The sequence below is a fragment of the Myodes glareolus genome, chromosome 9, assembly GCF_982192425.1.
Source record: "Myodes glareolus chromosome 9, mMyoGla1.1, whole genome shotgun sequence".
Lineage (NCBI taxonomy): Eukaryota > Metazoa > Chordata > Mammalia > Rodentia > Cricetidae > Myodes > Myodes glareolus.
In genome coordinates, this window is record NC_142034.1 from 96,592,315 (window position 1) to 96,664,203 (window position 71,889).

General features: G+C 43.6%; 1 protein-coding gene across 4 annotated transcripts; it reads right to left on the minus strand.

The window, feature by feature from the left end:
• Positions 1-1,825: 1,825 nt before the first annotated feature.
• Positions 1,826-27,818, minus strand: Slx4 (SLX4 structure-specific endonuclease subunit). Of its 4 annotated transcripts, none has more exons than XM_048433055.3 (15): positions 27,487-27,818; positions 24,726-25,357; positions 22,720-22,947; positions 16,916-17,105; positions 15,961-16,173; positions 13,886-14,088; positions 13,440-13,756; positions 12,636-12,849; positions 12,198-12,283; positions 11,064-11,213; positions 10,288-10,454; positions 7,283-9,486; positions 4,244-4,346; positions 3,255-3,677; positions 1,826-2,880 (listed from the first exon to the last, which is right to left on the minus strand). In XM_048433055.3, the coding sequence occupies exons 2-15, from the start codon at positions 25,075-25,077 to the stop codon at positions 2,529-2,531; spliced, it is 5,202 nt and encodes a 1,733-aa protein (XP_048289012.3). In that variant the 5' UTR covers positions 25,078-25,357; positions 27,487-27,818; the 3' UTR covers positions 1,826-2,528. The 4 variants fall into 4 exon arrangements, with proteins under 4 accessions (XP_048289012.3, XP_048289013.3, XP_048289014.3 ...); XM_048433056.3 differs by lacking the exon at positions 27,487-27,818 and having other exon boundaries at positions 3,255-3,368; positions 3,498-3,677; positions 24,726-25,430; XM_048433057.3 differs by lacking the exon at positions 24,726-25,357 and having other exon boundaries at positions 27,487-27,816.
• Positions 27,819-71,889: the final 44,071 nt, after the last annotated feature.

Below are 71,889 nucleotides of genomic sequence, written 5' to 3' on the forward strand. Positions count from 1 at the left end.
CTTTCTTTTTCTTTCTTTCTTTCTTTCTTTCTTTCTCTTTCTTTCTTCCTTCCTTTCTTCCTTTCTCTCTCTCTCTCCTTCCTTCCTTTCTCTCTCTCTCTCTCTCTCTCTCTCTCTCTCTTTCTCTCTCTCTTTTTTCCAAGGCAGGGTTTCTCTCTGTAACTGTCCTGGAACTAGCTCTGTAGACCACGCTGACCTTGAACTCGGAGAGATCCATCTGCCTCTTCCCTGTGAGATTCCTTACCTGAGTCAGTGGTCATCAAAGCTGGACTGTGGCGCAACACAGGCTGCTTTTAAGTAGACCAGCCGAGGACACGGCAAGGGCTGGAGCACGGGGAGTGACCAGCCTGGAGGTCTGGTCACGCTGCCCTGACTGCAGGGTTCACTTGTGTTCAGCGAGCATTGTTGTGGGGTCAAGTGCTTTCTTTTTGTGCTAATCCTATGAAGGCAGATGGTCCCTGCGCCCATGTGGCTTCAGCTTCGCTGGAGGTGTGAGGCAGCCCTGTCTTTGAGTGGCTGACCCAGTGCTGTGATGCTGGAGCCAGCGTTTTTGTGGGAAGGTTGAGGGATTTTTCCCCAAGTCCCTGTTCACCTCTTCTAGTTCTGGATGGTGGCCACGCCTTCACGCAGTGGTTCATTTTAACCTCCCTCCAGAAGCAGCAACTGCTCACTGGTTGCTTTAGAACAAGTGAGTGATGCCAAACACACAGTTTTAGTGGTTCAAGACTGCTACCCACGGCACTGCATGTGCAGCCCGAGCCCGCCACTCAGCACTGTGGGCTGCCAGGAGCAAAGTGGTCCCAGCCTGACAACGGGGTGAGGCTGACGCAACCACTGGCTTGTCTCCTGCTTTAAGGAACCCAAAGGCTTTTAACTTGGCTTTTTTATTTTCCTAAACTCTTCCCTCAAGATGGACAACCTGACCTCTTCCCCCCCTCCCCCCCCCCTTTTTTTTTGGATTTTTCGAGACAGGGTTTCTCTGTAACTTTGGAGCCTGCCCTGGAACTCGCTCTGTAGCCCAGGCTGGCCTCAAACTCACTCAGATCCACCTGTCTCTGCCTCCTGAGTGCTGGGATTAAAGGTGTTCACTACCACTGCCAAGCAAATTGGTATAATTTAAGAAAAGCTGTCAAAAAACAAGTCAAGCTAAGGCCAGACATTTATAACCACGAATAAGCCTCTGTGTGTGATATATTTGGGAGCGGGGTGGTGGGCCCTTCAAAAAGCCAAGAGTAAAACATCTCACAACACAAAGCTTCATTTTCACCTCTCTAAACACTGCTGGCCTCTAAAGTCAGCTCACAGACCTTTTCCAGGATTCTGTCCTTGATGTCAGCCTAAGGGCCCAAGGGTACTTCACCTCCTTGTTGCAGTGCCTGAGGACTGAGCCCAGAGCCTTAGGCAAGCCAGGCAGGTGCTCCATCACCGAGCCTCATCCCAGCCCCTGAAAGAAGGCTGGCTGGTCTTCCCTGTGGTTCGGCACAGTCCTAGATCATACACCCATTGTGTTGACAAGGCAAAGCTGACCAGTAGGTCCGTCAGTACCAGCCTGCCACTTGTGACATTCCAGATGAGACTGTGTCCCTGGTCTGCCTCCCTGAGCAGCTGCAGTTTAGTGCCTGTGAGGGCAGCGCAGTGTGAACAGAGGGACAGTGAATGTACAAGCAAGAAGAACCGAGTCCTATGCCTGTTACCTAGGACCGGAGCTAAAGGGGCAATGAGCAGCCCTGGCACCCAGGGTAAGAATGTGTACAAAGGTGCTGGGACAGCAGGGCAGTTGGGCTTAAGTCACCGTGTTCTCAAAAATTCCGCAGAGAGGAACATCTAGGTTTATTTACTTAGTATTTATTTTAAATAAAGCCTTGCTTTTATTGCACTCATATAAAACAACTTCACGGTATTTAAAACAGACAAGGATAGTCACAGGCTACGGGAACCCAAACGTCCGGTTTTTTGGCCCTCCCCAGGGTCCACACTGCTTCTGGGTCAGAGGTTTAACATACATGGGAGGAACCCACAAACAACATGCTTACTTTGGGGGTCTTCACAGTTGTGCTGGGCCCTATTCGTAGTCCTGTTAGAGAATGCTGGTGACATTGACTAGTATCTGGGCAGGCATCAGGTCAGAAGAGCACCTGTGCTGTGGTGGTACAGGCCGCCCTGGGGTGCCTGAATTGGTTTGAATGCTGAGAAGGCAGGCTGGGCTTGATGCTCATCCCAGAATATGTTACCAGGACAGCTGTGCTGGGGTGTAGTAGACACAGAACAGCAAGAGAAGAAGGCGGGGTCTTGCCCTAGTCGGCTGGTATGGCCCACTGCTCTCAGGAACACATAAGATGGGGATCCTGCTTGAGTCAAAGGGGGAAAAACTGATACTGACTGATGGGGGGAGGGAGGACCTGGCTCTAAATCCAGGGGTGACACAGAGCAGAGAGTATGCTGGGGATGTCACTTTCAGAGACACAGACAGCTGTCCTGAGACATACCCGCGAGACCCTCTGGCAGGCGGCGACTGAGATGGAAGCCTGTCATTTCTGGTCCTTTTTCTTCCTGCCCAGGGGCTGCCGCCTCCTCTGTTTCAGCTTCTCCTTTCGGGCTGCAGCAGTTGTGAAGGTGATGCACTGGGCATCGAGGATGTCCAGCAGCTTGCCCATGGCCACAGGAATGCCCTCCTGCTTCAGCTCAGCCTGTAGTTCAGCCAGCTCGAGGGGCTGGTATGTCAGTACCTTCCTGTACAGGGCAGGCTTGGAGCAGATGTAGCGTCTCACTGCCTCCTCTGTGTCTGCGGCCCGGCGGGCAACCTGTGATGCACTGACCCCCTCCTCGTCGTCCTTGTCGTCACCTGCAGACTCCAAGGCAGCTGCAAACCCACAGGAGGAACTGGAAAGAAGAGATGATGATCTGGGCGCCCTCTCTCTACAGCCCTCATGACCCGGAGCCCCTCTGAGGGAACGAGTGCTTCAGGGCTCTGCTGAGCCTCGCATGTGACAGGACTCCTGACGGTGTCCCACAGGTCTGTGGTTTCAGGATTCCTGGCTGGCCCAGTCTAGGTGGGATCCCCTCTTAGCCAGGAAGCTCCAGCATGAAAGGAAGTTACAGAGTTCAAAGGCCTGTAGGGACTCAAGGAGTGAACCTTTAAACCATGTGGGTTTCTTGCAGAGGCCCAGAATTCAATGGGATTTTGGACACTGGCCATTAAGAGTCCCCAATGCCTCTCACACCACCATTCAGAGGACACATGATATGACCATTACCTGTGAGAGCTAAAGGAGTTGTCACTGCCATCCACAGAGGTGGCCACGGACTCCTGGGAGGCTGGAAGCAGGGCATCTCCAACAGGGCCTACAGGCGGTTCCCCGGCTGGCAACCTGCTCGGGTAGGAAACACTTTCACTGCGCTGTTTCTCTTGATGCTGAGGGTTCTTGGTTTTAGTGGGACCCTTGGCTCTTTGAGCCCCCAGACCTGCAGTGGCTTTGATCTGGGTGTAGCCTCCTGACCTTGAAGGTTTGTAGGTCTCAGCGGTAGACGCCTGGCTACCAGGTACCTCTGGGCTGCAAGGTAGCTGGGAGGACTGGATCTCGTGCTCCGAGTCCGACTCCAGCGTCTGGTGAGTGTACTGGAAAATCTCCTTCAGTTTCAGAACCATCTGGCGTTTGGGCAGAGCACGGACTCCAAACCTGCATGGAAACAGGTGAACTTCAGGGTCCAACGGTGCAGCTATTTCTGCAGAGCAAGGCGCGGCTCCATTGGACGGAAACCTTACAGCCTGTCTTTCAGGAGTGTTCATGCCAGCTAAGCTTGCTCTAAAGGACATCCATGCTGGAGAGGCCCAGAGTGTTCTGAGCAGTGGTGGAAGCAGCGACTTCCCCAGGCACCCAAGCCGAAGAGCAGTATTTGTCAGAATGTGACAGTTTTCACATCATTTTAGAAAATGAAGTCTTACTTGGGATGGCACAGCTAGGGCCCGTGTCTACCAGTGTGAACCATGGAGACCTATTTCCTAGGAGTAACCCTCAGGAGCTCCTGTGTTAGTTTCTTGAGCTCAGATCTGGTGGGAGTGAAGAAAGGCCCAGCATCCACCCCACTTACCATGCCCTCTGCAGAGCAGCCTGCAGGACCTCCCTCCCAGGCTCAGAGCCAGCTCACCTCCCAGACCTGAAGGGGGTGCCGGGTCATTCTACTTCCCGGGCCTGGTTACTCACAGGAGACCACGGAAGAGGAAGCCTGGAGAAACACTACCAACCTGTCCAGCTCTTTCTTCAGCACCGGGGTCTCCATGATTGAATACCTTGGCATTGGAGTTATAGGCACTTTGGGGGGCAAGTTCTTTTTCCGATTAGCACCTTCTGGATAAAACATGAGAAGCACAGGTATTAGGGTGAGAGGCATGGATTTGCTACCACTTCTTGCCCTGGAAGTATCATGGGAAATGACAGACCCCAATCGACACCGTGCCCCAGTACAGCATTAATGGCACCATCACCGTGTGGAGTTGTATCTTCCCATTGGGAGGGGTACACAGCAACTGTGAGGAACCATGCCATGTCCGCAGCACTAATGTGGGGGGAGCAGGCTCTGGGGGCCTCCTGGAACAACAGCCCAGCACACGATCTAACCTACTGGGAAAGAACGGCTGACGGGCAGTGACATGAGATGACTGGCGGCACTGACGGCTTCCACGCTTAGACATCAGAACCTCCTGGTTCAACAAGGAAAAGACCATGCAGGCTGCCTACCCCGAGCCTGATGACCTGAGTTCATCCCCGGACGCCACACTGAAAGGAGAAGACTAACACCAGGTCGTCTCCTGACCTCTGCATGCACATGCACACACACAATACATAAATAAACAAATGATTGGACTCTCCAAAAAAAAAAAATATACAAATAGCCACTAAATACATAAAAGATGCCCAGCATCACGAGCCATCAGACATCAAAATTACAGTACAATTGCACTTCGCAGCCCCTAGGACGGAAGCATGGACGGTGCTGGCGGGAACAGGGAGAACTGGGGCACCCACCTCACACATTTCTTGGTAGGGGAATACAATGAAGCATCTTGGGGAAAAATGTGTGGCAGTTCCTCAAAATGCTAACCACAGCTACCCTATGATCCAGTAGTCCTGGACCTAATTACCAGAAATGAAAATTATGTCTACACAAAGCAGGATTACTCCTAACAACTCAAATGTCCACTAATGGTGGATGGATATAGTATTCAGATGTAATAAATGAAGCACAACAGAATCTTGAAAAACCTGTGCTAAGAAGCCAGTTATGAAAGACCACACATTGTATGAATCCCCTTAAAAATGCCTTCGGGGATGGGGGCAGGTGAGAGATGGCTCAGCAGCTAAGAGCTCTGGCTGTTCCTCCAGCGGACACAGGTTCGAGTCCCAGCACCCACATGGCAGCTCACAACTGTCTGTAACTCCAGTTCTAGGGGATATGATACCTTCACACCAATGCACATAAAATAAAATTAAATAAATTATTTTTTTAAAAAAAAGATAAAAATGTTTTGGGGGAGCAGCACAGACACTGAGAGAAACAATTAATAAATGGGACCTCCTGTCAAAGGACACGGTCAACAAGACAAAACGACAGCCTACAGAATGGGAAAAGATCTTCACTAACCCCACATCAGACAGAGGTCTGATCTCCAAAATATACAAAGAACTCAAGAAACTGGACACCAAAAGATCACATAATCCAATAAAAAAAAAATGAGTACAGACCTAAACAAAGAACTCTCAACAGAGGAATCTAAATGGCTGAAAGACATTTACGGAAATGTTCAACATCCTTAGTCATCAGAGAAATACAAATCAAAACAACTCTGAGATTCCATCTTACACCTGTAAGAATGGCCAAGATCAAAAACACTGATGACAACTTATGCTGGAGAGGTTGTGGGAAAAGGGAACACTTCTGCATTGCTGGTGGGAATGCAAGCTGGTACAACCCTTTTGAATGTCAATGTGGTGATTTCTCAGAAAATTAGGAAACAACCTTCCTCAAGACCCAGTAACACCACTTTTGGGTATATATCCAAAGGACGCTCAATTGTGCCACAAGGACACATGCTCAACTATGTTCATAGCAGCTTTGTTTGTCATAGCCAGAACCTGGAAACAACCTAAATGCCCCTCTATCGAAGAATGGATAAGGAAAATGTGGTACATTTACACAATGGAGTACTACACAGCAGAAAAACAAAACACGATATCTTGAATTTTGCAGGAAAATGGATGGAGCTAGAAAGCATTGTTTTGAATGAGGTAACCCAGACACAGAAAGACAATTATCACATGTACTCACTCATAGGTAGTTTTTAAACATAAAGCAAAGAAAGCCAGCCTACAAACACAATCCCAGAGAACTTAGACAACAATGTGGACACTAAGAGACTTACATAGATCTAATTTACATGGGAAGTAGAAAGTAGAAAAAGACAAGATCTCCTGAGTAAATTGGGAGCATGGGGACCTTAGGGGAGGATTGAAGGGGGGAGGGGAGAGGCAGGGAGGGGAGCATAGAAAAATGTAGAGCTCAATAAATATCAATAAAAAATGTAAAACATTGAAAAAATGCTTTGGGGGACGAGGCAGTGGTATTGCATGTTTTTAATCCCAGCATTCAGAAGGCAGAGACAGGCAGATCTCTGTGAGTTTGAGATCAGTCTGGTCTACAGAACAAGTTCCAGGACAACTAAGGCTACAAGAGACCCTGTCTTGAAAGACCATAAAATAAAAAATTTTAAAAAATTAATGGAGATGCCAGGTGGTACAAAATAGAGAAGTTTAGGTATAAGTATTGTTTCAACTCCCAAGAGAGCCTGGGGCAAACAATAAACTCCACCTGCTCAAGAGTTGCAGTGGACATTCATACTTGCAATCCTTAGCTTGGAAGCCGAGACAGGATTGAATTTAAGCTGTAGCCTTAGCCCATTACCGAACTTTTGAGGGAACCACACCTTGCCCAATCTTAGGTACAGCTGTGATGTCTGTTGACAGCTGTCACCTCTGGCTGCTGGTCCTGGAAGTGAGCTCACAGAAAGGGATGTTAGTGTATTAGTTCAGATACGGGCAGACTTAGGGAATGCTGACTTGCTGACTGTGAAGTCTGTCCTAGGGAGCAATGAGAGCCTGGGGATCAAAGGAGAGGACTTGCCCAGATGAGCAAGTCCTTCAGCACCGCTAGCCCAGCTTTCCACCCCAGACTTCCACGCCTCCATTAGTGTAAAGGACAAGATCTCTCAGGCCTCACAGCCACTCACTTGGTGTCTCTGGACTGTCTGGCTCCAGAGCTCCGGCACTCAGCATCTGGGCCACTGGTGAGGCCTCTGGAGAGCGCTGCTCTTCCTCCTCCCAGTCGTCCCACAGAGCTGGGTTCATGAAGCTCAGTTTGCTGCTCCCTGGAGAGGCAACCTGTGAAGACTGCTCTTGAGACTGTCTCAGGGCACCAGAGCTTCCTCGAATGGGGGTGCTTCCCAGGAGTCCTGGGGAGTGGCAGTCATCACTCTGCAGCGCCTCCTGGGACTGATGGCTGGGACTGCTTGTGGTCAGGGGGCCAGTCCGCTCCAGATTCAAGTGGTCAATTGGAATTGGTGAGAGAGGCTCATCATGCCAGCAGTAGTCACCCATGGGAACTGGCGGGTCACCATCGAGCACAGGGCTGCTGTTTCCCTGATGGGAAGCCACCTCCTGCTCATCGTCACTGTCCCCAACTTCTACCACTTCATCAGCTGTGGTCTGGTTTGGCAGGCATGGCCTTGGTGATGAGTGTTCCTGGGGCCACTTGGTAAGATCAGGGGCAGGACATGGTGGCTGTAAAGAAGGCCTGTGGCTCCTGGAGTATGGATGGGAAGGGCTTCTGCAGCCCTGCCGCCCACTCTCAGGAGTTCCCTGAGTAACAGGCAGTTTATAGGGCACGATCACGGAGAACTTCTGGGCTGCTTCCTGCACAGTCCTGCGGTCTATGGAAGGCCTGGGTGTGTGCTGAGCAGTCTCATCTGGCAGGCTCCTGGTCTTAAGGCTTAAGATTTGGGTCTGTGATGAGCAATCACGACTCTTGCAGGCCCCCGGAGTGGCAGGCACCAGCCAGGAGGTGTCTGTAGAGCTGCCCTCGTCCAGACTGTTCTTCTGACTGCAGAACAGCCAGGGGATCTCTCTGCTTCCCAGAGCAGACTGATTCTCCCGCTGTCCCTCCTCTTCGCTGTGCAGCCCGGCTTCTCTCTTTGGTGGGCTTTGGGAATGCTCCTGATCTTCATCGACATCGATGACTGAAAACAGTTCAGAGGACTTGGGGCTAACGTCTAGAACTGTCCTTCCTCCTGGGGACTCCTTAGAAACTAACTCGGTCTTGGTGTGCTCTAGTTCCAGCTCCTCATCCGAATCCAGTAAAAGGATAACTTCATCCTCTTTCTTCCCATGACACGGAGGATCCTGGGTCCTGGGACTCAAGGGATCAGGGGCTGACTGGGTCAAGTCAATGGGAGGAGACTTTGCCGGGGAAATCAGGATGCCCCTATTTCTGTGTCCCAACATGGAGCTACCTCGTTTACCTTTCTGGTGGCCTGGTTCTCTCAGTAATGTGAGAATGGTACTGTCCCTTCTCTGCTTAGCCGGTGTGACTGGAGACAGTGGGCTTGGGGATGATGTCTTGGAAATGCTACTGTGTGGCCGGGGCACCGGCGGGGATAAATTGCTTGTGGGATATAAGTGAAGCCGTGACCGGCTGGGACTTCCACCTACAGGAGACTGTGACAGGAGGAAGCAGGGGGAATGGGCCCCCTCTGCCTGTCTCTCCCTAGCACTGTCACTCGGCTCTTCGTGACCAGCTGTCATTCTGGACAGCTCAGATGATTCTTTCTGAGTTGATGCGAAGAGCTGTTTGTCATCATGGGCCTTGGTGGGGAGCAAAGGGGAGCACTCTTTACTCCCCGCCTGGCGGCTCTCAGAAGGGCTAAAGGAGCGAGGCTGGCCAGCTGCCTCCTTTAGTGCCTCCTGGGTCCCTGCTCTCCCTGCCCAGTCCAAGCACTGGCCCTGGGGAAGAAGGGAATCTCTTTCCTTTCCCCAGCCGACTGGCACAGATGACTCCATCTGTCCTGTCTGCCTGCTACTCTGAGCACCTGCCAGGGAAGGCTCAGAACCTGGACTGTCCTCCCCGAGTCGGATCGTGTCCTCATCTGTGTCTGTCGCGCTTCCCGCCTGGAGCAGCTTTCTCTGAGTGGCTGCAAATTCATAAATTTCTTCCATTTCTGCCTCATTCACTTTTTCTCCATCTTCTTCACAGAGTTCAGGTTTCACCGAAGCCTCTGCTTCCTCCTCCTCATCTACCCACACTGACCTCAAGAGTTCTTGGAAATTCTCAGCTCTGCTTTTACAATTCTCGTTTTCCTTCTCCTCCTGTTGCTCTTCCTCCAAGTCTGTCGTGACAGGCACTTGTTCACACAGGTGAACAAGGTCACTCACACCAAACCTGCAAGAAGAGACACTGTATTATCACCGCTCTGTACAGAGGTGCTTTGCTGGCACCTGGACTGGTAGCCGGAGCAGCTCTCATGAGGAGGCACCAGGATGTTTCTCTCGTGGCCTTTCCCCTCGTGCAGGAACACACTTGGCTATAGCTCTAGATGGCACCTATGGTGCCTTAGCTCCACTGGTGACAAAGTGAAGGAGCGTCAGGCTAAGCCGGCAATCACAGGAGCTGCTATGGTCACAAAACCTGGCAGCACTGAAAGTCACTCAAGACCCAACCACAGCAGACAGAACTGTTGGCAGGCCAGCTGACCACCTATCAGAAGGCTCCGAAACCCAGTCAGCACGTCTCAAACCCCCATCACTGAGCTGTTGTTCCTTTTCCAAAAGGCACCCAAGGATTTACACAGCCTGGGAAGGGTGAGGCTTTACCCAGAGGTTTTCAAGCTCTGATAGAAGGAAGAACGCCTGCCTGATGCTGGGAAACTCTTATGGGGACAATCAAGGAGCTGCATGCTATGTGTGTGTCTAAGGGTGCTGAGGCCAGAGCCTACCATCTCACCATGCCAAGTATAATTTTCCCCATCCAGCTCTTCGTACCCCTGCAAGCGTCCACTCTAACCAACTATCATGTACTGCTCAGGATTGTGGCTGGTATAAACTTGAGATTAAAAGATATAATGAAATTTTTATAGGCTCAGCCCTGGCCTTTTGACAACCCTGCCATGCATGAGCTGTCAATCTCCCAATTCATGTCGCCAACTCTAAGGGCTGTGGAGTGTGTGCAAAGTACAATCCCAACCTGAGGGCCAGGGCACGCAGTTCATGAGCCAGGCTGGGAGGCATGTCAGTGTCTGCCATGTAGAGATAGTTCAGAAATGCCAGGGCAGCTTCAGAGCTCACATCATTCAGCAGGATGCGCTGGGTCAGATCCCCGTCCTCCACAGCAGAGAAGCCTTCAGCATTTACCTGAAGGCAGGGAAAACACAGAGGTTTATTATCACCTGGAGGGAACAATGGTCCGTCTTTAGCCTCTCAGATAATCTGAGATCCTGGGGGTGGGGGGTAGTCTTACGTATTTTCTTAACAGATTCTACAGTCTGGACCTTTGTTTCCAAAATCATATGGGGATGGATGTCTAAGGACACTTTAGTTTCCACTTGACAGATGTATCATGTACTCTAGGCATGTCTGACTTGGGCCTGTGGGTTACATGAGCCGCAGGATAAGGATGAATGTGGCCCAATACGTTTGCAGACGGTAATATCAGACTACAGCACTAAAGGTTGGACACTCCTGTGTCTAGAACTTTCTGACGAAGACTGAGTGGTCTGCTGGATTCCCATGTGGGGGCTCAAGCTCATAATCTCAGCATTTAGGAGACTGAGGCAAAGGGTCCCAAGTTCCAACAGAGAGAGAGAGAGAGAGAGAGAGAGAGAGAGAGAGAGAGAGAGAGAGAGAGAGATTGGGAGATTCCACAATGATGCAAATACTAATAAAAGAAGAAGGAAAACTTTCTGGAAAAAAAAAAAAAAGGAGGGAGAGGAGGAGGCAGGCTCCAGCACCCTGTGTACTTACATACTGAATAAGAAGTGGGCATCGGGCATAGAGAACAAACTTGTGGGCATAAAACACCTCTCCACTGTCAATCTGGAACTGGACATCACTCAGGTGTGGATTATTGACCATTGTCCCAAAGTCAGACACCAGCAACCCAAGGGAGCAGAGCTGGAACAGGAGGAGGAAGAGAGTTGTTAGCTCGCTCACTGCTCACTAAGTGAGCTCACACACTAAGAGGGTGTGTCAGGGAAGACCAAGAGCCAGGGCCATGCTTTCCTCCCCAAGATGTGCATATGAGCTATGAGGTTCTACCTCTAGGCTACATTAAGGACCTCATCAAACCAGAATGGCAGATGCTAGTTTCTTTCTCAGGTTCTCTATCACGGTGTGTTCCCTGACCTATGGTAGGAGGAACAGTGATAGGCAGACATCTTCACAGCTCATAAGCATGTACACACCAAGATACCTGGTTCTCAGAGTAGTCTGATATAAAGCACCAGGACCCTGAGCCCAATATGTTCTGGTACCCAATACTTCCTAGCTACATGCAGGGACATCACCGAGATGGTCCTCTGCATAAGAAGGTCCTTATGACCGGGCAGTGGTGACACACACCTTTAAGCACAGCACTCGGGAGGCAGAGGTAGGTGGGTCCCTATGAGTCTGAGGCCAGCCTGGTCTACAGAGTGAGTCCCAGGACAGGCTCCAAGGCTACAAGAAACCCTGTCTCAAAAAAAATGAGTAAAGTAAAAAAATTTAAAAAAGAAATAAAAAGAAAAAAGGTCCTTATGAAATACCAATCTTCCAATGCCATTCATTGCCTACAAAAATACACTGGGTTGTTAGTTGGAGTCCACCTCATAATCCATACAGAAGAGGCATAGGGAGTTCTTAATGAATGAAGGAAATCACTAAAAACCAAACATACAGAACAGATGCCTGAATGAGGCAGTCACTTAGGAAGCCAATGATCTCCGGACTCCTCAGCAAAGCTGGCTCTGAGAACTGGCTGCTGAGGACACCCACAGTGTCCAGGTAGAGGAGGCCTGGGACTCCACCAAGGGTTGTCAAGGTATGTTATTTGGGAACTAGACCACAGAGCCAGGGCTGAACTAACAGGTTAACTTGCAATATAGAAGTCTTCATACTTACGGAGGCGTGGTCACTCCTCTGAAGGGTCTTCTTAGATGGCAGGACAAACCCAGTCAGTGGAAGACTGTTGGGTTCCAAGTCCAACCCTGAGAGATAGATTTATAGATTAAAGGGATGTCACCTCCCAAGCAGGCAGTGTCAATCCTAGGCTTGGCTGGACGCATTATTTGAGGACGCATTATTTGAGGACATCTTCACTTAAAGTAACCCTCCCCCAACTATTTCTACCCATCTCCCTGACAGAGAAGTAGAAGGATTGTAAAACAGACAAGATTGGCCCAAGCAGCTCCATCTTTGGCTGAAGTTTAGGAAAGATGGTGAGACACACAATCGCTCTGCATCACACCCACGTCCAAGGACAGACACTGAGCTGAGACGAGCAGAGCCTTGCAGCAGCCCACATGCCAGTGCCGCTCAACACCCAACCCAGCGTCTCACCTGTGGGTGCTTCCAGACTGCTGGACCATGGGCTGGTGCTCATCCCCTCCTCTGCCAAGTCCACAAGATCCTGAAGAGCCTGGTGCTCCCTCTGGGTGGAGGACAGCAGCTGGCTCCTGGGGCTGTGGCTTATGGGAGGGCTGCTGTGGGAAGCAGGGGCCCTTTGGGTACTTGGCTCTCGCTGCTTAGGCAGCTCCAGTGACACCTCATGTTCCTGAAGGAAGTTGAAAGTGACTGGTTATTGTCACTGACCCGTTCTGCTGCAGCCACCCTACACAAGCACAGCTATATCTAAAGTTGCAGATAGGACAGGGCCCTCAAGGGAGGCCAGTCACAGCCAGGAACCTGCAGTGTTGGTAGCTTTTGTCATGGCTCAGGTCTACCTGATGCCTCCAAGTGTACAGAAGAAGGGTTGGCAGAAACTGGCCGCCCACTTCATGTCGTTTACACAACCAAGGCTGAATACCAATGCAGGACCACCTTTAGCAGAACTGTCTCAAGTGTGTGTTCAGGACCTAGGTTCCAAGGCTCTATCTCAGATTTAATAGCTGGGTGGACCTGGACTTCACATTTTAAACAAGCTTTCTAGCAATGTTCTAAATTTAGAGAACCAAAGTCTTTTTTCTCAGCAGAAGCGCTACCGAGTTGCTACTGAGAGACATGAGGCATAGCCAAAGCCCTGCTGCTTCCTCCCCATTCTATCTACAGTTCTTCTACTCATCCAGCCCCAGTATCCGGTTGCATTTCTAGACTATCTGCCTCTTTCCAAAGCCCACCCATGTGTGTTATGAGGAACAGGCTCACCTTGGGAGGCCGTGGGGACACCACTGGAGGGACCAGGCCCGCTGTATAGAAAGACTCCTCAGTCCAGGCTCCTGTGAGGGCACTGCACTCCCACAGAAAATTCCGCTTTCCTGCAGGCAGCTGCAGACGCCAGCCTGCATGCCCCAATTCTTCCTTTAAAATCTTGCTGGCAGGAAGTGGTGGGGTACAGGTTAGTTCCACTTCCTCTGAAAGGAGCTGGGCGAGGCGATCCTCAATCTGTCTACTTGTGGTCTCAAAGTCCTGAGTTAACAACTGTGGGGGACACACTGGGGGTTTCTTCCTGCGACTTTTCTTTTCTAGAGAGAAACAGAAGCAAGCGGCTCAGTCAGAAGTGGCTCTGACCGTTCATCCCAGCAGCTGCCAGAACTCTCACCCAGCAACTGGGCACCAAACTCTCCCCAGGCCTCTGCCCCAGCCACATGTACCTGCTCCTAGCCGTATCTTCTGAGAAAAAGCATTTTCCAGTCTGAGAGGGGGCACAACTGGACACTGCTCCATCTCAGAGCGAGACAGAGCCATGGCCACCAGCAGATCTTCAGATGGAGCCTCGGGTTTATTGGCCTTCCGCCTCTTCTGTGGCTCCTTCTTCATGGTGGCTCCTTTCCGTTTCAAACCTCCATCATGGTTGCTGAAGTTAAAAGATAACCACAGACTAAGGTCAGCGAGTGCCCCTGACTCTGGGCCTCTTCAATCTTACAGGAAACAAAAGAGATGGATGTGTCTGCCCCATTGCAATGAGCCAACAATTGCTTGGGTTTTCACTGTGCTGACTTTATTTGTCGTGAGCTCATTCTGCCCAAACCTAGAAATTTAGCACAGTCCATACACTGGAGGGCCCGGGCTCGTTCTTGGCCATCAGTGGTACCCGAACACCTAGATGTGGCTAAACCTTCATGGTCTATAGCTCCAAGTAGGCTCTCTGTAGTGAACAAGTTCTGCCACTGAAGCTTCAGATGCTCCCAGCGCAATCCTGGTTGCATGGATCCTGTCCCTCCTTCAGGAGAAGGACAGCAGCACCTCTATCCAAGGCCAAACGTCAAGGCCTCCAGACTCTGCTGCCACGAAGCAGCTGCCCTAAGAGCTGACCCCTCTCTGCCTTACAGAAGGCTTGTGTGAAGACTTTTTTGGCTGGAAAGAAAAATCTACTGTCTGAGTGAGCCCCAGCAACTGGGCAAGGAGGAGGTGTGTTAGGGAGCAGCTGTGGAGAGCCTGCCCTGCTGCTGGCGACATAACTCAGGCTTTTGCAAAAGCTCATCTGACAGGGCAAGTCAGAGATTCTTAGGTGTAGTCTTAGAAGATGTAAGCAATTCCTAACTCAGCTAACCACAGGCAAGACAGAGGGGCACCAGCCAGCTGCCAAGAAGTAGGCATGAAGAGCAGCCCTGATGCTGTCTGTACCTGTGCCACAGACAGGGCCCGGCTTGGGGAAATCAAGGAAGCAGTGAGGAAGGCAAGAAGATACTCAGACCAGCATGGTGCTCTAGCCATGAAATGCTGACTACTCCAAAGTGCAAATATCTCAGCACAGGAACATTCAAAGCCCCCTTAGGAAAGGTCCAAAGTCCCCTGAGGATGTTCAATTCCCATAACTTTCTACTCACCAGCCTTCTAGAAGGACCCATGTACATCTAGTTTCATTATTTGGAGATATTTTAAAAGCATGTATGTTTAATCTATGATACAAGCAATAGATTAGATTCTAAGGCCTCAAGTCTTTCTGCCCTACAGTGCTAGTATGGATGGACTAAATGTAGGTAGACTCCCTGGCTTGGAGAACCCCGTCCGCCCACTGGGATCTCAGCTGTGGCCCAGCCCAGCAGCTGACAACCCATGTGCATGGCAGTGACGGGGATAAACAGCTTCCCACAGAAGTCTGTAAAGTTGGGGTCAACTTAGATGTACTCAGCTCAGGAACAGGGAACAGAGCTGAGCCTCTGCTGCTTGCATCCCTGGCATCTGCATGTGAGGACTGCTTCCCAGCTGTAGCTGTCTCCTATTTTAAGACATAAGCATCAATTTGTGCGATTCAAAAAATACATTCCTAGGGGAAAGAGTGGGGTGAATATGAACAAAAACCATTCTATTGGATTCTCACAGAATAACAGAAAGTCTTGAGGTTCTGCCTAGTCAACTCTGGACGGAGCTGAACAATCTGATTAACAGTATGGAAATGCAGCTACACTAAGACAGAAACATGCTGCACAACTGAAACAGGGAAGTAAAGCAAATACCAAACTCTCAGAAGCTCTGTAGTGGTCACTGCAGGATTATGGGACTGGCAACACTGGAGAAAGGATCAAGAGAGTAGTAGCAATTCTTTGCATGGGTGATTCTACATACATGCAAAATCCTTGTGCTCCTTAATCCTTTCTTGACCATGCTCGATTTCCTGAATTGTTTCATTCCAGAATCCAAGAGAGAGCTTGTTCTCCCCAACACTGTAAGCAGCTTTTCTAACTGGAGTGAAAAGACCATTATTTGGCTCTTTCACCTATCTTACCTGGGTACTGGAGGGCTGCTGCCCTCCTCGGGCTGAGCGGTCTGTAGCCTCACTGCCTGGAGCAGGAGCTGGGGACCCACCTCCATCTTCACTGCACACTGCTTCAAGTGACTCACTCGGCTCTTGGAGGTGAGGAATGGTTTACCACATATTGGGCAATCAGGGATCTGAGGTGGAGCAGGTCTCAGTGCCTTTTCTGCCTCATCAAGGCATCTGCAGGAAGTCAGTAAATACAAAACAACCCTCTCAAGTGACATGGACTCCATCAAATGCTTCATCCACTTCAATGTTCCCCAGAGCTGATTCTGATGTCCCCTGGAAGTCAGCCTCAGACACGAACTTTAGATGTGTATGAGCAAAGGTGCCTGAAGAAACTGGTCTTACAATCCAACAATTTCACTCCCAAGTAAAAGTCCCAAGGAAACGAAAACAAGTGTTCAAACAAATCCATGAACCGTGTGTTCACAGCAGAGGGTCTGGCATGGATGAAGTAACTGTGTTCTGTCCACACCATGGCTCACTGTTCAGCCATAGACAGAGTGGGGCTGGAGGGCGACACTCTGACAGAGATGAGCTCTGCAAACATGGCTAAGTGCAGGATGGACACAGGACGACACTGTGGGTTCCACACACGTGAGTGCACAGGAAGCAGCTGTTAGAAGAATGAGGGGGGGGGCAGCACAGTGACTTCCAAGGGGGAGAACGCTCCCTTTGGAGGTGATGAAGTAACCCAAAACGGACAGAGGTGACAAGTGCACAAAAGCCAAGGACTTGTGCCCTTCAAGTGGATGAAAGACAGCATGGGGCTTGTATCTCAGTGGGTGCTTATGAAAAGGGGTACATTAACGAAACTGAGGTGATGTTCTCATGAAAGGTGTCAACACTCCCACGGATGCTGTCAGGTGTCCTGGAATTTGGTCACTGACATAGAAAAGGGGGCCCTTGCTGCTCCTACCTGTTCACATGCTGCTCCCTCCGGGTCACATTCATTGCAGAGAGGTTTTTCTGACACATCTGACAGAAGAACAACCCCTTCTCCTCCAAGCTGTCATGACGTGAAGATGCTTCCTCCTTTCTGAACTCCTGCTGTAAGGCCAGGGCCATAGCAGCATCACTGTCTGTGGCATGGAGCCTGGCCTTAGACTCTGTGGAGTGGATAAGCATCCAGATCCATGAGAACAGACAGGCACCGTGACCTTTACCCCTTTGTCTTATCTACAGCTCAAGTATCATGGGCACTAGGCAAAGAACAAGAAACTAAAACCTAGCACCACTCTGCACGCCTGTTTACAGAGGTGCAGCCTAAGGAGAGTGGGCGCTGGGTGGGGGACTCTTGAAATAGCTCTTTCCATACTTCAGCGTGCATGCAGATTACCTGAAACTTGTTAAAATGCATGCTTTGGCGTCACGTAGCTGCCGAAGGAGAAAGACACCAAGAACCTTTGCTGGTAAATCACAGCCTCACGGCGATACACAGATTAATAGAAATGGGTTAATTTAAGACATAAAAGCTAGCTAGAAAGATGCCTGAGCTGTGGGCCAAACAGTGTTGTAACTAACATAGTTTTTGTGTGATTATTCAGTCTGGGAGGCCCGGAACGAAACAGCAGTCTCTGCTTAACATGCAGTATCTAACAGAATATGCCCGGGGAACTTCATTACTTCAGTCTACCACTCCTGCCACAAGTTCAAAAACAGCACAGCTTATTTTGGTGCCTTATTTCTTTTGTGGTATTAGAGATCAAACCCAGGACTTCACATATGGTAAACTGTACCACTGAAGTACAGCCCCAACCCAGCTCCTCTTCCCTAAACAGAAGGATGGTGTGTATTACCTCCTGCCACCACATGCCATAAGGACTGAAGACTCAACAAGATGTCCAATCACTGCAGGCTGAGAATCCTTAGGGCTCTCAAAGTCAAGACAGCAATTACAGCACCCAGAGACCCCCATTGCTATTAGCTATGGATCCTCCAGTAGTGTTTCTGGCTACTCTTTTACTTTAGAGTGAGCACACAAGCATGTGCACATGTGTATATGTATATGTGCGTATGTGTACATGTGTGTGGGTCACAAGTTGATATTGGTCACTTGATCACTCTTAACTTACTGCAGCAGAGTTTTCCTATACCTGGGCTCATCAGTTCAGCTATTCTAACTGTCCAGTCGGCCTCAGGGACGTCCTGTATCAGTCTCCCAAGGCCTAGGATTTCAGGGGGCCCATATGTGCTCAGCTTTGATGTGGGTGCTGAGGATCCAACTCTGGTCCTCATGCTGATGTGGCAAGTACTCTATCCAGTGAGCCTTTTACCTAAACCTTCTGTACATACTCAGCAGAGATGAAGAGTCATGCTGCCTAGAGGATCACCTGACATTATGACCCTCTAGGAACACAGAGTTCACAGCCCCTTTGAAAAGCGGAGGCCAAGCCGTTTAGCCCAGAGCTGGGCAGACCTCTGACTCACTCACAGTATACCTAAAATACAAGGGACTGGGAAGAGATGAAATGACGGCATAAACAATAATTCAGCAAACCCAAATGTGGCAAACTATGAGCCAACTGATTAGTCTAGACTTTTCAAAAGTTAATGTAAAAAAAAATTGGGAACTATTCTACAATCTGAACTAAAAAGGTTTTATTCAGAGTTGGGTATGACACTTGAGCCTATAATACTAATACTGGAGATGGGGTTAGAGGTATAAGGATTAACCCTGAGTTCAAGGCCAGCTTGGTTTACATAGTGAATTCTAGAGCTACATAGCAAATTCTTGTCTGAATCCCACCCCAAAAAAGACTATTGGAGCTAAAGCAATTCACAGCGTGTGAACTTTGTTCAGAAAAAAAACAAGCTACAAAAGATAGCCTGGACAACTAGGGGACTGTTATGAACTTAGGTAAAATGATGGCATTGTGCTTATGCAAGAAAATTTAAGGGTGGCGTGTCAATGTGACACCATCACTGACATCACTGGTAAGCATAGAGACACAAAATACATAAGGCAGGAGCATCTGGAAACCATTCTGGGTCTAGTCTGCTGCCCAATTCCAGAATCATGAATGAAGCTAATTAAAATGAGAAAAATGACCTGGGCAGTGGTAGCACGTGCCTTTAATCCCAGCACTCAGGAGACAGAGGCAGGTGGATCTCTGTGAGTTCGAGGCCAGCCTCGTCTACAGAGTGAGTTCCAGGACAGCCAGGACTGTTACACAGAGAAATCATGTCTCAAGAGACCAAAAAATGATGTGAAAAACAAAAAAGTACGTGTGTGGCTAAATGTTACAACTGTTAAATCTAGGTAGAGTTCATAAAGCTACCTTTCTCAACCTGGGGGTCGTGACCCCTTGGGGGTTGCAGGTCATATATTTACATTAAAATTTATAACAGTAGTAAAATTAATTCTAAAATAAAATAAAATAATTTTATGGTTGAGGTCAACATGAGGAACTGTATTAAAGGGTCACAATGCTAGGAAGGTTGAGTATTAGCATAATGGAGATTTCTTTAGGTTTTTGTTATTTTGTTTTGATTTTTCTTTTTCTTGGTGTTTTTTTTTTTGGTTTGTTTGTTTGTTTGTTTTGTTTTGTTTTGTTTGAGATAGGGTTTCTCTGTGAAAGTACTGGCTGTCCTGGAACTTACTTTATAGAGCAGGTTGGCCTGGAATTCACAGAGATCTGCCCGCCTCTGTCTCCCGAATACCGGGATTAAAGGTGTGAATCCACCACCACCTGGCTTTGTTTTGATTGTGTGTGTGCACATGTGCGGTATGCGCACGTGTGGAGGCCAGAGCCAACATTAGGTGTCTTCTTCTATTGCTTTCTACCTTTCCAGGGGTCAGCCTGTCTGTCTCTCCAGTGTTAGGGAATAGTGTACACCACCACACCCAGCCATAGATGCTGGGGATTTGAATTCAAGTCCTTGTGTTTACATTTTACACACTGAGTCATTTCCTCAGCCCTTACTGTGGTTAAAAAAAAAAGAATTAAAAAAAAACCTTCCTGTAAAAGAATAATTTCATAATAAAAGAGGGGAATGGGAATGAGAAGGAAGGAAAAGAGGGAGTGAGACCATGAAAGAAACTAGGAGCTAAAGAGAGAGTTCAGCGGTGATGGGTGTGTAGTGCCCCTGCAGAGGACGAGAGTTTGCCCAACAGTACCCATGTCAGATAGCTCACAACTGCCTGCAACTCCAGCTCCAGGGGATTCAACATACTCTTCTTCTGTGCTGTAGAGTAATTCTTTTGTACACTGTGGAGATTTGTCACTCTGCTGAGGGAGTACCTTCCGCTCCTTCAGCCAATAGTCGCTGAAGTATGAGCCCACGGTGCTGCGGTGCTCCTTCAGCCAATAGCCGCTGAAATATCAGCCCACTGGGGCATGGTATATTTCTCTTTAAAAAGAGCGGCAAGTCTCGGCTAGGGCTCTTGGTTCCGACTCCCGCTCCAGCGACTAGACCCCTTTCCTGACAGTTTGTGTGTATGTAAGTTTTACCCCCCAAAAATAAATATCCCTTTAAAACCTAATTGGTGTGGGATTGATTTGCCAGTATCTGGCGCCCTAACATATGGCTTTTTCCCCCCTCGTGGCGAGGGCCTAGCAGTCTGAGTGTGCACCTGGAGTCTCTTTGCAGCCCCACGGCTTTTACCCTGACTACCCAGCTCCTAGCTTAAGTGCAAACCGCATTCGCGGGGCCGCGCAGCTAATCTGTAAATTTAACCTCTGGATTTGAGTGTATATATTTTAGAGTTTGCTTCCTGGTTTGACTCCATTGCCACATGGATTCAGGTGCGCCTCCGCCACCTACTGGCAGGCAACGGTCATTACAGGTTAAGATTTTTCTTTTCGGTTGAAAATAAATAAATAAATACATACATACATACAAGTACGATTTCTTTTGATTGAAAATGTCAGAAAATATTACTATCCAAAGTTCAATGGCTTTTTTAATTGTGCTATGGAGGATATTCTGAAGGATGTCTCTGATATTCCTCTTACTTGGTTATTTATGGGATCTGTTGCTTTTCTGATGTTTGGCTATTTTATAAGGATGATGCAGTCCTTACAGATTAAATCCACAATGCTGAGGGCAGAGATTAAAACCTTAAGGACAATTCAGACTGACACCAACCTCCTCAAAAAAGAGTTTGGAGTTTTCAAGGAGGAGACTAGATCAGAGTTTGGAGTTTTCAAGGAGGAGACTAGATCAGAGTTTGGAGTTTTCAAGAAGGAGACTAGATCAGAGTTTAGAGTTCTCAAGGAGGAGACTAGATCTTTGTCTGATATGACTCGGTCGACTGACCAAAATATCCAGAATGTACAGTCTGATATTGCTTCTTTAGAAGGGCGCTTCACTGCTCTAGAGGAGGGGACAACCAAAATGACTTGTAACCTCCAGTCCATGACTGTAAGTGCTGAAACATTAGCTGAGAGGGTTAAAACCATTGAATGTGAAAATCGGACTTTATCAAAAGGGTATGATAAATTAATTGACAGGATTTCCATACAAGAAGGCACAGTACATGCCATGAGGATTATGTCCAAGGAGGATATGGTATCTCTAACGGACAAGCTCCACACCTTAGAATTATCAATGAAGGCGATTGTGTCCAAGGAGGAAATGGTGTCTCTGACGGACAAGCTCCATGCCTTAGAATCGTTAATGAAGGCTTTGGAGCATAATACTGGACAGGAGATTCAGGACTTACAGAAGGCAATGATGAGCAGATTTAATAAGATTGAGGAAATCATAGACTCTGATAAACAGGAGCAAAAGGTAGAAAGGCAACATTTACCTCCGAAAACTCTCAGTCTACACAGAGTTATACCTGCCTTTCCAGTAATAACATCAGAAAAGATAACTGGCTCCAAAAACCCTAAGGTCATTAAAGAACATATATGGGAGCCTATACGTATGAGTGATCTGAAAGAATTACTCTCTTACTTAAACAAAAGGGGAAGGTACTGCGGGAGCGCCTTCTGCTCCTTCAGCCAATAGCCACTGAAATACCAGCCCACTGGGGCATGGTATATTTCTCTTTAAAAAGAGCGGCAAGTCTCGGCTCGGGCTCTTGGTTTCGGCGCTTGGCTCCGGCTCCTGCTCCAGCGACTGGGCCCCTTTCCTGACGGTTTGTGTGTATGTAAGTTTTAACCCCCAAAAATAAATACCCCTTTAAAACCTAATTGGTGTGGGATTGATTCGCCAGTATCACTCGGAGAGGTTTAATAAAGAAGCTGACTGGTCAATAGCTGAACAGGATAAGGTTAGGCAGGAGAGCCAAACTGAGGATGCTGGGAGGAAGAAGGGTGAAGCTGGAAGGAGGAAGAAGAGAAGCAAGATGGGCGTGCCATACTGAGAAATGGAACCAAGTCATGTGGCAAAGCACAGATAAGAAATATGGATTAATTTAAATGTAAGAGTTAACTAGTAACAAGTTTCAGCTATTGGCCAAGCATTTGCAATTAATATTAAGTTTCTGAGTGGTTACTGGGGAGCAGCTACCTGCACAGAAAAACTCCACTTATACTTCTGATCTCCACAGATACTTGCATTCCCGTGTACATACCCCCACACAGACACATACATACGCATAATTAAAAGTAATAAATAGTTTTTACAAGGACATTCGTTCTCTGGCTAGCTCCAATGAGGGGTGAGATAAACATGAGACAGGGAACCTGTATACAGAAAGGAAGCCAACAGGCTCCTTCTGTTTCCCTTTCTTACAGTCTGATCTTAGAAAGCAGAACATGCTCACCATACCGTTTTCTGCCACCACCTCCACTTGAGAGCTCCTTGGGACATTTTCTTCCAGTGTGGTCTTTAGGGAGGATTCTTCTGAAGCATGTCGCAAGCGTTCAGGGTCTGCTCTCTTGAACTGCTTCATCCGTTGGAGAACCAGCTCCGAGGCTCTGGGTTTGGAGGGACTTGGCACAGCAGTCGTAGTGAAGCAGGGCGGAAGGGGCTGGGAGCCGCCATGGGGAGCGCTCTCTGGCAGGAGGAAAATAGGCACAGCATTTGTCCTTCAGGTCAGACTCAACTCTAAAACGCCTTTACCAGCCAGTTCAGGCTTCACCTGACTCGCAGGAGTAGGAGCTGCTCACTCGTGCACTGTGGCAGGAGACTGGGCCCCGTGACTGCTGATGAGCTCGGGGTTCATTGGGGGTGATGCAAATACTCTCAAGTTAGGTGGTAGTAGTGGTGGTTGCACACTCTAAATGTACAGAAACACTAAACTGTACACTTTAAGAGTAGAATTATGAAATATGAGTAATACCTCAATAAAGCTCTTATTAAAGAAATACTAATGACAAGTGTTTGTCTCTTTCTAGACCAACTCTTTAACTTGAGATTCATCTATGGCCTTCCGTGGGGATTCAGGAACCCCCAAAGCTATGAGCCAATTTCGCACGTATGTAGGTGCAAATCACAAGGAGCTTTCACCAGCTGCACAAGGGAGTACGAGCGCCCAGGTACCTGGGCAGCTTCCAGCAGGCCTTCAGCGGTCTCTAGTGGCTCAGACTTTACCACCACTGCTGAAAGACTCTGCACCCATGCTAGAAAAAATGTTCTTCAGGATACAGAAGAGAAGGTGAGAAAATCAGAAGCCTGAAGAACACACCACACATGCGAGGCTGGTGGCAGTTCTGTGTGAGGAGGGCAGTTAGAACAAGCACATGGCTGAGGACGCCAAGGGTGACAGGGCAGGGAACCTGAACCTGTAGTGTACCCTCTGGAAGCCTCCTCAGCCTAACCAAATGGCTGACCCATCCCAACCCACCTACCTTAGAATTAACTCACAAAAATACAAAAAGCACCATTATTTTCATGCTGACATGACTACTGTCAACTTCATAAACATCTACGGCAAACGGAGCACAGAGCTCTTAAACATACTCACAGAAACTCACAAAGGGCCACACAAACTGTGGTCCCAGGGCTAGCCTTGTCTTACACTGTCACAAAGCCACACCCGTTCACATCCACATCATCAATAGCTGCTCTCACACTACAGCAGCCATTAAGAACAGTTGGCCTCTGTGCCTAGGGGAGATCAGTCTAGGAATCCCTACTGATTTCCAGACCTTTCTACAAAGTATGCACGCCTTTAATCCCAGCACTTAGGTCACAGAGACTGGCGGATCTCTGTGAGTTCAAGGCCAGCCTGGTCTACAGAGCTAGTTCTAGGGCAGGCCAGGGCTATTACACAAAGAAACCCTGTCTCAAAAAACCCCCCAAAACCCACAAAGACAAAAACAAAGTACACTATCTGCATTTAACCTGTGTACACCTAGTGTGCTTTAATTCAGCTACAGATTAATATAACACCCAACACACAGCAAATGCTGTGCAAACAGTCGCTACACTGCACTGCTAGGGAGTAAAGACAAAATAAAAGAGAGAGAGAGGGAAAAAAGACATATTAAGCACAGACTATTTATTTCCTCAAATGTTGACATGTGACAGAGAGTGAACCCACAATCAAGGAGGGCCAACTGCAGCTGCTGCACAAACTATATGATCTGTAAAACCAAAGGATTTATTCTCTGACTTTGTTTTGTTTGAGATAGGATCTCTCTACATAGCCATGGCTGTCCCAGAACTCAGTATGTAGACCAGGCTGGCCTCACACTCAGCCCCTGCCTCCTGAATGCTGGGATTAGAGGTATATGCCACCTGGCCTTTTACAGCAAGTTTTCTGAGCCTCAGTTTACAGGAGCACACATCACGTGGTTCGCTCTCCAGAATCAGAGGGTCCTGCTGGTTACCTGTCTGAATGCCCTGTGCTTTCTCACACAACACAGGCCGTGGGGTGGGAGCAAGGACACCACCCTTTCCATGCACGGGGAGAGCTGGGTCCCCTTCTTGGGATTTGGGTGTCCCTTGTTTTTTAGTCCTAGAGGCCTGGCTGCCTGATCGAGGTTTCTTCTCTGAAGGGCCTTGAAGGCTTTTGGTCCTGGTGGCAGCTTGACTGGCTTCTTTCACCTTGCCTCTCCTCTGAGAGCCACCAGTGATCTTCGGCTTCTTCCTTTCTCCTGACACTTCTTTGGTTGCATTTTTTCTCACCCTTTGGAAAAAGCTGGCACAGAGTTCTTTGAAATCATCATCTGACTCATCCATCGTTTGACCTGTTTTAAGGTTTTCAGGTTTGTCTTTAGGGGAATGAAGAGCGATCTGGAAACATGTCCACAGAGGAGACACTCACGAATCAGCCTGCTTCGGCCTTACCACACTAGGGCTCCTCTTCTCTCTGATTTACTTGGAGACTTTGTGAAACTGCTTTCCTCTCCATAATGACTTAAATATCGTTCTTCAATTTGAACCCATAGTTAAACATGTTTTTAAAATTCCCTGTTAATGTTCACAAGGGAGAGAGTATGTTGCTGTCCAACTGCTGCCTCTGAAACAGAACACATATGAACTGATTCTCCACGATCTCCATGGTGATAAAGGGTATGGGTTCATTTAATTTCGTATCTGTGGAAAACCAAAAGCATCTAAGTATAATTAGACAGCTATTGCTATTTTATGTCATTTCTTCCATGAAGGTATAAGAGCATGTAGGGTATGGGGGAAATCTCCAAGGCACAGCCTGGATAGAAGTCCCACAGTATGACCCAGCACAGAGCACATCACACACACACACACACACGAATGCACACCTAGAAGCCTGCCAATACAAAGTCTCTAGGCAGGAAAAAAAAAATGTGTATCTTGGGAGTGTGTTCTTTATTGAAATTTGGAGAAAAACATAAAGGCCAGCTGCCACTAAATAAATGCCCCCCAATTACAGGAGCACATCTTCCTATAGCGGCCTCAGACCCCCAGCTATTGTTTTCTCAGATGAGGCTGTCACCAAATATTGCAAAATGACCTCAATAAAGAGAAAAAGGGCGTGTCCTTGTACACCCAGGAGAGCAAAAAGGCCACTCTTTTCTGTCCTTAGTCCACAGGGGCTCGCTACACTGCCTGTATGCAAAGGTTGGACCAGTGGGCATAAGTGTTTCCTGGGGCACACAGTGCACTGGGGTTCAGAAATCAAGACTGAATAATCTGGATTTGAGGAGCTGGTTCAGTGTGTAAGTGTGTTTCCTGCACAGGCATGGGACCCAAGTTTAACTATCCAGGACCCATGTCAAAAAGCCAGTGCTGGGTAGAGGGTAGCGGAGATGGAGACAGGGATTGCCAAAACTTGATGGTTAGCCAGCCCACTGGAAAATTCCAAGCTCCAGGTTTCAGTGAGAGACTCTGTCTTGAGGCGATAAGGCCAACAGTGATAGAGTGGTACACCCAACATTCTCATCTGACCTTGGCTGCACACGCGACTGCGTACATGTGCGCATGAGTGTGCACACACATACATACATACACACACACCACTTGAAATAACCCAATGGCAGAAATCGATTCATTCCAAATCTAGTAATGCAATAATCTTAGGGGTTTCCCTTAGACCTTCAATGGGCCCTGTCCCCCTCCTCATTCTGCACTGTCACACATGGTTGTCACAGCGACATCTGTCAAGGCCTATAATCACTTGCAGTGCAGAACACTTATTGAATGCTTGTGTACCAGACACTACACCAAGTGCTGTTTAACTCTTTAACTCAACTAATCCTTACAGCAATCCTATGTAATACAATCTACCATCATCTTTTCTTTAGATCGAGGAATCAGGCACAAGCAGAGTGAGGAACAGTTTTGAAGCGGCAGGGCAGAGATTCTAGGCAGTGCGGTTCAGGTCCTAAATCCTACGTTTTTATTCACTGAATTACCTGCTAATGAAGTTCAACACCTCAGTTAGACACAGATTTTATTTACTTTATAATTTCTGTGGCTTGTCGGGTAACCAACTATCTATTGAATTCACAAACTACAAAGAGTTTGATACAGTGGGAAGAAGAGCAATGGTAGAGGGAAAGGTTTGCAGGGAGAGAGCTTAGGCACAAGGACCTGGGACATCAGGCAAAAGCAAAGTGAAGTTTATCATGCTAGGTATGTATAATTCACACTTCATCAGTGTTGAGGCCCCACATCTCCGCTGACAACCGAGTGATAAGACGTCCCTCTCCGGTACGTGCTCCACTGATATCTACTAAACGACATAACGGATCCCACCAGGCTGCCAGCTTCCAGAGGGCAGAGCACTCCGCCTCCTGGGCGCCCTACCTGACTGCCAGCTAGCTCCCTGCTGGCGACAAGGGAATGAATGGATGGGGGGCGGGGCGGACTCTCCCCGCGTACCTCTACTGGAGACCCAAGTGAGGGACTGTCTGGGAAAACGCCCTGGCGGTCCTAAAGCCAGACAGACCCTTCGGAGCGCTGGGCTGTCCGGTGGCCAGAGCACTGCTCCCACCTCCCTCCGGGGCGCTGCCCCTATCTACCGAGCACAGCTCCTGCCACTCAGTGGCCGGGGGCGCCGACGGACGAGACAGACGCCGACCGGCCTCACACGAGAAGGAAAATCGCGGGAACTGACAGGCCCCACACCCCCACCAGGTCACCAGCCCGATGCCCGGCTCCTCCTACCTCCCGCGCAGCGGCCGCACCTTCTCTACCGAGAGCCGTCGGACTGCGCCTGCGCGCTGAAGCTTGAGCGCGGAGAAGGACGAGTGCGCAGACGCAAAGCCTGCGCCTGCGTAAGACTATGTGTGTGGTGCGGGGTTTGAAGAGGGAACGAGGGTCCTTTTCCGGTGTTCCTGTGCCGCTGCGAGTGTTTCCGGATGGCGTGAGGCGGGGCCAGCCGGGGGTGGCGTCTTGCTGCCTGCACGATGACAGCGCGCGCTGCGTGAATTCTACTGAGTGCTGTGGAGCCTCGGGTTGAGGGTAGTGACTGTCGCGTTGAAAGAAGTGGCGGGGCTGGAGGGATGGCTCAACGGTTACGAGCTGCTCTACAGGAGGTCTTGAGTTCAAGTCCCAGCATCCGCTTGGTGGCTCGCAACCATCTATAACTGTAGTCCCATGGGATCCTATGCCTTCTTCTGGTATGCAAATGCACAGGCAGACAAAACACCCATGAACATAAAGTACGTAAATAGATAAATCTTAAAAAAGAAAAAGAAAAAACAAAATGCGGTGACATCCGCTCATGGGGCGCGCAGGTGGAAAAGCTCCAGGTGCAGGCAGGGTGCCTGCTAGAGCAGCGCAGTCTTGTGAAGGGTTTCAGCTTCACCCGGAGGTGGAGGTCCTCGCTAGTGGTTGAAGATTGTGAACGGGGTGAGAGGCAGCACCTTACGCCAGGAGTCAGAAAGGTGCAGAGTAAAGAGAATGGAGACAGATTACATGATAGACTTGTGACCGGATGGTTAGAATTCGTAGGTTTCTGAGCTGAGCATTTGATCAGATTGTGATCCAGGCACTGAAATCACACAGGAAACATTTGAAGGAGTAGAACTGGAGAGAAGTTATAAAATTTTCTTAGAGATATAATTGAAGAGGCGGGCGGTGGTGGCGCACGCCTTTAATCCCAGCATTTGGGAGGCAGAGGCAGGCCGATCTCTGTGAGTTCGAGATCTACAGAGCAAGTTCCAAGATAGGCTACAAAGCTACACAGAGAAACCCTACCTCGAAAAACGTATTGTAAAATCTTTTTTTTTCTTCGAAGTATGGGTTTCTCTGTGTGACTCTGGCTGTCCTTGAACTCACTCCGTAGACCAAGCTGGCCTCGATCTCAAGAGATCCGCCTGCCTCTGCCTCCCAAATTCTGGGATTAAAGGCGTGTGCCATCACCACCTGGTGTAAAACTCTTTTAAAATGTGTGCTTCGGTAGCTCTTTATCCACGAGACTGTACTGTCATCACTATTGAATTCTAAAGCATCTTATAGTCTCAAATAGCAGTCTGTTCTCATTAGCACCCAATTTCTAGACATCATTGTCCTCCATTTCCCGCCCCACCCCCTTTCTGTTCTAAGTTTGTATTCTTGTGTTATATAAATGGGATTATAAAATATGTGGCCTCTTCTGTATGGCTTGCATGAGTGGATGTTTCATTTATTTTCATGGTTGAGTAATCTGTTGGAGCCTGTGCTACATGTTGCTTATCTGTATGTGGGCCATACAGGGTTTTAAAATTTACTATTAGTTTTTTATGTTATGTGTATGGATGTTTTGCCTACATGTATGTCTTCATCGTGTGTATGCCTGGTGCTCAAGGAGGCCAGAAAGGGGGAGTTGGATCCTCTGAAACCAGTTAGGATGGTTGTGAGCTGCCATATAGATTCTGGGACTTGAACCCAGGTCCTCTTAACCACTGAGCCATTTCTCCAACCGCTGTTTTTGCTTTTTGCTACTATAAATAATGTTGTTTGTGAATATTCGTGTATGTTTTTGTACCTTAGGTTTTGAATTGCTGAGTAACACTGCATTTTATTCTGATATTTGTTTGGTGGAGTTCCAGGTGAAACCTGGGGCTTCAGACATTCCAAGCACACCCTCTACAGTGAACTACATCCTCGACCCTAGTTCTGACTGTTGGAATTTATAAAAATCCACCTGCCTCTGACTCCTGAGTGCTGGGATAAAGGTGTGCGCCATCACACCTATCTAAAACTATTAGGTTGGGATTGACCGAGGAGACAGAAATAATAGAAAAAAGGCAGGCCTCTCCAGAAGCAGAGCTGTTCTCTAATCAGCAGAACAAAAGGGCCACAGTCACTCTGAGGGAGTAGAGACTAAATGCAGGGGGCTTGGAAATTTATAGGACAGTAAAGGTCAGTTCCCCCCAGTCTGGAAGTGGTGGTTAGCAGGAGGTTTGGTATTTGGAGTCCCTTATCAGAAGCTTCCCCGGGTGTTGTCATCTTTTCTGCCTAAGTTTCTTAGTCCACCTGAGGCTTTTCTAGACCCCGAGAACACATGAAAAGAGGGATGCACCTGACTCTACTGTTGTTTCAGCTACTGACTGCACCTCCACCATCACTGCCCCCCAGCTCACCCACAGACAGAAGCCCTGCAGAAGATTTGGACCCAGCTAGAACCACCTCTTGCCACTGCAGCCAAATACAATTTGTAACTAAATCTCTATCACTTTATTTACCAATAAAGACTCTGGAGTCAGATGCTGGAGTGAAAACTTGCTAGCTCAGGGAGGCTGAGAAGCAACCAACTGACCTTCCTCTGTGGCTGGAGACCCAGCAAGAGTGGTCTTCCACTGCCCCAAAGCAGAAAAGACTGCCACACTCAGAGTCTCACCCTACTGCTTCTGCTCACCTCTCTCTCCATCCTCAGGACTCCCTCTAACTCTTTATTACTACTTTCTGTCAACTGGTTGTAGGTTTCACTTCCTGACCCAAGACTGATTATATTTAATTAACCGTAGTCTCGGAGTTCACAGTGTGATTGAATATCCTGCAACATTTTCCCATTTTTGTCTAAATAAAAAGGAAAGGTTTTTAACTCTAACACAATAAAACTATGTATGATAAAAAACAACTATCAGGTAAAATTACACTCATAGTGTCCAGTCCATTTGTATTTGGCAACTTTGGAGAAAATACTCTATTATCTATCCTATCTTGGTGAATCCAAAGTTTTGTACCTAAATCACTTTCTATCATAATTTGTATTACCAACCTAGAAATATCTTTTAAATCCTTAAAACATTTTCTTAGATAAACAACTTAAGCTTTTCTATTTCTCAACCTTTATCAACTTTACATCTCTTTTGTAAGTTTCCTTTTTGGGTTTGGTAGCAAAAAAACCTGTAAAACTATAGCTATCTAAGTCTTCACCCCCATCAGAGACCTGAGAATGATAAAATATTACTTGAGTAAACAGAAAGTACAGAGTAAGCAACTTCCAAAACTGTAGAAATGACAGAGACAGCTGACTGGCTGGACAGTAACTCAAGGTTCTACAGCATTGGAGCATCCATCTTTGGTGTGCAAGCCTGGAATATCTGACATACTTTTCAGTGAAGCGGAAATTTTGAAGGATTGGCCTACCTTGTCTTGGCAAAGTTTGGCAGTTGACTTTCTTTCTGTCCTGCTTGTCCAGTTTGGATAGCATACTGTCAGTAGTCAAGGCAAGGGTACTTTCTTGCTCAGTGGCTAATCTTTGCCACAAAGAAAGTAAACTCCATACAGAGTTTTTTCGATGCCCATCATCTCCTCTGAAGGAAATTGGTGCTGCCAGGAGCAGACAGTATCTCAATGTCATGAAAAGCCTTATGCTACTAAAACATCTTAAATGCCATTTTTTTTAGATCTCTGAAGTATGTATAGACCACCTCTCTATATAAAATAAATATATAGTCTCTATTTAGTCTCAAATAAAAGTCTCTATTTGACTTAGAAAACATAGCCTACCATGACTACAAGTTTGAGGGTTATAGGTTACTAACTACTAACCTGCATTTCCTTATTATCCTAAACAGTTTTTAATAGTAACTTTCAAGGACTAGAACATTACATTTTTAAATGAGCTGCTTAGGTGCAGTATCTTAAACAAAAGTAGAAGCCTATATATAGTATGGTATAATAAAAATGACCTTAGGTTTGTATCAGTATGCAAAAACCCATACCAATGTAAATATTTGCAGTTAGTAGTTGCTTTTTACTTTAAAAGTAGATTAAATATTCTACCCTTTTATCCTGTGATTCCTGTATCTCCTTTTAATTCTTTTCACCCCCCTTCCTCTCCCTTTTTTTCAACCCTAGATAGGAAAGAAAGGATAGAGAAAAGAAAAAGAAACAGATCCTCAAAACTTACCATCTTTGCTTAGTTTCCTCCCTGATCATGATCAATAACAAATTGCAACCCATCCTCCTAAACAATGACAAACATCCTGAATGACCAAAAAACACCACCCCACCTTTTGGGAATGTGGGTGTCATGTTCTTAAAATTATTCCCTATTGTCTGGAGTGATGTCATCTGGCATCTTTAGGGGACACTGAGGAATTGGGATAATGGTCAAGTCCTGGGAGAGCTAGTGTATCATTTGTTGTCCAGTCTCTGTGTGATGAGAAAGTGAAGAGCTTATCTGAAGTCCTGGCTGGAGTCATCTGTGAGACTGGACCATCTTAACTAGTCACTTTGAAGTTATCCTGAGCAGTTTGTAGTCCAAAGCAGATCTTTGGGTGGTGTTTTTCTGGTTAGTGGTGTGAATCCATCATTGTAGGGCCCCATCATCATCTTGGAGACCTCAAAGTTTACTGTTAAGAATGGTCATGGTTTATTGTAGAAACTTTAAACATTTTAAATGCCATATTTAGGAGATCTCTGAGAGGTTAGAGGATCAAAATCTATTAAATGCACCTGGGGTATACAAACTTAGTTTCTAGTTACCTGCTTCAGACTCAAACCTGAAAACGCACAGAAAGCTAGATGGGGCTTATTTCTAGAATTAGTACTTTATATATAACCATTAACATCTGTGGTGGTCGTTCCACGCCACGGGGTCTGCATCACCACCCACCAAGTATGGACCGCGACTCCATACTTTCCACGAGCTCTATAAGGTTCTAGGGGTTAAAACACAAGATGCACACACAGATACAGAGTTCGAGTCATTCTCAGAGGAGAATGCCCATTTATTTAAACTTAATCTGGGATTAAAATACCCTTTGGCCCCAGTAACGGAAACCTCTCCCAGCCAGAGAGGAATGGGGAAGCTGGCGCCTAGTGAGCCTCCCCGCAGGCAGGTGGTCGAGGGGTTTAAGGCAGGTGAGAAGTACCTTGGCACCTGGGCTCCTCCAGGCAGGTTGAGAAATTACCATTTTAAAGTGATATAGGCCCCTAGGCTATTATACCAGGCTACAGCAGAAGCAAGCATGGAACTTAGCAGGAAGCCTTAGCAGGTTGCCAAAACAGTCCTTCATTTGCACCTCAAGAGGCAGGGGAAGGCCAGGGCCTTATAAATATCATGGTGGAAAATTTATATATACATAATAATCTTACAGATTTTGAGAGAATATTTATACCTTAAGAAAAATTTTAAAGAGTCATTTATGAGATTATATACAATAGAATAGTCTCTTAATTTTGATTTTCTTCTGTCCCATACCAGGTGGATCTGGAACAGAGATTTTAGATTTTCCTTTAACAAGCATGCATGCGTTTAAAGAAAGAAAGGGCCATGCTCCAACTCCAAAGCCAGCTTTGATTACTAATTGAATTGGGAGCACAAAAAGACCATTTGCCTTTTATGTTTGTAGAAAACAATAAAAACAAGCATTTGGGAATATTTATGAAATTCTACCCTGTTGGATGTATGCTATACAATTAGACCAATTTACTTTTTTTCTTGGGACATTTTTCTCTGAATGATTTGTACTTCTTCAAGGGTCTTCATGTTCCTTACTTAGATGCTTTTATTCTCCTGGAAAGACAAAAAGCCCTGTCCCAACCCTAACTTTGGGGAGTTCCCTTTTTGGCAGGCTATCTTTTTTAAGGAAAAAAAAAATTGGGCAACAGAAAAAGTATTGTCTTTTAATGAAAAGTTTTTGTTTTATTTGCTTATTTTTTTTAATTTTGAAATTAAATGTACCTTGGTATGTGTGGATAGATAATACCCATAATTCCCCTTTCTATTCATATATAAAAGTTAAGGTTAAAGTGTATTTATTTTTAGATCACAAAGGACATTCATTCTGAATTATAGCCCATCTTTCTAGTAACCCTGTAGAGGGTTTTGTAACAGTCTGTAAATACTGTATGTGATTTCTCTAGTATGCAAACATACCAATTAGGAGCTGTATCTGAATTTTGTCTCTAGATGATGGGATTAAAGATGTGCACCACCACCACCTTTTTTTACTGTAATGCTAGAATTTAGAAAACAACCAACTTATTAGAGAGATTTGTCTATCTTTACTGTGATTCAAGGCATGGGCTTGAAAGACCCCCGATTAGGGGAGACTCTCACTCGAGCCTCGGGATGACGTGAACCCCCCCAGTAACTCACGAGAGACCGTCCTTGCTGCAATCACATGAGGTTTAATGACAAGACGACAAGACGGGGACCAGTGCACTGGGGCCGAGACTCATAACCCACGCAGGGGAAGAGTTCGACCTAGAGTGACCGGGAGAAGTAGTTTTTATAGGAAGAAACCACATAGCCCAGTAATCCGAAAGGGGGGCAGAGAGGGTGTCACAGAAAACTCTGAAAATTCCAGTGATGATTACAAGGGGGCAACTCCCTGTCTCTCGAGATCATTCTCAAGGTCGTAATCAGTTAGTTCCTATACCAATGATAATTACTAGGGGGTGATAATTACTAGGGGGAATCTCTCTGTTTCTCAAGATTACTCTCAAGATTACAATCTACCTTTTTCTTCAGCTAGTTCCTGAAACCCTGAAATTGGTTAATCCTAGATTTCTGATTCTTCTCTTCCTGCTAGATTTTTGGCTCTGTTTTCCTGCTAGGGGGATCTGGATTTATCCAGGTCTTTCAGGCTAACATTGCCTGCTCAAATATTTTTTCTCAGCTCCCAATCATTCTAACTCTTAGATGTTTAGAAAATCAGCTTGAAATGTAGTGACCCTTTGACATTACTTAAAACACTTTAAATCTTTTAACTATGCATTTAATGACAAGCAACAAAAATATCTTTTTTTATTTAAGATGAAAACTCAAAAGGTGTGGGCCATGTGACAATCTACAGTGTAACATTCTAATGTGGAATTAAGACGTGGTTTAAGAAAACCCATTTTTCCTTTCATGCCAGTAAGGCAATTGTGTCTTTGATAAATTATCATTTACACCTGATCAAATGAAAGATATTTGTTGGTCATTATAAGTTAGTTTGGACTGAATGATCAAGCTGTTTTATGAACCATCACCTCTCCTATTCAAGAAGTCTCTCCTGTTTAGATCTAATCTTGATCAATTTTGATGGTATCTATAGCTTTTCTTCTCCTCTTCCTCATATAACATATATCCTGGTTTACATTCTGAGATCAACACATTCTTAAAGTATACAGGCTGATTTAATTCAGCAGTTTTTTCTGCTGTCTAATGTCTCTCCATAGCTGTTGTTCCTTTTTCATTAACATTTTTAAAAATTAAAGTTAATAAACTACTGTATAATCTATTATTAGACCTTTCTATTTATTAAGCATTTCTTTTAAAGTATGATAACATTTCTCTATGACTACTTGACCTATAGAATTCAGTGGTATTCCTGAAATATGCTTTATGTTGTAATATGAAAAAAAACTGTTTCGTTTTACTAGAGACATATGCTAGAGCATTGCCAATCTTAATTTGTATAGGTATCCCTATAAATAAATGTGTAGTTACAAAATCTACCTTTCAGAATTTAAAGCAGTTGCCCATTGAATTCCTGAATATGTTTCTATGGCATGGTATGTATACTTTGCTTTTCCAAACTCTGCAGAATAAAATACATTGATTTGCCAAATTTTATTTCTTTGAGTACCATTTGGGCTACTTCCTGCAGGTAATAAAATCTGGTTATATAAAGAACAAATACGACATTTCCTTATCATTTTCTTGGCTTGTTGCCAAGTTATGGGAAACTCTTTCTTCAAACCTTTGTTATTAATATTGTATTTCTTATGAAATTCTGAGGATTCTAGCACATTTCCTATTAATAACTGATCAATTTCATCATTGCCTTGTGCTAGAGGGCCTGGCAGATCTATATGGGATATGTATGTTATATACAATGGATTATTTCTATTTCTTGAAGCAGAACGCATCAGATGGGGGAAATGTGAATCAAATAATCCCACACTAGCTCCGAAGAGGATATACCAAGGCTTTTCTTTATTAAAAGAGAAACTTCAGATCACAATGAGGAAATAGGAACGGGGTCTAACATCCAGGTGTGGTGTGCAGGAAGAAGAGGGGCAAGCAGGCAGGACAGCAGCTTGTTAGTACCCAAAGCCATGCTCTACCTGGTCCAGCCTCTCAAAGGCCATTGATTGAAGGATGTTCCCTATCACCTCCCCCATGTCTAAATAAGAGTTTTAAACCCAATTCAAAGTATATACAATAAGAACAGAAATCAAGTATAAAAATTAGAATTACAACAAGCATAAACAATATTAAGCAAGGAACATATGCTTTAATGTTTTAATAATTATTTAATTTTGAGGAGTTTAGGTCTTGTATTAGAAATGGCTTGGCTAAACCATAAAAGGAAAGTAACGACGACTATCTGATCTTCAGCCCTGTCAAAGGCCTGAGAAGGGAAATAATATTACTTGAGTAGACAGGAAGTACAATCAAGCAGCTTCCAAAATACATAGTAGATGACAAAGACAACTGGCTACCCAAGCAATCACCCTAAGTCTCATTTGCAGTGTTAAAGTAACCAATTTTAGCTAAGGCCTAGAGCAACCGACAGACCATTTTTAGAGGCAGGGAAAATTTTAAAAACCATCTTACCATGTCTTGGCAAGGTTTGGCAGTCTTTTTGTGTGTGTGTGTGTCCTACTTGTCCAGTCTAGACTCCGTGCATTTTGTCAATGGTCAAGGCATGGGCAGTTCCTTGCCCAAAGGCCAGATGTGCTAAGAAAAAGACAAATCCAAGTGTAGCGTCCTTGGTGCTCAACCGTCTCTCAGGAAGCTGCCAGGAACAATTGTGTCTCACTTCAAGAGAGTCAACAGAACCCTAAGTTATTTAAATTTCATATTCTACATATCTTTGAAGTGGTTGAAGATTGTCTATCTATGCAGAATACAATCTCTCTGTATCTAAAGAACCTGATTAGTCTGATTAAAAATTTAACAAACATGAATGACTGTTGACCAATACCTATATATTTAATACCTATATAATTTAAAGATTAAGACCTCATATCAGAATATTAAACAATCTTTAAACAATTGTGCAGTAAAGGAGGACAATGACCTTCAAATGTAAACAATGTATAAGTATCTTGATCAGAGGTAGAAATATATAATGCATTATGATAAATATATCCTAAAATAGCATCAATATACAAATGTCTTAAACAGAGGTAGAAACATGCATGCATACAATCTGACAAAATAACTTTGCATAGCTATATAAATTTGTAAACAGAAATAACATATTCAATATAACAAATAAATTTGAATTTGTATCAAAATACAAGAATCTATACCAATGTAAATTGTCTATAAATAATAGGTCACAAGTTTTCACTCTTTTGCACACTATTATCATTGTTAGTGTAAGTTAAACTCACTACCTATAATTATACTACCTATAATTCCATTCAATTTCCCCTTTTTTTCAGAAGAAGACAGGCAAGCAGATTGGACCAAGGCTTTTTGGTACCCAAAGCCACGCCCCACCTGATCCAGCCTCTTAAAGGCCATTGGATGAAGGAGGTTCCCCATCAATTTCTGAATACTTGTTGTAGATTAATAAATAATAAAGTTAATTATGATTCATAATTATGAATTAGGAATCCTCTGGGATAAGTTCAGTGGTTTCAATATGAAAAACAACTCCTTCTGCATATTGAGAGTCAGTAATTGTATTAAGAGGTTCTGGAAAAATCTAATAATACCATAAGAATAACATATAATTCTGATTTTTTTTAAATTGAATCATAGGGGCTTTGAGCCACTTTAGTTATTTTTCCTGACTTATAACTTGCCTTTCCTGATTTATTTACATCAGTATAGAATGTAGGGGATGCAGATATTGGTGTTCCTTTTATGATACCAGAAGTTACAAAATAATCCCACACTAGCTCAGAATTATGTATAATAAAGGGTTATTTATTTAGGGGAGACTCACAGATCACAGTCCTCTGCACAAATGGGGAACAGAAACTGAATCCAGCAGCCAGAAGCAAGAGGGCAAGTACATGCTTTACCTCAGCAATTATTGTATAAGAGCTCACACCCAAGTGGCCTGGTATCTTAAAGGTTATTGTCTGAAGAAGCTTCCACAGCACCTCTCCTTTTGTTTAAATAAGAGAATTCTAAACCCAATACATAATTATTTACACTATGCTAAATGTTTTAATAAACATTCTATCCTAAGGAGTCTAAGTTTTGTATTGGAAATGGTTAGCTAGATCATAAGAGGAAAGTAATTACAACTATCTAATCTCTAACCCCATTGAAGGCCTAAGAATGGAGATAATATTACTTGAGTAGGCAGGAAGTGCAATCAAGCAGCTTCTAAAATGTATAGTAAAAGACAAAGACAACTAGCTACTTGAGCAATCACCCAAAGTCTCATTTGCAATGTTGAAGCAGCCAACTTTGGCTAAGGCCTAGAGTAACTGACAGACCATTTTCAGAGGTAGAAAAATTTTCAGAACTGTTTTATTCTTTCCTGGCTAGGTTTAGCAGTCTTTTTCTTGTATCATGCCTGTCCAGTCTGGACACCATGCACTTTATAAGTGGTCAAAGCATGGCCCAAAGGCCAGTTGTGTCAAGAAGAAAACAAACTCCAAATGAAGTGTCTTCAGTGTTCAACACGCTTTCGGTAATAGATCAGTGCTGCCAGGAGCAATTGTGTTTCATTTCAACAGAATCCTAAGTTATTTAAATAACATGGTCTACAGATCTTTGAAGTGGTGAAGATTACCTATCTATTATGAAGAATACAATTTCTATGTATCTAAAGACCTAATTAGACTGACAAACATGAATGACTATTGACCTGTAATACTTAATACCTATATAACTTAAAGATTTAGACTTCATATCAGAATATTAAACAATCTTTAAACAACTGTGCAGTAAAGGAGGACAAAGACCTCAAAATATAAACAATGTGTAAATATATTCATCAGAGGTAGAAATATATAATGCGATATGATAAATAAATCCTAAAATTATATCAATATACAAAATGTCTTAAACAGAGGTAGAAACATGCATGCATACAATCTGACAAAATAACTTTGCATAGGTGTACGAATATTGTAAACAGAAATAGGAGCATATTCAAAGTAACAAATATAATTTGAACTTGTATCAATATACAAAAATACTAATGTAAATTGTCCATAAATAATAGCTCACAATTATTCACTCTATTATGCACGATTATTCACATTAAGCTTTCCCTCTTTTCTTTTTACGAGATCGCTGGGCCTACATAATTTCCAACCCAACCCCAGCCCTGTATGAGTAATAATTAAACCCTAAGCGGTGGACCTAACCCTGAGGACAAGCTTTTCCGGGAGAGGGGATATCGTCTTTGAGAACTGCTTCTAGCTGTCGTGGCGGCAATGTTCTTTTTATGGGATCCTGTAAAAGTAAAATGATGATTAAGTTTCAAGATTGCTGGTTTGTATGATTTCAAATGGTCTCTGAGTAGTTAATAGGTTTTTCTGAAGTTCTTATTTGGAGTCCTGACCAGAATGCTGTAGGAAGGTGCTCCATTTCCATAGCTGGTACCCCCAAACCAGTCTCATAGTAGTGTTATCAGCATCCTGACATCATATTGACCAGGTGGAGTCACTGTTGTGGGGCCCCATCTTCTTCCTGGAAACTTCAAAGATTACTGCAGGAAAATCTACTGTTTACTGTGAAAAACTTAAATATTATTCATATAGATGCATATTCAATGAAAGATATGATATAGACAAAATGGGTATGGAGAAAATAAAGTATTTCCTTAAAATCTACCTTCTTTCTGTCCCATACCAGATGACTCCTGACATGAGACAGAAATTCTAACTTTTCTTTTAACAACATACTTAGATTTAGAGAAAGAAAGCCATCATCCACCTCTAAAGCTAGCTCTGATTTTTAAGTAGAGATGTATATATGTCCAGATAATCAAATTTTACCATGCAGATGATACAGCATCAAAAGTCAGATTTTCCATTGCTTGTTGGTTCTTTCTGGATAGTTATCTTTTCATCTTTAGGTATCTGGATGTCCAAGGTCTCTTGACTCTTTGAAGACGAGTATTTTCCTGCAAAGACAAGAATAGAGCCCTGCCCCAACCATTATGAGGTTTTCTTACCACCTGTATGATTGCCACCTCTGTGGATGAGCTGTCATTTCTCTTTCTCAAGAGGTTTCTCTTTTTCAAACTGTATCTTTATTAATTTTATGGTATCCATAGCTTTTCTTCTCATATGGAAACAAGAGCAAAAACCCTTCCCCAACATAGCACATCTCCTGGTTTCCATTGTGAGTTTAACACATCCTTGAAATATACTGACTGATTTAATTCAGAAGTTTTTTTCTTTTATCCTGTCTCTCTGCTGCCATTGTTCCTTTCTCATTAGTGTTAAGAAAACTCAAGGTTAATAATGCATTTTGCAATCTATTTCTAGGGGTATTTTTCTACCCCTTTCTGTTTGTTTAGCATATCCTTTGTAATTCGATTTGATCTTTCTATAACTGCCTGCCCTCTAGGATTGTTTGGTATACTTGTAATATGCTTTATATTATAATATGTAAAAAACCGTTTCATTTTCTTAGGCACATATGCTGGACCATTGTCTGTATTTATTTGTGCAGGTATACCCATGATGGACATAACGTCTAATAAATGCATGATTACGGAATCAGCTTTTTCTGAGCTCAAGGTAGTTGCCTATTGAAAAATCTTAATAAGTGTGAATGATGTGATGTACATATTTTAATTTTCCAAATTCTGTAAATTGGAAAACATCCATCTGTCAGATTTCATTGCTTTGAGTACCCTTTGGGTTACTCCCTGCAGGTAGCGGTATTTGGTTATAGAAAATGAAAGTAGGACATCTCTTTATAATCTCCTTAGCTTGTTGCCATTTAATATAAAACTCTTTCTTTAAGCCTTTGCTGTAAATGATGTTTCTTATGAAATTCTGAGGCCTTCAGCACACTTCCGATCAATAATCAGTCAATATATGTATTACCTTGAGCTAGGGGACCTGACAGACCCATATGAAATCAGATGTGTGTTATGTATGTGGGACAAAGCCTATTCCTGATTATGTCTTGACCCTTAATGAATAATGAACACAATTCTGTATCATCTGTTATAAATTCATTGGTTTCAATATGCAAGACAACTCTTTCTGCATATTGCAAGTCAGTAACTATATTGAGAGGTTCTTTAAAATCCCTTAGTACCAGGAGAATAGCATGTAATTCTACCCATTGGACAGAATTACAAGGGCTTTGTTCCACCTTATTTAATTCTTCTGCTTTGTAACCTGCCTTCCCTGATTTGTTTGCATCAAATGTATAAAATGTATGGGTTCCAGTTACTGGTGTGTCATGTACAATTCAAGGAAGAATCAAAGTAGTTGTCTTTATAAGGTTAATACTATCAATTTTGGAATAATTGCTATTAATTTCTCCAAAAAAAATTAGCACAAGTTCTTTTGCCATGGTTCATTGTCTTCCCATAATCTTTTTATTTCATCAGTAGTGAAAGGCACTATAATCTCTGCTGGGTCTACACCAGCTAGTTGAGAAAGTATCAATGTTCCTTTTATAATTAGTTCAGAGACATTTTCCACATACGTTTTTAATTTTTCCTTGGTTTGTGTGGTTAAATGATCCATTCTAAGATAATATCTTCCCTGTGCATTTTCTTGTAGGGGAAATTCTAGACGGCAGTATGACTAGAATAGAATTAAGATTTGGATTCCCCCTATCCACATGTGCCTCCTGTAATTTCTCTTCACCAACCATCAATTCTTTTTCTGCTTCAGCTGTTAATTCCCTAGGACGATTTAAGTCTTTGTCACCATCTAAGGTCTTGTTTAAATGAATTATTGATCAGGTTTTATCACAACAGCTTGTCATAGACTGGAAATGTCTTTGAATGCCATTAAGAGGCCGCAATTTGTCTCTCCTAATTTGTGCCTTTTGTGTTCTAATTTTCTGTAAACTATTTTGTAACCTAGGTAATTGACAGAATCTTCACTTTGTGTTTTTTCAGGAGTGATTTGTAATCCCCATTTAGGCAAAACTTTTTTTACTTCTTCAAAGTATCTGCATTTGTGTCAGATAACAAAATGTCATCCATGAAATGGTAAATTATAGACTTAGGAAATTATTTACATATTATTTCCAATGACTGACTTACAAAGTATTGACACAGGGTGGGGCTATTGAGTTTTCTCTGTGGGAGGACAGTCCACTGGTATCTCCTAGTAGGCTGAGAATTATTATAAGTAGGCACTGTGGGCAAATTTTTTCTGTCCTTTTCTTGTAAAGTATAGTTAAGAAACAATCTTTTAAATAAATTACTATAACAGGCCATCCTTTTCATAACAGAGAAGGCAGAGGAATTCCAGTTTGTAGAGGACCTGTAGGTTAAATAACATTGTTGATAGCTCTTAGATATGTCACTATTCTCCATTTTCCAGATTTCTTTGTAACAACAAATGCAGGAGAATTACAAGGGCTGGTAGATTCTTCAATATGACAAGCATCTAAGTTGCTCCTGTACCAGCAGTTTTAAAGCCTGCAGGTTCTCTTCTGGTCATTGTTAAATTCCATTGTATAACCCATATTGGTTTCTCAGTTAGCCATTTTAAAGGCAGGGTCATTAGTACCTCTGAAGGTTTGCTAGTTGCTTTGTGTTCTTATACAGCCTGAATCCTGTAGGGCTGGATCGCCCTTACTCCCTGGGGTGCGTCTCGAGGACTGTTTGGTCTGCCAGCTAAAGCTTCCTGCTAGTCTCTGTGCTCACTCTGCCATAGCCTGGTGATTTAGCTGTAGGGCTTTGCTTCATCTTTGGTATGGTAATTTCCCACCTGTCAGGGAGGAGTTCCTACAAGCGCCAGTTTCCCCCAACCTGGGAAGGAGTTCCCACAGCACCAGTTTCCCCCCTGCCTGGAAAGGAATTCCTACTGCGCCAGGTTCCTCCCGCCTGGGAAGGAATTCCTTTACTGGGACCCTAGTATATTAGTTCTGCAAAAAGTTGAATAAAGTGGCATTCGGCTGTTCTCTTTCGAATGACCATGGTCTCTTGTGTCTTTATTTCAATCTCCAGGCCTTTGCCCAAACTCGCGTGAGGTACAGTTGTGCGCGAACCTTACCAAGAGGGTAACACAGAATTGGGTGTTACAATTGGAGGCCCCGCTGGGATATTCAGCAGCTACAGTCGGAGACTGGTCTGCGGAGACCCATCTGCGAGATTTGGGAAATAGGGATCCCTGAGAGATCGCCCTCGGGAAGCGATGAGGGTGTATTGGCTTATGGGTGCAAGGAATTCTGTTCCAGTATTAAGGGGCCAATTAAAGGGCCAATTGATAGTGCTTTTAGAGAAGCAAGAAGTAAGTAAGTAAGTAAGTAAGTAAGAAGTAAGGCACCGGTATTAAAATAAGACAGCACAAGAGTTCCTTAAGACAGTTTTTTTTCGTGTAAGGTAGTTAATTGCCTAATTTTTTTTGAGAGAGTTTAGTCCCTGGTTTCTACACACAGGGGGCTTTAATATTACTGATTGGGAACAGGTAAAGTTTAAAGCAAAGAAGAAGGGACCAGACGTGAGGAACCCGCAAGAAAAAATCGGTGGATGTGTGAGTATTGAGCGCTCAGAGATAGAGATCAGAATTTAAAGAAATGTAGAAAAGCAGGTTAAAATTCTTCTTTTCCATTTCACAATTTTGCTTCTTTGTCAAAAGTCTGCTGTTTGTAGGCAGGTGAATTCGTATCCAAGGTGGATTGATTTCAGTACTGTGACTCTGTAGTGAAGTTTAAAGTCAGAGATTGTAATGGATTCAAAAGTTCCTTGATTGTACAGGATTTTAAGATTGTTTAGGCTATCCTGAGTTTTGTCTTTTCTCATAAGGTTGAGGATTTTTTTTTTTTAGAAATCTAAAAATTTCATTATGAGTTTAATGGGCATTTGCATTAAATTTGTAGATTGCTTTCAGTAATATTGTCAATTTTGCTATATTGGCACTGTCTTTACAAGAGAATAGGAGATCTTTCTATTGTCTGATGGCTTAAATTTCTTAAAAGGTTTAAAGTTCTTGTTATACAGGTTTTTCAATTTGTGTAATTAGAGTTACTCAAAGATATTTTATGGTATTTGTGGTGAAAAGGAAAAATACCACCCTGGACAACCCCCTCCTTGGTATTCAGGTGGGTCTCCAGCTAGGAAGGCAGGAAGAGATAAGGAAAACAGGAAGCCCCAGACAACCCCCTCCTTGGCATTTAGGTGAAAGGTCAAGAATTTGCCACTCAGCGCGCTCTTAGCCTTATTTGAATTGACCAATGGAATGAATCCCCGTAACCACGCTTTTCGCTTCTGTACCCGCGCTTTTGCTCTCCTATAAGAACCCCTCACCCCAACCTGGAGGCGCGCAAGTCTTCCGAGAGACCTTGTCGCCCCAGGTACCTGTGTATTCGAATAAACCTCTTGCTGTTTGCATCCGTAAGTGTGGTTTCGTCTGATTCGTGGGTTCGGGGCCTCTCTCGAAAGGAAGACATCCCTCGGGGGTCTTTCATTGGCTATCTCATTTATCAGGTGTGTAGAAGAGATACATTTGGGTTGTTTTCAGATTCTGTGTGTGATAAAGTAATTCTGCTGTAAACATGGTTGAGCACATGTCCTTGTGGTATGGTTGAGCATCTTTTGTATATAGGCCCAAAAGAGGTATAGCTAAGTTTTGAGGTAGTTTGTCACCTAATTTTCTGAGAATTTGCCGTACTGTGATCCAAAGAGGCTGTGCCAGTCTGCACTTCCAGCAGTGGTGGAGGAGTTTCTCTTAAGTATAAGTTGTGAGCAGTGTTTTTGATCTTGGTCATATTGCAGGGATAAGATGGAGTCTCAGGAGTTATTTTGATTTACATTTTTCCATTCGTTAAGGATGTTATATTTGAGCATTTTTAAAATGTCTTTCAGTCATTTTAAGTTCATCTATTGAGAGTTTTCAGTTTAAGTCTGTTGCATATATTTTTATTGGATTAATTATTCTTTTGATGACTAATTTCTGGAGTCCTTATGTTTTTGAAGTGGATTAGTGACTAGTGAAGATTTTCCAATTCTATAGCCTGATATATCATGTTGACTGTGTCCTTTGCTATACAGAAGCTTCTCAGTTCAAGAGATCTTATTAATTATTTCTCTTAATGTGTATGGCACTGAGGCTGTGTTAAAGTTGTATCAGTGCATTCAAGTGTTAGTTCTAAAATTTTATTCTATGAGGTTAAATATTGTTGGTTTTATGTTGAGGTCTTAAAAAGAAAAGAGAACAGCTTTCTAAGACCCTTCGGGGATCTTCAGAACCTTGTTCTGAGTTTGTTGACCTTCTGCTGCAGGTGGGAGGTTGTGTTTTTGGGGATGTGAGCTCAGCTATGCCAGCCATAAAGCGATTGGCCTGTGAGGGCACTGGCAGATTTTGTCGGGAGGCTATATGCCCCCATAGAAATGGAGATTTAAATGACTTTATCCGGTTGTGCAGGAACATTGCTGGCACTCACGGGTCAGGTAATTGTTTCTGCCCTTAGGGAAGGTCAAGGCAGAGCTAGATCTAGGAATTGTTTTCATTGTGGAAGGTCAGGACACTTCTAAAGGAACTGCCCTGCCTGTCAAGGGGCAGTTAATCAGCCCAGGGAAAAAGTCAAGTGTAGTGGCATGCGCCTTTAATCCCAGCTCTTTGGAGGCAGAGACCTACAGATCTCTGTGAGTTCAAGGCCAGCCTGGTCTACAGATTAAGTTCCTGGAACAGCTAGAGGAAGGATGCACAGTGGTATCCACTTCTCCCTAAAATACTCCTATCTTTGTTATTAAGAAAAAAATCTGGTAAATGGAGGTTGCTGTGAGATCTTAAAACAGTAAATGGTTGTATGGACATTCTATAGGGGAGTCCAGATCCAGCTTCCTTTTGTGAGTTGATAATTTTTCCCTCTCAGCATAGTCCTACTGGAGATTTTTGGCAGAAAGGACCCATCCTATGGATACATGAACATGTGTCACCTGTAAAAATTGTCATTTCATATCCATCAGCTGTGCTACGTGTTATTCAGAAAGGGTATAAACTTGGTTTACAAACCTTTGGAATGTTACCTGATAAGGTCATTACACCTTATACCCAGGCAGAAATAACTTGGCTGCAGAATTTCGCTGAGGATTGGACCTTGTTTTATGCACTAATCCCTGCAAGTTTAATAATCATTATCCTTCTGATAAATTGGTCACCTTTTTCAAAAATCATCTGGTATGTTTCCATAAAGTTATTTCTTTGCAGCCTCTGGCAGGGGCAAGGAATGTATTTACTGACGATTCCTCCACCAGGAGAGCTGTGGTGGTCTCCCCTCCTGATTTTGACATTCAGCCCATTGATACTAAATCTGCTCAGGTGACTGAATTGATCGCTGTACAAATGAACTTAGAGAAATATGCTGACATTCCATTTAACCTTTTTACTGACAGTCAGTATATAAGCAAAATTCTTGCGCCTTTAAAAACTGCAGTTTATATTGCTTCTGTATCTCGAGTCCAGATGCAGTTATTGGCTATTCAAATTTTGCTTTGGGCACGATCTGTTCCCATTTACGTAGGGCATTTGCAGGCTCATAGCGATCTGCCTGGCCCCTTGAGTGAGGGGCATGCTTTGGCTGATAAGCTTACTCGCCAAATTTATGCAGTTAGTCAAGAATCTTATGGAGCTGCAAAAAAGGCTCATAATCGTTTTCATATCAATGCTGGGTCTTTAAGATTTCATTTTAAGATATCTCAAGAGCAAGCCACTGATATTGTTAAAAAATGTCCTTTATGTACAGAACTTTTAACTGTTCCCCATTTGGGAGTTAATCCTCGTGGGCTTGCTCCTAATCATTTGTGGCAAATGGATGTTACCCACGTTCCTTCTTTTGGGCACATGCAATATGTTCACATAACCGTGAATACATATTCTCATCTTATTTTTGCCTAAGCTCACACAGGAGAAAAATTACGGGATGTTAAAAGTCACTGTCTCCAGGCTTTTGCCTACATGGGAGTTCCTAAAGCTCTGAAAACTGACAATGGACCAGCCTACCTCAGCACTGGCTTTGCTAAATTTTGCTCTGAGTTTTCTATTTCTCATAAATCAGGTATACCCTATAATCCCCAAGGACAAGCTATAGTAGAACAAGTGCAACGTACACTCAAAGCTTATTTGCATAAAACAAAAAAGGGGGATTATAGTTCCACCCCAGGGACCATTTGTCTTTTATTTTATACATTTTAAATTTTTTGACTGTTGACACTCATTCCCAGACCACTGCTGAGCGACACTGGCGGCCAAATTCTTCTGGGATGCCTCATGTTAAATGGAAGAATCTAGAAGATGGCACCTGGTATGGTCCAGATCCTGTACTAATCTGGAGCAGGGGAGCTGTCTGTGTCTTCCTGCAGGATGTGTGGATTGATATCCGAGTCTTCTATTTGGTTCCATTGGTCCTCCTGTCCGTTCTTATGCCAATACCAGGCTGTTTTCAGTACTGTAGCTCTGTAATAGAATTTGAAGTCAGGGATGGGGATGCCTCCAGAAGTTCTTTTATTGCCCAGGATTGTTTTGGCTATCCTGGGTTTTTTGCTTTTCCAAATGAAGTTCAGTACTTTTTCGAGGTCTTTGAGAATTTTTGCTGGGATTTTCATGGGCATTGCGTTGAATCTGTAGATTGCTTTCGGTAAGATTGCCATTTTTACTATGTTAATTCTGCCTACCCAAGAGCATGGGAGGTCTTTCCACTTTCTGATGTCTTCTTCAATTTCTTTCTTCAAAGATTTAAAGTTCTTGTCATACAAGTCTTCCACTTGTTTGGTTAGAGTTACTCTGAGATATTTTATGCTATTTGTGGCTATTGTGAAGAGTGTTGATTCTCTGATTTCTTCCCCAGCCCTTTTATCATCTGTTCACAGAAGGGCTACTGATTTTTTTTTTGAGTTAATCTTGTATCCTGCTACATTGCTGAAAGTGTTTATGAGTTGTAGAAGTTCTTGGTAGAATTTTTGGGATCACTTATGTAAACTATCATATCATCAGCAAACAGTGAGAGTTTGACTTCTTTTCCAATTTGTGTCCCCTTTATCTCCCTTTGATGTCTTATTGCTCTAGCTAAGACCTCAAGAACTATATTGAATAGACATGGAGAGAGTGGACACCCTTGTCTTGTTCCTGATTTCAGTGGAATCACTGGGAGTTTCTCTCCATTTAGTTTGATGTTGGCTGTTGGCTTGCTGTATATTGCCTTAATTATGTTTAGGTATGTTCCTTGTATCCCTGCTCTGTCCAAGACCTTTATCATGAAGGAATGTTGAATTTTGTCAAAAGCTTTTTGGCATCTAATGATATGATCATGTGGTTTTTATTTTTCAGTTTGTTTGTATGGTGGATTATGTTGACAGATTTTTGTATGTTGAACCAGCCCTACATCTGTGGGATGAAGCTGACTTGGTCATGGATGATTGATGATTCTGATGTGTTCTTGGATTTGATTTGCTAGTATTTTATTTAGTATTTTTGTATCAATGTTCATGAGTGAGATTGGTCTTTAATTCTCTTTCTTTGTATTGTCTTTTTATGGTTTGGGCATCAGGGTAATTATAGCCTCATAAAAAGAGTTTGACAATGTTCCCTCTGTTTCTATTGTGTGGGATAACATGAGGAGTATTGCTATTAGTTCTTTTTTTTGAAAGCCTTGTAGAATTCTGAGCTGAAACCATCTGATCCTGGACTTTTTTTTGGTTGGGAGACTTTTAATGATCGTTTCTATTTCTTTGGCAGTTATAGGTCTGTGTAATTTGCTTATCTGGTCTTGATTTAATTTTGGTAAGTGATATTTATCTAGAAAGTTATCCATTTCCTTTAAGTTTTCCAATTTGGTGGAGTACAGGTTTTCAAAATATGACCTGATGATCCTCTGTATTTCCTCCATGTCTGCCGCTATGTCCCCCTTTTCATTTCTGATTTTGTTAATTTGGATATTCTCTCTCTGCTTTTTGGTTAGTTTGGATAAAGGTTTGTGTATTTCGTTGATTTTCTCGAAGAAATAACTCTTTGTCTCATTGATTCTTTGTATTGTTTTCTTTGTTTCTATTTTGTTGATTTCAGCTCTCAATTTGATTTTTTCCTGCCATCTAGTTCTCTTAGGTGAGTTTGCTTCTTTTTGTTCTAAGGTTTTCAAATGTTCTGTTAATTCACTAGTGTGGGATTTTTCTAGCTTCTTTATGTAGGCATTTAGTGCTATGAACTTGCCTCTTAACACTGCTTTCTTTCATTGTGTCCCATAAATTTCGGTATGTTGTGTGGTCATTTTCATTGAATTTTAGGAAGTCTTTAATTTCCCCCTTTATTTCTTCCTTGACTCATTGATGATTCAGGTGAGTATTGTTTAATTTCCATGTGTTTGTGGGCTTTCTGGAATTAGTGTTTCTGTTGACTTCTAGTTTTAAAGCATGGTGATCTAATACAGTTCATTGGGTTATTCCACTTTTTTTTGTATTTGTTGAGGTTTGTTTTGTTACTGAGTATGAGGTCAATTTTTGAGAAGGTTCTATGAGGTGCTGAGAAGAAGGTATAATCTTTTCTGTTTGGATGGAATATTCTACAGATGTCTGTTAAGTTCATTTGAGTCATAACATCTGTTAGTTCTCTTATTTCTCTGTTTACTTTTTTTGTCTGATTGACCTGTCCAGTGGTGAGAGGGGAGTATTAAAGTCTCCCTATATTAGTGTGTGTGGTTTAATATATGATTTAAGCTTTAGAAGTGTTTCTTTGACATATGAGGGTGCCCTTGTATTTGGGGGCATAGATGTTCAGTATTGAAATTTCCTCTTGATGCATTTTCCTGTGACTAATATGACATGTCCTTCTTTGTCTCTTTTGACTGATTTTAGCTTGAAGTCTATTTTGTTAGATATTAGGATAGCTACACCCACTTGTTTCTTAGGTCCATTTGATTGGTATATTTTTTCCCAACCTTTTAATCTGAGACGATGTCTGTCTTTGAGGTTGAGATGTGTTTCTTTTATGCAGAAGAGGGATGGATTCTGTTTTTGTATCCAATCTATTAGCCTGTGCCTTTTTATAGGTGAGTTGAGTCCATTTACATTAAGGGATATTAATGATCAGTGGTTGCTATCTCCTGTTAATTTAGTTTTTTTCGTTGGTGATGTTAATTTGTGCATTTTTTTTCTTCTTCGGGATTTGCTGTAATGAGATCACCAATTGTCTGTGCTTTTGCTAGTGTAGCCATCTTCTTTGGATTGGAGTTTTCCTTCTAGTATTTTGTGTAGGGTTGGGTTTGTAGCTAGGTATTGGTGAAATCTAGATTTGTCATGGAATATCTTGTTTTGTCCTTCTATAGTGATTAATAGTTTTGCTGGGTATAGTAGTCCAAGCTGGCATCCATGGTCTCTTAATGTCTGCATAATGCTTGACCATGACCTTCTGGCTTTCATTGTCTCCACTGAGAAGTCAAGTGTAATTCTGATAGGTCTACTTTTATATGCTCCTTGGCCTTTTTCCTTTGCAGCTCTTAATATTCTTACTTTACTCTGTATGTTTAATGTTTTGATTATTATGTGGCGAGAGGACTTTTTTTTTTTTTTGGGTCCAGTCTGTTTGGTGTTCTGCAAGCTTCTTGTATCTTCATAGGCATATCTTTCTTTAGGTAGGGAAATTTTTCTTCTATGATTTTGTTAAATATATTTTCTGTGCCTTTGAGTTAAACTTCTTCTCTTTCTTTTATACCTATTATTCTAAGATTTGGCCTTTTTATGGTGTCCCATATTTAATGAATATTTTAGGTTAAGCTTTTGTTAGTTTTAATGTTTTCTTTAACTGATAAGTCTATTTCCTCTATTGTATCTTCAGCATTTGAGATTCTCTCTTCCATTTCTTGTAATCTGTTGTTCATGATTGCATTTGTGGTTCCCAATCTTTTTCTCATGATTTCTGTTTCTATAATTCCTTCAGCTTGTGTTTTCTTTATTTTTTCTATGTCAGTTTTCAAGTCCTGAATAGTTTCTTTTATATGTTTGAGTTCTTTTTCTTGGTTTTCTTTAAGTGATTTGCTGATATCTTCCAAATTTTTGTTTGTTTTTTCCTTCATTTCTTTCAGGTAACTTCTCATTTCATCTTTAAGAATTTCAGACAGTCTCTTGAGGTTATTTTTTAGATCATTTTCTTCTGGTCCATCCATATTTGGTTGTTCAGGTCTTGCTTTTGTAGGGTCTTTAGGTTTTACTGGTATTGTGTTGTTCTTTGTGGTGTAGTGTGTGATCTTACCTTTTCTACTAATCTTTTCCTTTAATAGGTGTGGTTGGGGCTGTCTGGGATTCTGTTGAATAATCTACTGGGTGTCAGTGAATCCAAAGCTCAGATGGTTGTTCCTCATGGTACAGTCAGTGTCACAGTTCTAGTTACCCCGTTGGTTATTCCTGTTCCTGGAGGTAGCTCAGTGCTCCTGTGCTTTGGTCTGCTCCCTTGAAGTTTGTTGTCTCAGGTCTTCTTTGGCCTAGGCTGTTGGCTTTGATCTGTTTCTGTAAATCTTGGTCTGGATCTCCTCCTGCAGAAGTCCCTGGCTTGGAGTTGGACCTGTTGTGGTGGAGATCTCTGTCTCTGATCTGGTCGCTGGCTCAATCCTGATCCGCCCATGTCCCAGGACTGGGTTTGCTCCTGGCTTCTGCTCCTGGTGGAGCTTGTTCTCTCTGTGTCTTAGATAACTGGTTCAGATCCACTCTGGTTCTGGTAGAGATCTCAGACTCTGAGTCAGGTTGTTGGCTCAATCCTGGTCTGCCAGTGTCCCAAGATTGAGTTGACTCCCAGGGCTGGATTTGCTCCTGGCTTCTGCTCCCAGTAGAGCTTATTTCCTCTGGCCTACTGGAGTTTTTGATTCATCCTTCATATTTATTCTATTATCCAGAACAGTATGGTTTTTTACAAAAGGCACTAGATTGTTTAATTTTCCTGGTGAGACATGTTTTCCACAGTGACTGTGAATGACTGGACTTTATTTGACATGGGGGCCTGCGAGAGGCCCCCTAAGGAGTTTCCTGGTGGTATCAGGTTGCTTTGTTTGTCTTTTGTCGACCTACATTCATTAGTCCAATGTCAGCCTTTGCCATAGCCCCTACATATACCAAAAGGCTGAGTCCTCCTATTCTTGCCATTCCTAGAAGAGACATTATTCCTAGGAATTCCTTGTCTACAGTCCCTTTTCAGATTTTCTATTCTAACACAATTAAAACATTTGGCATTTTGGTGTCTCCTCATAACATTGAAAATCGCTTCTCCTACCCAGTCCCCAGTATTATAGTCAAATGTCACAACATTCATTGTATGCAAGATCAAGTCACCTTTTGATGCTGATCTGACCTTTAAAGGTGCAAGGATCTCCTTGCATTCTAAATTGGCATTTTCAAAAGCCAAAGATTCAATAAGACACATCTAGCTTCTGAGTCTGTTACTCCTACTTGTACAGCCTTAGTTAATCTTTGTAAAAAGTCACTAAAAGGTTTTCTCTGGCCCTGTTTAACCCTAATATATGATTCATTTCCCTTTCCTGCTTTCTGAATCCTGTTTTAAGCATTTAAAACTGCTGTGTTATAGGAATAAGGTGCATTCACCATAGAGAGCCTGGTCCTGAGAATCAGAGTAATGACCCTCACCAAGAATTTGATCTTAGAAAGCCTCAAATCTTTTTGCTTTCCCCTGTTCTAAACCTTTTGCCTCTTCTCTCCAATAATGCTTCCAAAGCAACTGAGGTCTGTATTCTAGGACCACTGAGATTAATTGAAACCAATCGTGTGGGGTAGCCTTATTGCTTGAAGCACACATTTTCACCATTGACCTAACAAAACGTGAATGTAGTCAATAATGTAACATGAAGGGCCAGCTTGTTGGGGTATCTGTCCTGCCCAGTACTCCACAGCCAGCAAGCCCCAAAGAAAGTCACACAAATATCTCTTTTAGTTTTAAAGCTGATTGGTCCATTAGGTCAGGCTACTTATTAGCGAATTCTTACATCTTACGGTAACCCATAATTCTTGTCTGTGTTAGCCATGTGGCTCAGTACCTTTTCCAGTGGGGCAGATTACATCTTGCTTCTTTGCGGCCTGGGCAGAAGTGGAGGAGGGAACTTCCTACTTCCCAGAATTCTCTTGTTCTCATTGCATCACCTCTACTTCCTGTCTGGTTTTCCTGCCTATACTTCCTGCCTGGCCAATCAGCATTTATTTAAAATAGGATTGGCAGATTACAGACAATTCTCCCGCACCACCATAAGATACTATTGCTTGTTTAATTTCTTTTAGATCACTTATACATATTGGTTCCTATGTATATTTTTTGACTACCTTAGGGGTACTTTGTGCCAGATGGTCTTTCCGAGGAAATTACCAGATACGCAGTTAAAACTCTGGATAAGTCAATCTGGGGTCTAGCACATACTGATGAGGCTAAATCCTGTCCTTGTACCTTCTGTCCTTGCTCATCAATTTCAACAAATTCCTCAATCTTTTCAAATCTTTTTACTACTGTCTTTTGTAAAGTCTGAATCCACTGTTCAATGTTCTGTTCTAATGCCCTCATTGAGGATTCCAAGGTAGGAAATTTGTCCAGTAAAGATAACATTTCATTCTTGAACATAATTTTGATGGCATACATATTACCTTCCTGGAGAGATACATTATCTGTTAATCTATCTTAACTTTTCAACAGATTCCAATTGTTAAATTCAATAGCACAAATTCTTTCAGATAATTCTCTCAAACTTATGCTATCTCTTTCCATAGTATTGATCCAACTAGCTGTTCATTATTAGTCTGTAAAGACTGTATCATTTCTAAAAGTGCCTCATTCTTGGCCCTGTTATCAAACCATTTTCTTAATGAGATAATATGAAAAACAAAACCAATCCCTAGAATCAAATAAAGGAATGTAGAAGGAAACTCACATAAGCCTTACAGAATACCATGCATAGCATAAGCAAAATAATTATTGTACTCCTTGATAGTTATATTTTGGGTAATTTTTGTAGTTTTCCAGATCTTACCTGTTGTAAGACAATTACAGTGAATTGGAGTCATGTGATAATCATTATTGGCCAGCCGGTGTCTTAGTTGCAGTCACGTGGCAGAGAGACTCTAGCAGAGGCAAACAGCATGTATTGCTTTCTTAGGTACTGGAAATTATGCTTTGTTTAACAAATTAAGATCAGTTATTAAGGCAATCAAAGTGATTCCAAGAGTTGGTGACCAGGATAAAGAGTAAACCCAAAGCTTTCCGTCAGTGCGAGTCATGGACTGTGCTCCAGTGTGGGCCAGTGTGTAACATGCCAAGCAGCAGCATATGGGTCTCGAGTGAGTGGGGAGCACTGAGCAGCAGTGTGCTGCATCTGAGTGCCAGCTGGAGCTGCGGGCAGGAGAGTCAGTGCCCAAGGCACCACAAGGCTGCTGAACCTATCCCCTAAAGGGTGGACTGGTCTCCATATTTGGGCGCCAGATGATGACAGAAGTTAGAAAATAATCTCACACTAGCTCAGAATTACATATAATAAAGAGTTATTTATTTAGGGGTAGACTCAGAGATCGCAGTCCTAGGTCACAGTCCTCTGCACAAACGGGGAACAGAAACTGAATCCTGCAGCCAGAAGTGGAACACAAGCTCATGCTTTACCTCGGCAATTATAGTTTAAGAGACCATGTCCAAGTGCCCCGGTATCTTAAAGGCTATTGGCTGAAGGAGCTCCCAGAGTACTTTTATTATATGAGGGAGAATCTAATTGGTTCTTTTGATAAACTGAAGTTTCTTGCTTTTGGAACACTTGTTGTTAATCTCTCCTAAAAATTATTGCAATCTCTTGGCCAGTGTTCACTTTCTGCCCATAATGAGGCAATTTCAGAATTAGTGAAAGGTTCCACAGTTTCTCCTGTGTCTATTTCTGCCTCGGGGGTCTGTTGTGGGTATTGGCAAGGGGTCGGTTGGTCGGTCATTATGTAAAGATGTTGTGTGAGAGGGGTGTGGACCCATGGTGAAGAGGGGGCAGGGGCAGCCCAGGCTCACTGGACATTGGTGGGCAGACAGATTCAACAGTTAGATAAGTGAATGGAACTGGATGTCTTTGAGAGCTGACGAGTTCTGTTTAAGAGGGGCTCCCAGCTCTCTTATGCAGCGATTAAGGGGAGAGGTAGAGTCTGTGGAAGGATCGAACATACAATGTGGGGGAAGGTGGGAGAGGGTTGTGGCTAATGAAAGGATATTTCACTTTGAAAAGCTGGAAATAGAGGGGCACTGTAGCAGGTTACAGTACAACCCAGGTGAAAGAATGCTGGGAGGAATTCTTCCTTCCAGGTGCAGTCACTCGGGGTGACAGTGACTGGTTCCACTGCCAGGAGTGCAACATCAGAGTAAGCTGGCAGAAATAACGGGGCTGGAGGGCAGTGAAGGGAGGGAGCAGGATAAAATGGAGGACTCCCATAAAGAATGTATCTGCTCTGGGGTGAAAGGGATGAAGGTTTCTTGCAGCCAGAGCTCCACTGTCCCAAAGGTCTCCTGCAGATGTGTCAGGAAGGAGTGAGCCGTTGTAGGTGAAAGTTTATGTTGGAATGTTCTGTTCAGATGTAAGGAAAGATCCTTCAGGAAGTAGAGCATTTAAAAGCAGGTATAAACGTAGGTATGAGGATAAAAAGGAAGAAAGGCGTGATCAAGAAGAGGGGCCAGAGTGGGAAGGAACCAAAACGCCATCCACGGGAGGCTTGTTGAATTTTTTGTCTGATTACTATGCCTTTGGGCATCCTCAGGACCAGTCAGGATTTGTTAGTGTGGAAGCAGCAGAGAGGAGGGCACAAATCCCATCCTTAGCAGTGGTCAGATGTAGGTCTCTTTAGTTTTGGAATACTGCAGCAGCCGAAGAATTGAGTTGATCCTGAAGGAAGTTATGCTGATCTGAAATGTCTTTGAGGTTTTCTGAGAGCTGATGGGACAGAGAGGTTAATTAATGCAGAAACAAGCAAAGTCTTCAGTTAGTAGTTTTAGCTGAGTCCTGAGGGACTGCCCATAGTGTCAAGAAGACAATAGGTAGGTGGCCCGTTCGTCCCCTTCTCAGAGGTCACCCAAACTGCTCTTAGAGGTGTTGGGGCTCAGATCTCTCTCAACTGCTTAGAGCTGATTAAAGGGGGCAGTGTAGAAAGGGCCACAGTTAGTGGAGGGTCCATCTAAGAGGCCACAAGAAGACTTGACAGATGACAAAGACTCAGAACATTTAGCTGCCATTTGTGATACTGTATGGAGTGTGTTATTTGAGGGAGATAGTATTTGTGACATAAAAATGAGACTATTAGTGCTCCTTTTCCTCCTGAGAGTGTGCTTAGAAAATAGGGTAGTTTGTCTCTTACTGGAGGAAGAGAACAGGCAAGAAAACCATCTAAAGAACTCTTGGCGGGCTTTGTCATGGGTGTTAGCCAGACTGGTGATTTCTGTCACTATTGTCTATTACAAGATGTAAGTTCAGAATTATATATTTGGTCTCCTCTATTACAGCCTTGTGGGGAAACATTAAAGATGGGGTTAATAAGGAAAAAAATTAACATCATGATTAATGTAAGTTGTTTTTTTTTTTTTAGTAAACTTAAATATCACTGTATGTTGTTGGAAGCAAAATTGTTCTGGGAGGCTGCTCATTTGTTTCCCGGCCGCCCAGACTCCCGAAATAATCACACAGAGATCTGTATAAATTGCAATATTGTTTGTGCAATAACTTAAGTGTCTTTCTAGCTGGCTCTTATATTTTGAATTAATCCACTTTAATTAATCTGTGTATTGCCAGGTGGCTGTGGCTTACTGGCAGTGTTCCAGTGCATCTGTCTCCTGCAGGCACCTACATGGCTCCTCTCTGACTCTGCCTACTCTCTCTATCCTCTCTCTGCTTGGAACTCCCACCTTGCCCTATTCTGCTAAGCCACTGGCTGAAACAGATTTATTCATTAACCAATAAAAGCAGCACATAGACAGAAGGACTTCCCACACCAACTGTACAGCTGGATGGACCATATAGCAGAGTCCTGCAGAAGGGAAAATGTCATACCAGCCTCCTGCATGAGGGACAGGCTTCTGGAAATCATGTAATAGAAATTAGTTAAAGTTACCGTCTAATTGACAATTTAAAGAATATTAATAGAGGGGGCTGGAGAGATGGCTCAGTGGTTAAGAGCATTGCCTGCTCTTCCAAAGGTCCTGAGTTCAATTCCCGGCAACCACATGGTGGCTCACAACCATCTGTAATGGGGTCTGGGGCCCTCTTCTGGCCTGCACACATACAGACAGAATATTGTATGCATAATAAATAAATAAATAAATAAATAAATATTTTTTTTAAAAAAGAATATTAATAGAGACAATTTAATAGAATCCTATTGGGTCATTTTTATAGGATTGCCTAGCAAAGTTCCAGAGACAACCTCTGGATATCCTGATATAGCTGGGAAGACCTGTGAGTTTGATGGCACAGTGTCTGGCAGCCTCCTTTAGTCAGGGAACAGGGATGGTTAGGGTACAGAAGGGCACATTACAGCTGTGGGAGGCGCTCGTCCAGAAGCAGACCGTGTCCCACAGTCAGTAAGTCCAGCTTTGAGGTTTGGCCTTCGTATTCCTCAGATGAATAACAGACACTGCAGTGCTGAAGGAAGCCAAGGTCTTGTCCTCTATCTGGGAAATACATACACCAGGAAGATCATTAGCGGGAGCTCATTGTCCATTAACACTTCCTGTGGGTTAAGTATAATGTCTGAGAACTGCAGCTCCCTGAGCTGTTATAGAAACACATTGATCATTTACATCTTGGTCCTATTTTCCTGCTGCGTATTTAAGACCATGTAGGTGGCCAAAATTCATTTTTTTTCTTTTGTTAGGCCAAGTGAGGATCTGGTTCTCACGAGTCACGAGGGCCAGTGAGGCATCTCTGACTCCTCAAGCCTTTCTTTACCCGAGTCAATCACTGTGAGGGTACAGCAGAGTCTTGCTTGGCCTGGCCATGGTTTCCCACTGAGGAAACCATTCCTGTGTGTCGACTCTCTTGTAGACTGAATGCTGGTTAGAGTTCACTGGTGGAGTCCCCATGACCCGCCCAGCAAGAGAAGAGCTGGCTCTCCACAGTTACAGAGCATTTCTATAAATGACCCACAGTCCCCTGAGACTTCATTGACCTTGGAGGGCAAGGGGAAAGATAGTCTCCTTTTATTCCCTCTGACCATAGTAGAATAGCCTCCAAGTATGATTATTAAACACCCAGATATCAATTATACTAGTCTGGTACTTTAAATTATTGTATAATATTTTAATAACAAGATATTTCTAAATAAACTTTGATTTGACATACATTTTAGCCCAGTTTTTGTCATTGTTGGCCTTACGCCATATATATTGTTTCATCCTCTGTATATCCTAAATAACTTACTCAGACCTTCGTAACTTCCAAAGGCTTTCTAGGTTTTTTTTTTTCCTCCACTCTGGAAACATCCATCCATCTTACTCTTCAGACGTAAGTCCTTCTTTACTAAAACAGTTTCCACCTGCCCTCCTTAAGCACAGTCTCACAGGAACATGTATACCCTACTACCCCACCCCCAACCCGCAAAGAATCTGTGTAACTCAACAAGGCAACCCAATTAGAAAGTAGACCCAAGACTTGAATGAGTATGTCAAAGAAATACAAAACACAGATGGCTAAAATGTACATATTCAACTTCATTGATCATTTGGAAAACTTAGATCAAACCCACAGATAACACTTCATATCCAGTAGGAGAACCAGTAAAGGAAGGAACTAAATCTGAAAATACTCTTAACCTTTAGGCTGGGGAGATGGCTCAGTGGGTAAGAGTGCTTGTTGCATGAGCAGGCTTGTAAGAAGCCAGGCGTAGCCAGGTGGTGGTGGAGCACACCTTTAAGCCCAGCACTCCGGAGGCAGAGGCAGGTGGGTCTCTGTAAATTTCAGGCCAGTCTGGTCTACAGAGCGAGTGAGTTCTAGGACAAGCTACACAGAGAAACCCTGTCACAAAAAAGCAAAACAAAACAAAACAAACAAACAAACAAAAAAAAACCAAACCAAAAAAAAAAAAAAGGAGAAGGAGGAGAAGCCAGGTATAACTGTGCATACTTTTAACCACAGCACTGTGGGGCAGAGGCAAGAGGATTACAGGGGCCTGTGGCTTTCAGCTTAGCTCCAGATTCAGTGAGAGACTCTATCTCAAAGGAATAAGGCTGAACAAGACATCTGCTGTCCTCTGGCCCCCACACACATAGCTATAGACATGCACATCCTGTCCTCCATTTGCGCATATGCCACACATATCAAAAAAGACGAAAAGTGAAAAGATAAACTTGATTTAGTAACAGGGAAAATGTCCTTTGACCCAGAAAGTTAGCTTTCTGAAATATCCTATAGGCTTATGTGCATTAAAGTGTGTGTGTGTGTGTGTGTGTGTGTGTGTGTGTGTATGCTGATGATATGACCTGACCACTCCAGGCAAAGTTTTTGTTATAGCTATGAGGGGGAGAAGAGCCAGAGGCATCTGGAAGAGTCCAGAGCAGAGAGAGAAAGTAGTAAACAACATGGCCGGCAGACTCGATCTGGCCAAAAGAGAAACAGGAGCAGAATAGAGAAAGGGCCAAGAAGTGAGGACAAAGGGAGGGCCAAAGAGAGGGCACAGTCAAAACAGCAGGGTTAAAAGGAGAAACAAGTAGCTGGGGAAGGAAGCCTGTGACTAGGAAAGGGGAGTGGGAGGGTGGGTACGGGACGAGGAGAGGAGAGCTTGGACGCCAGCCTGGATTCTGAAATGTGTCAGAGGCGCTTGTGATACTGAGGGAGCCTGGAGGCCAGCGTGTGCCTTAGTAGGCTGGTAGGTACTGCAGAGAGCCATTTGTCCCTTCTGCCTGTGATAAGGGAAATGACTCCTTTTGGTAGAGGAGAATTGGTGTTGCAAATTCCTGAAGGATGCTAGCTTTTGCCCAACCACCAGAATTTGGAGAATTGGTGTTTTCTTTGGACCTGACAGTATATACCAAGTGCTAAAACTTATGTTTTCACAAACCCAAAAAATTCTTGTCAATTCCAGGGAGCCAAATTGAAGGATCCACCTTAAACAGGTCAGATACACACCTCTCAATTCTCTGGTCCTAAAACAGTGGACAGAATCACTGGAATTGACAGCCTAGCTGCTTAGGTCAAAGTAGGCTTGTCTTCCTACAGATTTTTAACCCACAAGATCTTCTAAAATCTGGCAGCCCCTGCGCTAAACAGCAAAAGGCAAATATGACCCTCCGCAACCATGGAGGACCCTGAGGAGTAGGGTCCTGAGGAGGTGCCAACCAAGGAAGTTCTCTGTCATTTTTTAATCGATAACTCAAGTAAAATTTCATCCTTCTCAAAAATCTCTGATGCAGTTTGATAGCTGAGAGATTCTGTCAGTTTAAAAGGACGACCTCACCAAACAAATTTCAGCAAATACAAATACAAGTATTAAGGCGTGTACCTGTGAGTTATAAAGGTGTGAGGACAAATACAAGTTATCAAATTTCTCTCTCATGTTGCCTTCCATAGTCGTAACGATACTTTTCATTGTACAAAAACATCTGTGGCAGTCATTCTGACATAAATATGTTAAAACTTATGTTTTCGAAAACCAAAAAAATTCTTGTGAGTTCCAAGGAGCTGAATTGAAGGATCCACCTTAAACAGGTCAAATACACCCCTCTCAATTCCCTGGTCCTAAAATTTTTTCCCTAAACTTAACTTTGTCCTCTGTTCTGCCAATACCTTAAACAGGTGTAAGAGACACCAGACATTTCCATACCACAAAACACCAGACAGGAGCAAAGCGATCAGCTACCCCAGAATGTGGCACCCAACTTTCTCAGGTTCTCCCACACCAAGATGATGTCCACAAATAAGCAGGAAGCAGTCTCAAGAATCTGCCATCCCAATTCCTTTAACCTGTTGTGCCTAACCTCCTGCCTTTTTATTATAAAAAAGAGATGGGAATGTAATAACCTGTCCTGTCCCTTTAAGAGACAAGCCCCGCCCACTCCCTCCCCATCCACTGAGGCAAGCAGCTCTTCTTTCTACTTCCAGCCTAAGCTCCTTCCTTTCCATCTCTCTCCCAAAGAGGTAGCTTCTCTTCTCCTCTCCTCCCTCCCTTCTCTGTTTCTCTCTCTCTCTCTCTCTCTCTCTCTCTCTCTCTCTCTCTCTGCCTCTCTTTGCTCTTCCTCCTTCTCCCCTTCCCCACTTCCCTTTCCCCTCCATAGCCTATTAAATAAATACCCACTTTCTCCACATGACATACCTATCCATCTCTGTCTCTCACTCACTGTGTCTCCTCATGGAACTAGTCTCTCACCTGCCATGAGGGGGCCCACTGCCCCTCGTGGTCCATGCCTGTTGTGCCACTTGGGAACAGCAGCATTTTATCTAAACTATTACACCAAGGATATTTATTGTGACTTTATTTACCTCAAAACTGAAAGCAGTCTTAATACTGCGAGCAAGGGTTCAATAGAGCAATAATAGATTTTATTATATTAAGTAATGAGGGGTTTTAGACTTGTTATTTGAAAGAGAAAATGCACATTGTGTATTTGGTACATGTGGCAGTAGAAGAGGTCTTAGCTTTCTGTTGCAGTGATAAACACCATTACTAAAAAACAACCTGGGACAAAAGGGTTTATTTCACCTCACAGCATAGTCAGAGGAGTCAGGGCAGGAACTGATCAGAGACTGTGAGGACTGCTGCCTATTGGTTTGCTCCCCTTGGCTCACTCAGTTTACTTTCTTATACAATCCAGGACCACTTACATAGGCACGGTGCTGCCCACACTGAAGTTTCATTAATCAAGACAGTGACCCACAGACCTGCCTACAGGGCAACCTCATAACAGCATTTTCTCTTTGAGGTTCCCTCTTTCCAGATGACTCTAACTTGTGTCAAGCTGACAGAAACCTAACCTGCAGAGCATCAATCACATCCTTTGAGGCCAAGGTCACAGGCCTTTGTGAGCTGCTCAGCATGGGTGCTGGGATCTGAATACTGATCCTCGAGATACAGACACCTAGGGGCATTTTCAATGTTGAAGGAACTCTGGCCACCTTCATGGTGTCTAGTATGACTCTGGCAGGCCATGTCCTTTTTCCGTTCCCTCTGCCTTGCTGAAAACCAGTAGACTACATTCCTAAAGCTAGCCCCAAGGTCTGTTCCCTTACTCCACTTCCTCCTCCTGAGCCGACTACCAAGGTCCAGCTATTGAAGTATTGATGTCCAGCAACCAGAAGCCCCCTTTGGCTCATCTAATTAACAGGCCCAATTAAAATTAAACACCTCATTCTAACATGGGGCTTCCCACATTACCTTTATAAACCGCCATTTGCCCATGAGCCATATCCGTCTGTCTCCTCTATGCAGAGCAGCCGTTTGTCCCTCTAGGACAAACACCTCTGCCCCTCTCCCTTGTTCCCTTCTCGTTTCCCCTTGTCCTCTGTCTCCTCCACCAGGGCATCCTATGTAGCCTCTTCTAACACAGACCCCCCCTCTTTCTCTTCTGAAATGACGCCTGCAATGTCATTTGCTGTGATTTTTCTGCCAGAGTCAGAAAGCAGCCACTTTAACTTTTTTATCCTGGCTTAATAAAGGATCTGGCTGTGAAAGCAGGTGGTTGGGGTGCTTTGTGCTGGGAATCCCCACTGTGCAAGAGCCCCCTTTAATTGTTACTAGATTTTACCCTCTCAAGAGGTTGAATCATTTCTATTCTGTTGACAATGATTGATATGCTGTTTTACTCCTATTTTGCTTTGACACAGAATGGATTGTGAAACCTTTCACTTTTTGACTATTTGAATAGTAAAAATTGATCTTTCAGTTTGGTTTTACATTTCTTTCATTGAGAAAATGTCCCATCTATCTTGTAATATCCTTCTATTACTGGTAATTTTCTTTGTTAATATAGTCTGCTTTACTTGTTTGCTGTTAATAATGCTACCTCAGACACACACACACACACACACACACACACACACACACACACACACGCACGCACCTTGAACTACACTGGTGATACTCTAGAGAGCAGGGTTCTCTGAAGTCCTTCCCCTTTTTCTACAGGTCTGGAATGGAAACTGTTAGTTGGGTTGGGTTTTGAGTTGGGGCGCAGACTCCCCAGCAGTTGAGGGCCTCACTGTTATGTTCTTTCTTGGGTAGGAGTTTTAGGGATATTTACTCCTTGGACTCCATGTGGATGATGAGGTTCCATATACTATTGTTATATATATATATATATATATATTATAAATATATATTTATATATATAAAAATATTAAAAAATATATAAAATATTTAAAATTATATATATATATATATATATATATATATATATATATATATATATATATGTATATATATATTTGGTTTCACTACCAGGAAATGAGCTTGACAAAATGGTTGTTGTGTACAACGCCAGATCCGGCACAGAGTGGGTGTCTGTTAGTCCTCTAATGACTATGTACCACCTTCTTGATGCCATTGTGATTTGAGTGAGCAGAGACCTTAGAGATTCATAGGGAGTGACACTATTAGGAGGTGTGGCTTTGCTGGAGTAGGTGTGGGGTGGCGGGAGGAAGTGCTCTGAGTTTTCAAACGTTCAAGCCAGGCCCAGTGCTGCTCTCTCTTCTGCTGCCTGCTGATTCAGCTGTAGAATTCCTGACTCTTTCTCCAGCACCATGTCTGACTGTGTGCCGCCATGCTTCCCACCATGATGATAATGGACTAAACCTCTGAACCTGTAGGCCAGCCCCAATTTAATGTTTTCCTTTACAGGAGTTGCAGTGCTCACGATGTCTCCTCACAGCAATAGAAACCCTCATAAGACAGTCATTGTATTTGGCAGCTTTCCCCAGGAGGCAGGTCAGATCTATGATGGAGTCCTTACAGGCAGACTGGCTTTGCCAGTGTATGGCCTCTCACCTCTGACGTTCCCGTAGCCTCAGCAGTGCTGCTAGGTACAGTGTAATGATATTTCCACTGTGTTTTAACAAATAAAGCTTGCTGGGAGATCTGAGAGTAAAACAGCCCCACTGGTCAGCCTTACAGACCAGGTAATGGTAACATACACCTTTAATACCAGTAGCCACACTGGTTTGGCATAGAAACTGTATGGGGCAATCCTTTAATCACATAGGCGCATGCCTTTAATTGTAGGGCCCGGTCTACCCTTGCTCCTTGGAGTGCATATTGAGGGCAGTTTCCGGCCAGCCAGCTAAGCATCCTGTTTGCTCCTGTGCTCCCTCTGCCCTAGCCTGGTGATTAGCTGAAGGACATTGTTTTATCTTTGGTATGGTAATTTCCCACCTGCCTGGGAGGATATCCTAATGCAGCAGCCAAATCCCACCTGCCTGGGAGGATATCCTTATGCAGCAGCCAGGTATATAGGTTTTCCCCTAAATTGAATAAAGCAGCATTCGGCTGATCTCCAGGCCCTTGCCCAACTCGCATAAGGTACAGAGGCACGCGAACTGTACCGAGGGGGTAACACAGAATCGGTTGTTACATTTAATCCCAGCCCTAGAGAGAAATGTAAAATGGGAGGAGACAGCTCTCACACACAGTCTCGTTCTGAGATTCCTGGAGGCAGGATTGCCATTTCAGATTGAGGTTGAGGCAAGAGCCAGTGGCTGGCTGCTTTCCTTTTCTGACCTACAGGTTGAATCCCAATTTCTCTCTCTGGGTTTTTATTAATCATGCATTAGTACAGGGCTTGTGTTCTGGGTGCTTGGCCATTTACAGTCTAAGAATCTCCTAGAAGTGGAATCAGTATTTCTCTGTTACTGTCTTATTTAACATAATGACTTCAAGATTCCTTCATGTGAGGGCCAACAAGACGGTTTGGTGGGCAAAAGTGCCTGCTGCTAAGCCTGTTAGCCTGAGTCCGAACCATGGAACCCATGGTGGGAGGAGAAGCTGACTCCTGCATCTTGTCCCCTGACTCTGCACGCTTGCCAAGACACACAAATGCCCACTCACACTCCACACACCCCCACACATAACATACATACGTGTGCAGCAAAATCATAGCCTGTATCAGAAGACCCTTTGTAAGTCTGAACTGAATTTCATGGTGTATCTATACATCAAGTTCATATTTTGGTCATCCGTATATCTATGGATTGACCTTGGGTTATGTAACATCTTAACTATTGTGAATAATGTTTTTCTGAACATGGATGTAGAAATACCTCTTTGAGACTCAAAAGCAGATTATCATTCTGTTTTAAAACTCTGGGGAAATCACCATGGTATTTCCCATAAAGGCCTTACCACTTATATTCCCACCAGCAATATACAAGCTTTGTGGGTTTTCTTTTCTTTTCTTCCCTTCCTCCCTTCCTCCCTTCTCTCTCTCTCTCTCTCTCTCTCTCTCTCTCTCTCTCTCTCTCCCTCTTCCTCTCTCTCTCCTTCCTTCCTTTCTTTAGTTTTAACAAAGTTTACATGGTATCAGTTTGAATTTTTATTTTAAGATCTGGATGTGGGACCTGGGAAGATGTCTCAGCAGTTAAGAGCACTGTCTGCTCTTCCTGAGGTCCTGAGTTCAATTCCCAGCAACCACTGGTGGCTCACAGCCATCTGTAATGAGATCTGGTGCCCTCTTCTGGCATAAAGTTGTACATGCAGACAGAGCACTTTTATACATAAACACATAAATAAAGCTTAAAAATAAAGATCTGGAGGTGGTGACACTCACCTTCAATCCCAGTACTCGGGAGGCAGATGCATTAAGATCTCTGTGAGTTCAAGGCCAGTTTAGTCCACACCAGCCAATGCTATGTTTTCTTAGACCCTGTCTCAAAAAAACCAAAAATAAATAAATAAACTTTTTACTTTAGTTACTACTACTACTGCATACATGCTCATGGTTGTATTCATAAGCCAGGGTGGCGGTCAGAGGACAACTTTAGGTTTTGTGTTCTTGTCTTATACCTTCTCACTTCTAGGCATCAAACTTTGGTCATCAGGTTTGGTACCAAGGTTCTGGTTTCATAAAAAGAATTGGAAGTGTTCTTTCCTTGTCTGTTGTGTAAGATAATCTAAGGTGTATTGCTATTAGCTCTTTGCAGGTCTTGTAGAATTCTGTGCTGTATTCATGTGCTGGCCCTTTCTCAACTGGGAGATTTAAAATGACTACCTCCATTTCATTGGTTACTGTGGCTCCATTTAAATGATTTACTTCATTTTGATTTAATTTTGGTCGGTCATATGTATCTAGAAGTTAGTCCATTTCTTTTAGATTTTCTAGTTCAGTGGCATAGAGTGTTTAATTACCTCCTCTTTCTCAGCCCTGCTTTTGAGTAGGTTTCCAGATGCCTTCTTACTAACATGAGGTCCCTCCAGTCTTTAGATGTAACCAGTGTTGTAAACTTGCCTCTTAGGACTGTGTGGAATAACTTTTTGTACATTGTGAAGATTTGTCACTCAGATTGGTTTAGTAAAAAGCTGAATGGCCAATAGCTAGGCAGGATTTTCCGGTCCACAGGATGCTGGGAAAAAGGGAGGAGTAGCCAGCAAGATGGAGCAGAAGCAGTATGGGCAGTACAGAGTAAAAGAAAGAAGGCCACAAGATAAAAGTATATTGATAAAAATGAGTTAAGTTGTAAGAGCTAGTTAGTAGGAAGCCTAAGCTATCAACCAAGGTTTTTTATAATTAATAATCAGCCTCCATGTTGTTGTTTGGGAGTTGGCTGGTGAGACAAAAAAAGTCCAACTACAGGACTGCCTTGTGTCCCATAGATATTTAGTGCAATTTAATGATGCACCTGGAGACCTTGGCAAAACAAGAACAAACAATACCCAAAAAAGTAGACAATAGATTGTACATGTTTTTTTTTTCAGTATGTATAAAGCATTCTATCTGTATGGATGTCTGTAGGTCAGAAGAGGGTACCAGATCTCATTACAGATAGTTGTGAGCCACCATGTGGTTGCTGGGAATTGAACTCAGGACCTTTGGAAGAGCAGCCAGTGCTCTTAACCTCTGAGCCACCTCTCCAGCCTGACAATGGACTGGCTCAGCAGTTAAGAGCACTGGCTGCTCTTCCAGAGGACCAGAGTTCAATTCCCAGCAACCACATGGTGGCTCACAACCATCTGTAATGAGATCTGGTGCCCTCTTCTGGTCTGCAGGCATATATGCATGCAGAACACTAAATAAATGAATGAATGAATGAATGAATGAATGAATAAATAAATAAATAAATAAATTTTTTAAAAAGAGTAGACAAAAATAAGTAATCAGTCAAGGGTGAAATTTAAAAAAAATAATACAGAGTTGATTCTTTAAAAACTTAGCAAGACTGACAAATATTTAATCAAAATAATGAAAAGAAAGAGAGTGGGAACTTATACTATACTAATAACATCAGAGATGAAAGGGAAGAGGCATTATGACATTCTGAGGAAAGTCAGACAATAAAGGCACACTTTGGGGATGTATTTCAAGACAGGGCTTCTCTACACAGTCCTGACTGTCCTAGAACTTGCTCTGTAGACCAGACTGGCCTCAGACTCACAGAGATCTGCCTGCCTCTGCCTCTGCCTCCTGAGTGCTGGGATTAAAGGTGTCTACCACCTCACTTGGCTAAGGGCATACTTTTAAAAATTATTCCTTGGTTTTGTTGAAAAACTAGGATTTTTTTTCTTTTTCTATATTTATAATTCATTGTTGACAGAGGTTTCTGTCCTGCCCAGTCCTGCAGTCGTTCAGTCCCAGAGAAACACACAGAGACCTACATTAAGTATAAAGTGGCTGACCTATTAGCTCAGACTTTCTTATTAACTAACTCTTACATTGCACATTAACCCATAATTCTTGTCTGTGTTAGCCATGTAGCTTGGTACCTTTTATCGGTGGGGCATCCTCATCTTTCTTCCTCTGTGTCTGGGTGACAGCTACAGACTGAACCCTTCCTCTTCCCAGAATTCTCCTATTCTGGTCACTCACCTATACTTCCTGGCCTTGCTACTGGCCAATCAGCATTTTATTAATCCAATACAACCGACAAAACTTTACAGGGTACAAGAGCATTGTCCCTCAGCACTTCATAGCTTTGGTCTTTTTATAATATCTCAAAGTTCCTGTGTGTTCTATTTGTGGGTTTTTTAAGATCCATCATTTTCTTTGACTGTGTGATTCATCCATGTTTCTTGTCTTCCAGACCTGATAGTTTCTCTTTCTCTTAATTCAATCTCTTGGTAAGTCTTTCTTTTGAGTTTTCTTTAACATGTGAGTTTTTCATCTAGAGTTTTATTTTAGTTTGGCATTTCTTCAAAATGTCTTACCTCTTTGTTAAATTCTATTATCATATCTTGAATTATTTTCACTCTTTCTTTATTTCATTATTTCTCGGAATCATGGTGTGGGAGGTGCTAATTTCTGGAGGAGACACACTGCTTTATTTCTAGTTATTCATGTTGATAGGACCTAAGGACCTGTAGTCAGGTCACTGATGGTGTTTCTTGGTATGATTATCTGGTTTGGCCCTAGTTGAGTGGGTGTTTAGATATTTGTTTGCTTTTATCCCAACTTGTCAGGTGTGGACCAGATGAACGGTGCTTGGGGTTTAGTCTTGGGGCCACCCTGTTGATGTGCCAATGTGATTTCAACCCAGCTAGTGCCAGGTGCAGTTTCTGAGCACAGAAGCATTTCTTCTGTGGACCTACATGATTCCTGCTGCTCATCTTCAGAAGTCTGGAGGGTTCTACAGGTGATCCTTGGTGGCAGAGGCTGGAGTCACATTGGGAATGAGTGGTGCTCTGTGGAAGTGGGGCACAGGACACAGCCCTGTCCTAAGGTGGAGGTAAGTGGGGTAGAGGCCAGAATGGGGATCTACTGGGGCTGTGGCCACAGGACTTCACATGGTCCTGAAGTAGCATAGTGGGTATGGTAGTCTTTGTACTTTTGAGATCTTTCTGCTTAATTAACCCATCTAGTGACTGATTTGGGGTGAGTGTGGTCTTATTATTTAATTTTTAGTTCTTTTTTTTAATATTTATTTATTATGTATACAATTATGTATACAATATTCTGTCTGTGTGTCTGCCTGCAGGCCAGAAGAGGGCATCAGATCTCATTTCAGATGGTTGTGAGCCACCATGTGGTTGCTGGGAATTGAACTCAGGACCTCTGGAAGAGCAGGCAGTGCTCTTAACCGCTGAGCCATCTCTCCAGCCCTAATTTTTAGTTCTTTATATAGTCTAGATATTAACCCCTGCTAGATGTATCTATTACTGGCACAGATTTTCTCCCAGTCTATATGCCTTCTTCATTCTCCTAATTGTTTCATTTACTGTGTAGAGGTGTGTGTGTGTGTGTTGTATGTGTATACACCTGTGTGTGAATACAGATATGTATGTATACACCTGTGTGTGTGTGTGTGTATACACCTGTATGCAAAGGCAGGTATCTGTGTATACACCTGTGCTTGTATACACCTGTGTGTTTGTGTGTGTATACACCTGTATGCAAAGGCAGGTATCTGTGTATACACCTGTGCTTGTATACACCTGTGTGCAAATGCAGGTATGTATGCACGTGTGTGTGGATGCAGGTATGCGTGTATACACGTGTGTGCGAATGCAGGTATGTGTATGTATACAGCTTGTGTTTGAATACAGCACATGTGTATATGGCTGTGTGCAAATGCAGATGTGTGTATATGCACCTGAGTATGAATGCAGGCGTGTGTGAAGCACCATGTGTGGAAATCAGATCACCTCAGGTGTTGGTCTTGTCTTCCACATTGAAGCAGGGTTTCTTTAGTGTTTTTCCACTCCTGGGTTTCCTGGGGAATGTTCTGTGTTCACTGCAGGATTCTGGGATTCAGGATGCTTACATTAATGGCTTTTATGTGTGTCCTGAGGATTCAGATTCAAGTTCTCATAGTTGTGTGGCAAATACTTAACCCAAAGCAGTTTCCCCAACCCATGCAGAGTTGCTTTATTTATTTATTTAGGTTTTCAGGGACAGGGTTTCTCTGTGTAGCCCTGGTGTCCTGGAACTCACTCTGTAGGCCAGACTGGATTCCAACTCAGCTCCACCACTTGCCTGGCCTCCCAAGTGCTGGGATTAAAGGCCTGCGCCACCATGCCTGGCTTGAACTAATTTTTGTATGAGATTAGAGGTAGAAAACTGGTTTCTTCCTTCTTCTACACGGAAACACCCAGTTGACCGGCACCAATACTGAAGAGGTTGTTGTAGCAGGTCTTCCTCTGGATCGATCGCCAGCTCCCAAATAATGATACAGAGACTTCTTATTAATTATGAAAACTTTGCCTTAGCTTAGGCTTGTTCCCAACTAACTCTTAAAACTTAAATTACCCATTTACACGAATCGCGTTCTGCCACGACTCGCTGCCTCTGCTCCATACCTTATGTCCTACTTCCTCACCTCTCAGATTCTTCTCCCAAGTTCCCCTCTCTCCCCAGAAGCCCCACTAGTCCTTTTCTGCCCATCTATTGGCCATTCAGCTCTTTGTAAAATCAATGAGAAGGTGCCTCGGCAGGTGAGGTAAAGCAGAGACATCTTCATACAGTGTGATCAAATATCCTACAACAGGCTGTACATACAGCTTCTGCATCCTTAGTAGAAATCAGGTGATGTAGCAGCATGGTTTATTTCAGAATCTTGTGTCCTCTTTGCCTCTTTTTGTGTCAGTACTCTCTGTGTGTGCATGTGTGTGTGCATGCACGTGTGTTTGTGTGTATGCGTGCACATGTGTGTGCGCATGTGTGTGTGTGCATGCACATTGTGTGTTTACATGGCTCTAGAATATACTATGACATCAGTTCGTTTGTTCCTGTTTGTTCTTTCTGCTCAAGACTGCATTGTCTGTTCAGGATCTTCTGTGCTTCTGGATGAATTTTGAGATTTTTTTTTCCCTATTTCTGTGAAGAATATCATTAGAATCTGGAAGGGAATTACACTGAATCTATAGGTCACTTTCAGGAATACATCCACTTCCGCAATATCGGTTCTGTGATCCATTAACATGAAAGGTCTTCAATTCTTTAGTGTGGAAATTTTCATTACAGAGCTTTTCTACCTTCATGGTTTATTTAGTCTCACTTTATTCCTAGGCATTTCGTTTCGTTTCACTTCATTTCATTTTATTTCTGGAGCTATCATGAATGGAATTGTTTTCCTGATTTTGAGACAGGGTTTCTCTGTGTAGCCCTGACTGTCCTGGAACTCACTCTGTAGACCAGGCTGGGCTCAAACTCCCAGAGATCCTCCTGTGCCTCCTGAGTGCTGGGATTACAGGCGTGCACCACTGTGCCTGACTGTTTTCCTGAGTTCTTCCTCAGTATTCCTGCTATGGTGTAAGTCACCGGTTATTCTGTGCTATTGCTGTTTTCCACTGCGCTGCTGAAGAGGTTACCAGATCTCCGTGTTTTCTAGTGGAGTTTTTAGGGTCCATTAAGATCATCATCTCGTGTTAGTAGAGGTAATTTTTTCCCTGTTTGTATTCCTCTTGCTTTGTTGCTCTGGTTAAGAATTCTACGATATTGAGTAAGAGCGGAGCGAGTGAACAGCCTGTTTGTTAATAACTTTAGAGAAGGTAACTTGCAACTTTCCCCATTTAATATAATATTGGCTGTAGGTTTGAGTAGAAGAGGTGATTTGTTGTATATATAGCTTGCTCTGGTATGGGCAAGATGGGCCAGTCAGGGGTGGTGAGGATGTGGAAGATGTGGACCCACAGAGACGAGAAGCTTGCAGCCCAGCAGCTGTGTCCACATCCCTGCCTCCTGTGGTCCTTCCTCAGGCACAGACTTACTTCTTAGCTCACTCTGCCTCTGCCTCATCTTGCTCCTGTGGTTTGGCCTGCGCACTTGGTTCTCAGTTTGGCTCTTATGTAGAGGTTTCTAAGAACCAGCACAGAGCAGTTCTTAGAGGTTTGCTGCTTGAGTTTTACTGAGCTCAGGTCTGTGCGTGTGTAATTTTTATATTTAATAAAGTTTTCGGCTGTTTCTTCAGACGCATTCAAACTCATCTGTCTGGGATTGCCCGTTGTGCACACAGGCTGCATG

Excerpts from the sequence above, each read along its gene's own strand:
- Slx4 (XM_048433055.3), bottom strand. The coding sequence starts at position 25,077 with ATGGATGAGTCAGATGATGATTTCAAAGAACTCTGTGCCAGCTTTTTC. Across the intron at positions 14,089-15,960 it reads AGCAGCCCTCCAGTACCCAG|CAACCATGATGGAGGTTTGA; the intron begins GTAAGATAGGTG and ends TTTTAACTTCAG. Across the intron at positions 9,487-10,287 it reads CTGCGTGCCCTGGCCCTCAG|GTTTGGTGTGAGTGACCTTG; the intron begins GTTGGGATTGTA and ends CTCTTCTTGCAG.